This window comes from Mchenga conophoros, linkage group LG2 (genome assembly GCF_057382185.1).
Source record: "Mchenga conophoros isolate Kocher_MC1m ecotype Shallow Benthic linkage group LG2, M_conophoros_male_GT1.1, whole genome shotgun sequence".
NCBI lineage: Eukaryota > Metazoa > Chordata > Actinopteri > Cichliformes > Cichlidae > Mchenga > Mchenga conophoros.
The window spans coordinates 28689677-28761329 of NC_140527.1; the positions used below are offsets into that span (position 1 = coordinate 28689677).

Consider the following 71653-nt stretch of genomic DNA (forward strand, 5'->3'; position numbering starts at 1 on the left):
ATTAAAAACTCATGGGGGCAAACTGTAACTTTACCAAAGTAACAAACAAAAACTAAAGACATTTCATCAATATTTGTATTTAACTTTAATTCGTTTGCCAGGATTACAAAATCATGTCAGTTAGTTTTGACACCCCCCCCCCTCCCCCCCCCCCCAAGTCTAGTTTTTATTTTAGGTAACCCGGGTTTTCACATGTAAATTGAGTTTTAGAACTATTTGATTGCTTTTAAAAACCATAAACTGAAGGTGTGTTTACCTTGCAAGGTTCAGCGACGAACAATTCTGGATAATTTATTTGGAAAAAAAAAGAATTAATTATGTACTTTTTAATTTTGCGTTTTGTAGCCTTGTGTGTTAAGCATAACTAGGGCAGAGATAAAGGGGGAAAGAAGGGAAAGGACTAAAATCTGAAATACCTAAAAAAAAAAAAAAGTCACCCAGAGTGTCACCTAATGGACTGAACTGAAAAATGAATGCAAACATGAGATGGCTACCTCTTCATTCACTGGGTGATTTTCTGGAAAGCCCTGATGAGGGTTCCAAGGTGGAGAAGAGGACACCAAAAACAAGCAGTCAATCTCAGCGTTCCTTATCTCAGACTGCAGGGAGAAGTCTGTCCTTGTGCTCCTCATTAACCAGGTGCACACATTATCCACGTGCATTACACATGAACACAGTCAGAAACCTAAAAAATGGCAGACGTGTTTTTTCAGTGGTTCCTCTTTCTTGTGTCTCTTGTTTTTTGTAAGATGTGCTCTACATAGTAGATTTATTCATAAACTTTACAGTGTGGGACAATTTTAGTGCTTGTAATAAGACAAGGAAACGTAAATGTTTTTTTTTTTAATTTTCTTTTTCTATTATTGCAACATTTGACCACTTCTGAGGACATCAGTATCTAAATGCATAACGTGTAACAAGCGAAATGTTTCTGCTTTATCCTTTTTAGCCCTCGTTGTGTAATCTCTGGCTTCCTCACAGCAGAGTTTGTGAACCACTGATGTGTCACTGCTTCAGCTGTTGCACTGACTTGAATGTAATGACATCATGGTGAAAGTATTTTTTTTTTTTTTTTGGCCTATCACTCGCATAAACAGGGCGGATGTTACGGAGACTCTGGGCTGCACATTTCTCTGCAGAGCTTCTCTTGAAGAATGTTGCCTCAATCGTTTGTTGGAAATGTAGGAAGGTTTGTGCACTCTGATGCAGAGAAAGGGCTCGGACGGAGCTGAAAAATACCCATGAGTCATAATTTCTCAACTGGTGAGTTCTTACTCTGTGCTTTTAAAATGGCTGACACACTCCTTTATATAACCTACTGTAAGCTGCATGCTTTTATGTAACCAGAACATATAACAGATGCATCAGATTTGTCATTAGTTACTGAGGGATTGCATGAAAATGGCCACACCATCTAGATGCCCGTCCACATGGTGTGTTAGGTTTTAGTCTCTGGTTGACTCCAGGAATCTTTTACCACATGTTTGCATCATCTGATCAGTGGCTGCAAAACTCAAGTCAGTATAATTATTGTAAACAGTTGCTTCCCCTTGTCTCTTTGTGACTCTACAGTTCCCATCATGCTCCAGATGTTTGTGATGATCTATGTGCTGTCAGTTGTCGTCTCGCAGTCAACAAATCCCCCATCTAAGAGAGGTCGGAATTTCACCATCCACTCATCCCAGCTGGTCTGCAGTCTGCCGGGCCCAGCGGGGCCTGCAGGGAACCCAGGAGCCCCTGGATCACCCGGGGCCATGGGCCCCATGGGGCCCCCCGGGACAGACGGCCAAGATGGGAAGGATGGAGAGAAGGGAGAGAAGGGAGATCAAGGTAGTAGTTAATCTCTAGTTGTATGTTACTGTGAACTTGAATGATCTTCACATCATATATGTCACTGATCTGATTTTTCTTTAGCACCTCTCCAACATCTATGCACAGATGTCTGAAGTTGCAAGTTCTTAACTGTAAAGGGAATGTTTTTATTGCCATTTGACTTTTTTGGTCATTAGCTTCATATTCAGACCTTTTTCAGTTACTTAAACGAGCCTGTTGATTTATTATTTATTATCACAAGTTTTGAAGAGTCAAAAAACATCTAAACAGCCCTAACATGCCAATTAATATGCTCTTTTCTTTTGTCAGTGACAATTTCACAGGGAACGTTTTAGGCTCTTAAGAGCTTTTGGTCATCAAAACAATTAAACTACTCTCACAATTAACAGAACACTTTGAAAACAATCAGATATAGGGAAAAAATTAGGGTAATAGGCATGCTAGTCCACCATGTCCACATGCTTTGCCATGATACTGGGGGGCTCTCGCACTGCTCATCCTGTTCCTCTTTGCACAAAGGAGCAGACACCAGTCTCCAAGGACCTTATATGGCCTGTCCAGCTCTCCTAGAGTAACTGTCTGTCCCCTGAAATCTCTTCTATGACAGCAAACCTTATGCTAATGGCATGCAGTGATGTGTCATTCAAGAGTTGAACTACCCGTAGAACCTCTAGGATCCAGGTATCACCTCATCCTGGCAGTTGTTACCAGTGACCCTAGACAAATGCAAAAGTAGTGAAAAAACACAGTCAGAGGGAAAATGTCAGTGGCTTCCACCTGTAAAACCATTCCTGTTTGGGAAACTGTTTCATTGTTGCCCCTCTACTGCACCCAAAGCAGCTGAAAGTGATTCACAACTCCCTCCGTATCATTTAACTGACCAGATCAATATCACAGAAGTTTAACTGATTTTCTACACTCTGATTTAAACGTGTTCCTTTATTTATTTTGAGCACAGTATTTGTTTAAAACACGATTTTGGATTTTTTAGCCTTTATTTAGATAGAATAGTGAAGAGAAGACAGGAATGCTAGGAGGTCTTGGTGAGACACATGGTAAATGGACCCAGGCATCTTCAATAGCCTTAAAGAACATAGCTAAGCTGCTCAAGCATGTCAGCTATACTGGTGCCCAGATTATACTATTTTATTGTCATCTTGTTATTATTTATGTGTTATCAGGTGATCCAGGGAGACCTGGGAACCCAGGCAAACCGGGTGAGAAAGGTCGTGAGGGTATTATTGGCAAGGCCGGACCTCGGGGACTGAAAGGACAACGTGGAAAACCCGGAACATCTGGAACCTGGGGACAAAAAGGAGACGTGGGTGACATGGGCGAGGAAGGAGCTCCAGGTGGTTGTAACTGTGGCAAGCAAGCACGATCAGCTTTCTCTGTGGCTGTGACAAAGAGCTATCCTAAAGAGCGCACGCCCATCCGCTTCACCCGGATCCTGCTGAATGAAGGGAATCACTACAATGCCTCCAGCGGGAAGTTTGTCTGCGTTATCCCTGGAGTTTATTACTTTACCTATGACATCACACTGGCCAACAAGCATCTCGCCATCGGGTTAGTTCACAATGGGCAGTACAAGATCAAAACATTTGATGCAAACACTGGGAACTATGACGTGGCATCTGGTTCTACTGTTCTCCACCTGAAGGAGTCAGACCAGGTCTGGCTGCAGATCTTCTACTCGGAGCAGAACGGACTCTTTTTTGATCCTTTTTGGACAGACAGCACCTTTACGGGCTTCCTAATCTACCCTGACCAGGAATTTCTCAATGAAGCAGATAGAAAAGCAAATGCTCAGGATGAAAATGAATGAACTGTAATTAAGATTTATATCTAATTGAACTTCACAAGTTTGGGTTTTGTGGAATTTCAGTTGTTTAAGACATTCGTCACCAGGAGGCGCACTAGGAAAGAAAGAAAATCAACTGGAGGAATCACACAATAAAGCCTTAATAGTGAACAAAAAACATTTTACCTGAAATATTATGCCCTGTTCTCATAAAATATTTAAATTTATGTAACCCAAAATAATTTAATTCTGTTTCTTTTTTTTAAACTCCTTGATAGGAGATGGCACAGTGCCTTCTTCTTTTCCCCCCTTTTTCCCTTTATTAACCATTATAAAACACAATTTGAAATAAAATCTAAATTATATTGTAAGATAAATTATTTTACAGTGTTTGTGTTTTTGAGTCAAAACTGGTTAGCACTGTCCTGGTCCCTGTGTGGAATTTTCATGTTCTCTCCAGGTTCCTCCCACAGTCCAAAGACATGCAATTAGGTGGGTCAGGTTAATTGGTGACTCTAAATTGCCGGTAGAATATAAGTGTGAATGGTTATCTCTCTCTTTGTGTTGGCCCTGGCGACTTGTTCAGGGTGTACCCTGCCTGTCACCTGGGATAGGCTCTAGCCCACCCCTGCAACCCTGAATTGGATAAGACGAGGAGAATAGGTGGAACAGTTTTTGAGTATTTGTGTATGGTTCATTAACATGGCGTGTATTTTTGTGTTCAAGTTCATAATTACTTTCATGACACATAGAAGTGTATTCTATAAACTAACATCTTTTAAATAAAACTAATAAGCATTTTAGAAATCAAATAACTCATCTTAGAGTTTTATTAATTTAATTAAATGTAATTTCTACCGATTGCGCCACTGGAGTTTTGCACATACTATCAATTTAAATGGCATTTTACTTGAACACTTGTATTAACTCGTATTGCATCACTTTTTTATGCCCAAAAAATTATTTGAACAAACTGAAAATTTATTCAACTCAAAAAGTTTTTCTTCCAGCGAGACATGAAATTAATAAATGATTGTAAACAGAAATGATGCACTAGGATAAAATAATATGCATGTCATGCCAATCACATGTGTATCAAATTATATAAATATTAACCTGCAGTTTTGTATTTGTAGAAAATTTTAAAATTATTTCTCACTTAAAGTCATCATGCTCAAGGTTGCTTCACGGGCTGAATTGCTTAATAGAATTCAGGTTAACACTTTATAATACAATCTGTGATTAAGGGCATAATCCTCCTGCAATTAAATCAAATTTTAAGGTATTTTGTTTTAAATTATAATGTAATTTTCCTAAAAATACTTAAAGGTAGATACGTTAGAATAATATGTATGTATTTATATGTATTTGCATTTGCATGTATACAATTTTATGTAGCACATGAGTAATTTAAGTAATACACAACTTCATGTAACTTACAGGAGAGAAGAAATAGTGACATTTTAAGTCATTTTAAGTAGTGTCAAACTTCCGGGTATTTTACAGGAAAGGAGACAAAAATTATACTGTGAGTAAATTTAAATACTGCATAAACAATTTTAAGTACCATACTACATACTTTCCTGGTAATTGTGCCATCTTAAATTATAAGTACATTATGCTTTTTGGGTTGTTGGCCGTATTATAGAGTGAATTTAAGTTACGCATTATTTAAAATTACTTGTACATGAATTAAATGTATTTACAGTATAAATACTTCTTTGTTTTATGTAAAAAAAACAACCCAAAACACTTTTCCCCCCTTACCTCACTTCAAGTATTTGTAGGTAAATATAATTACATTGTAATTTCAAATAAACTACATTCCACTGCAATTCCATTTAATTAGTCGTGGGCCATACTGTAAAGTGTTACCGAATACAGGACAATGACAGACTACATTAAGGAGACAAAGGATTGGAGAAACACAAGAACATGCTGCACCTCCTGTGTTTCTTTACTTTTAGAGGCCGTTCATCACCATTTCATGGACCACAGGGGGATTTTTAACTGGGGTTTTATACTCAAATGTCTCAAAGTCATCTGTGGGTATTCACATCACACATGGAAGCAATTAATCACACTTGATCTAATGTGTTACTTAACTAAAGTATCCATAACCCATGATACTTCAGGGAAGAAATGCAATTCTGCATTTAAACTTGTGCTTATGTAAAAGTACAAATGCATCAATGGCAAACCTGAAAACTTCATTTTAGAATAGTTAGTCAGTGTAGAGCTAATTTAAACAATTTACCCATGTAAAGTGTTAATAGCTATTTGGAGTCAAATCTTTTGCAGTACGCTTCATGCAGGCACAGCTTCTGCTACAAACACTCAGATAACAGCTTTCTTAAGTAAACAGAAAGAAAGCAGCATTTTATTTATATACAGGCTCAGCTCCCCTGTTCTTATGTTTGCAAAATCTTCCTTTTTGTATGGAACCTGGAAGCATGCTGTATAATTCTCCTACTTAGATGGCTCTAGCTAAAAATAACCGAATCACTTCTAAAAAGTGTTATACTTGAATCAAACACTTTCCTTCAACAAAAATGTATGACTGTATGACTGTGTACGTGACAAATAAAAATTTGAATTTGAAAAATGTGAAAATATGATGCTTTACTCTCATCTCTGTCAGTGGCTCAGTAGGTAACCCAATGCACCACTATAGAGCCTCATGTTCCCATGCAGAGATGCTGAGTTTAAATCCCCCAAAGTCAGCCAAGAGTGATGTTTAGCAAAATGGACTCACACAGGTTTGCACTTAACGAATGCCAGTGTGATATCTAACTTCCTTTAAATGGCAGTTGTCATTATCAAACAAATATACTGAAGCAATTCCTCAGCTAGACCATATCCTATTCCTTCCCCTAAACTAATTCAAACAGATACCATACTGAAAGCACAGTATCTGCTTCACTGCTTTTGTGGTTCCCCGGGTTCCAGCATTTACTTGGGGATCATTTAGCTCAAAGCATTCAACCAATGTTTTTAAGAAGCACACACAAGCTCTTTATATCTTGCAGTTTAAGATAATTGTTAGCATAAATCTTGTGCCAGATAAACAGTTTATAAAGGCTGTTGAAGCCTGTGTATTGTTGTGTTTTTTGGTACTGATACAGGGGAAAAGCTTAGAGTCAGGGATACAGTGCTGTGACAATTATTTGCAAATTTCTCTATTTCTTATTGTTTTATATTTGTCATATTTACATGTTTCAGATCATTAAGAAAGAAAGAAAGAAAGAAAGAAAGAAAGAAAGAAAGAAAGAAAGAAAGAAAGAAAGAAAGAAAGAAAGAAAGAAAGAAAGAAAGAAAGAAAGAAAGGGGTCAGATACTTCTTCACTGGACTGAACAGTTAGCTCTCACACTTGATAGCATTAAAATAGACAACTTCAATAACAGCACTTCCAAAATCACTGGAATTCTTGCTCAAAGGGAATACTGTCTGGGATTTCTGTCTTAAAAGATAGGTAAATGTTTAATATAATATAATATAATATAATATAATATAATATAATATAATATAATATAATATAATATAATATAATATAATATAATATAATATAATATAATATGCATTCGTTAACATTTTGTATATTAAATAAATGAAATGAGATCCTTTGCTGAACTGTAGCCGTTTGTAGTTCTAGCGGTGACCTTTAAAGACTACAATTCCCAGGCTGGGGGAGGAACCTCACGTCTAGCGCACGAGCTCTGTAGACCAACAGTAGCAGCTGGCTGAGCCGAAGAGGCTACTTTGTTAACAGCGAAGCCACCGGAGAGAAAACGGCTCAGTGGTTTCTCTCGGAAAAGTGTGAACAGTTTGGGGGAAACGGGGAACCCGAAGGCCTGTCGGTGGGATTTAACGGTGGCACCTACTCTGTTTTGTGTTATTAACTTTGTTTTTTCGCCGACAAAAAGAGGTCTTACTCAAAGTTGAGCCGTAGCGGAGTTCTGTCGTTCAGGATGTCGGACTGAGACAAAGGGGTCTGGGGGGCATTCCCGACGGAGCGGTGAGTGAAACAGGCGATAACTACCAAGACTAAAAAAAGAAAGAAAAAGTTTTCTTTGTTGCTGATTGCCGGAAAAATAATCTGAGTTTGTGATGAGCTCAGTATTTCTGAGCCTGGTGGGCACAGTTAACTTAAAGCCCGTCTGTTTGGCCGCAGTCTCGTGGTGTAGAATCGCCTTCAGTCATAACTGAAATGTAGGACTGGTTGGTGATTTGCCTTCGCGATGAACAACCACGTTAAAAAATGAGATTTTATGGAAGGCTGCTTTGATGAGACTGACCTACAGCATGGTCGAAGGGGGCATTTAACCGAGCCATTAGGTTTCCGAACACAGAAAATGGCCTATGCGGGGAAATAGACCTGTGCAGCGAGATAAAGGTGTTTAAAAACTTTATCAAAAACGCATTCCTCGAAAGGGTATTTATTTATTTATTTTTTACTGTCAACGAGAACAAAACAGCTAGCTTACTAATCCTACATTTTAAATTAAAGAGAACAGTTGTAGAAAGACTTAAATTCAGCTTTGCTTTCTCTCTCTCATGTGGTAAAAATAGTCTCAACTTTCAGTGTGGTGGCTATACTGGCTTGGCCTTGCTTCTTTCTTCAAGTACCTGAACTTTGTCTGATTTTGCTTTCAGCAGGTAAAACTAGGAAAGATGGAGAGGGAGCTGGAATGGTGGAAGGATCAGTTAGCTGCAGATATCCATCAGTCCCTCCGCATTAAGGTGAGTTTGTCTGAACTAAGCTCTGTTTTAACAGGAAGTTTTATTTTGCCGACCTTCTTCTGACTGCTTGCGCTTAGGATAACTTAAATTCACCTTTAAAAACAGTAACCCCCCACCTCTCCTCACAGCACTAGGCTTTTGCAGCTGACATTTTCAAACAGTGAGGCCAAAATCAACAGTGTCTGTGAATTAAAAAAAACAAACAAAAAAAACCAACTTGCTACACACTGCAGTGCAGTGCTTATCTTTATCACCAGCTCAGAGGAAATCTAGAAAAACGCCAGCAAACATTGACAGTTTTACTTCTGCCTAATCAAATCCGTGAATTAAAGTGATTAACAGTGAGTCAACAAACACTGATGTTAAACTCTCAACTGCAGCTTTGCCAAAATTTGTTACTCAAATGGATTATAAGTGTTTAGTTTTAGTTTTTTAATTGCACCCTTTGCCTTGTTCTAAAGACCAAGTGATTACTATTGATTTTCAGAAGAAAATGTTAAAAGTAATTTTTCTTTTTTTGAGCAGTTGTGGCACGCATTTGAATCAGACCCTGAGCTGTATTGATATTCCACGACAAGATGTAATGTTGCGAGGAAAATATAATTACCCGGTCCTGCTGTCTATTTAAACATAGTCTAAATTAGATTACATGGAGGATTTAAGGCTCATTAATTGAGAACATCTTAATTAACCTCAGAGCATGATCATATTTCTTCCCCATGTGTCACTTTAATGGAGACATCTGTCACTTTGCTGGCATTTTCATCTTCATAGTGATGGAGCTCAGGTTTAGAAGATCAGGTATCTTAAATGTGCCACAAATCGCAAGAATGTGTGTAGAATGAGGAGTGTAGCGTATCGGGTGGTTGTGAGCTGCATGTAATGAGTCACACGCTTACATAGCATTTGAATCAGTTTACGCATGCTGGACAGTGTCTGACTCAGAGTGAGCTGTCAATTACACTGAAAGTCTTTATGCAGAGCTGGAAACAAAACAACACGCCCACTCTTTTCTCATCTGTGACAATGAGAGACATGCTGTCCGTCTCAAGTGTTTCTAGTCAAATCTAAAGCAACTGTTTTCACCACAGTATGATATGCAGCACTAAATGATCTAAAGTTACAATACAGGAATACCTGGTGGATGCTGTGCAAACCTGCCTGTGTTGTACTGCAGTGAGTTAGACAGTTTCAAAGCAGGTTTTTCTCAGTTTCTAAATTATTTTGATCAGGCGACTGATTTGTAGACAGTTGTAGTGTTTTTTTTTTTTTGTTTTTTTTTATACATTTTTTTTCTTGCCATGGACTTGAATCTTTTACCCAAATTCACAGGAGTCTTGGTCATCTACACAAGATCGCAGATACCACTAGATGTCTTCATGTAGAAACGCACTACAGTTGTTTCAAAGAAAATTGGGAATTTCTTTACAATCATTCCTTTACCTAGGCCATATTGGGAATAAAAGATATATAGGAAAGCCAATAGATCATAGAAAATCACATTGGGTTTTAAGTAGTAAAAGTAGATAAGACTCAAGTTAAGTAATAATAGTACAATAAAGAGGATTAAACCAGATAATGCAAATTGAAGCATGGGTACACTGTTATCCCCCGATTACATGTAATAAATGACCATAAGACTTTCATTTGAATTTGAACAGACCTCAAGATTTCAGATTTTGTTCTCAAGACTAAACTGTTTTTATGCTGAAATGACTGTTTAACTTATGGATCATTAACCATGCCAGATGAAAAAAGAATGCTGCTTTTAGATGACTTGAAAGCTGACATTTCTCTAAACAGAACAACTCATTTAAAATCTAGAGTAAATCTTTTTTTCCCCCCAAAAAATAAAATAATTGTCAGTTGCTTGGTTGTTTTATGTCTTCAGAAATAGTAAATTTCCATAAACCTGTAATGGAAAAGATTGGTGAGTAAGTGTCAGAACCGTGCGTAAAAAGGCCCTCACGCGGTCTTCACATTTCCTGCATGGCGCCTTTACCCCCACAGTCTCATCCAGCCTTAATGATGTGTGCTGCAGCGATAATGCCCTGATGTGGGAGATAGCGGTGGTGTGTAGCATGTGGCAAATTATCAGACATGCAAATCAGTAGGCAGCTGTGGAATCCTTAATTATGGTGCGGATCCCCCACAAAGGCTCCTCTGCACTCCTCGCAGACCCCCCCAGAGCCCTCCCTTCTTTTCACATCCACCCCCATTCTCCTGCTGCCCTTGTACCCCGAGACAGACAGATGGAGCAGAGTTTGGGGAGGACTGGCTGATATGATAGGTCATGGCACCGGGGGTTGGTGTTGCTATGTTGATTTGGTAGGGGGTACTGCTTATTTTTGAATTCCACTGAAGTGCCAGTCTGAAGACTTTTTTTTTAAAGTTTTGCATTCACAGCAAATAATTTTTGTGCAGCGTGTCGGCTATAATAGTACACATTTCCATCAGTGCATTTCAGAGAAACGGTTGATACTAGTATTGGCTGATCTGCCAGGTTTTTTAGCTGCTGCCCTCCAATTTGTGATTTATTTTAATGGAAGAATGATAAACAAGAATGGAAGGCAGTGGTTTGTGGATATATAACAACTGATTACTAGTCAGATTGGACGATTTGATCCAACCTAAGCTATGGGATATTCTTGAACAGCAGTCCCGACATAATGTGGATATTTTTCCTTTATTTTAAGGACTCCTTGCTGGCGCTAAAGAGATTAATCTGCCAATCCTTGATCTCTTATCAAATCCCAAAGCCCTTGTTTTTATGCATCCAAAAAAACATAAAAACATATTCGAGTATTAGTATCATGAATTCAGGGGGAATAGCTGTTCTGTGTACATGCAGTTCCAAATGTCTCCTATTTCTTACTCCGAGGCAGGTTTTGAAACTAGAAACTTGGTCTCTCTCCAGTTTTCTGTAGCTGATTGGGAAGATACTCAATGCTGATTCAATGCAAATGCCCCCAAGTGTCTTCATTCCACTTTGAAACACATGCAGCTAATTGAACATGAATAGGAGATGGGCTAGGGGTGAAACCTAATCCTATCTACCACTCAACCTCCACTGGAGGCCCTCCCCTTCCCTCCCCATACCACATACACAACTCATCACACACAAACCCTCACCCCTTTGTTCAGAGACCCCTGCAATGACCCAGATTAGCTCCAGTTTTCTGCTCCAATGGTGAATTAAATGAAACGGATCCAGGGTTGAATCATAATCAAGAGTTTTTGGTATAAAAATAATTTCCTTTCTTAATATGAGTATCATACCCACCACTCTCCTGACAGTAGTGAATCTAGTCAGCATGGCTCACCATTATTATGCATATTCTTTTCGACCCGCATGCTTTTTCATCACTGCTTCCTGCCCACCCTGTTCCTCTTACACCCCGTCATTAACATCCCTGTTATCTTTTCTCTCTTCAGGAGCTGAAGTTGCCGGCCTACCGGGCCCATTCTCCCCAGATTGGCATGCGACGGTACTTTGCAGACTTGTTGGCCATCCTGAGTAATCGCTACCAGCTATGTCCTACAGCACGTCACTTGGCAGTCTACCTGCTGGACTTGTTCATGGACCACTATGACGTGGCTGTCAGGCAGCTCTACATCATTGCTCTGTCCTGTCTGCTGCTAGCTAGTAAGTTCAGAATCAGCTTTTTATTTTCTCAAAACTTTCCCCATGCTTTTTCTATATTCCAGGCATTTAAAAAATATTTTCCTTGATAAAATCCTTACATGTAATCTCAAAATAATCCCATCATGCTTTTAAATGGATTAGAGGTCATTTCACACCTCTTGATAGCTGAACGTGTTATCACACAGGTAATAAATGGGCTGCTGTTCGTGTTGGAGAACAAGGTTTCTCTATCTTTCACAAGTTAGCCCCACTCTTCAAGTTGATTGGAATTAGTTTATTTATGAAGCCATGGCTGTTTGGATCTGTGTTTTTTGATACTCTGTGTTTTAGAGCAGTAAATGTAAAAAAAAAACAACGCTTGGTCGTGGTGCTTTTTCGCTTGTGTCTTCTAACATAAAAAGGACCATATGAACATATTAAGAAGCATGATGGTGATTTTCTTTCTTAAAACTCTTTTTTTTTTGTAGATGAAAGTTTTAATTGATGTTCTAAATGGTTTTCTTAAGCTTTAATCTGATAGGAACCTTTACTCAGGTTAAGGTTTATGTTTTCATCTTAAAAAGTGTTATATGTCATCTTGTAACTACACAATGGTTGCACTGTGAGTCTGTTGTGCTAAAAGAAATGCTTTGACTGTGGTTTGTGCACAGATGGCACAAGGTGAAACACTTCCTGCAACTAAGCTATTTTGAGTTACACTCTAGAGATGCTTTTTCCCCTTCCAGCTCCACCTTCTAACTGAACCGTATTGACAGTTTACTGTTCAATGTGTTGGTTTAAGATAAAACCAGGTTTCCAATGTGACAGCATGATGGTTCCATTGTTTTTGAGAAACCGTTGGGATTATGATCATGCCTGCAGAACTTTATCTCTGTCTTTGATGCTAGTTGTAATATGATCTGAGTGGCTACTTCAGTTTGAGCCTGAGATGAACTAGTGTTGCACTTTCTGAGGTTAAAATGTCCTCTAATTAAAGCTGCAAAACATTTTGTTTAAAAAAACAAAACTCATTTAATTGATTGCAAATTCCAGCTTACCCAACATCCCAATACAAATCTAATTTACTACCATTAGTTGTTCACTCTCTAATGGCAATTTTCTGCTGTGATCAGCAGAGAAAATATGGAGATATTGTGTGCTTTCTTATTGTCAGCAAACACTTACAAAGACCAAATCCAGCTGTGATTTGAGCCTGCTAATAGAGGGATGTTTTCCATCACAGAATTCCTTTGTTCTTCCAAACTTATTAAAAATGCATCAGTGTGCACAGATGTGAATGCTTTGGTTGTAGTTGCATCGATTTTCAAGTTGTCTTTGTTTGTGCAAAAGTGAGTGAAGTAGTGGTTTAGTTTGATTAGTAACAATTTGCTTTTCTGCTCTGAAGTCAAAAAATGTTTCTTTTTGTTTTGTGTAAAGCAGGTGTGTTAATCAACATCCCCCCCTCCCCCCTAGTGCAGATTCAGGGTGTAGGTTGTGTGGTAGTTATTAGTGTCTGTATGCCTGTCTGGTGATTAACAGACTGTGAGGATTTCTGTACGTTAATGTAGCCCTTGGCATCATGGGTAATTAGACTAATGATGCTGTCAGAGTAAGAGTCTGGAACGGGGCCCGTTCACTTGGGAGGGCTCAGTTTGTGTGTGTGTGTGTGTGTGTGTGTGTGTGTGTGTGTGTGTGTGTGTGTGTGTATGGAGTCGCATACATGCCGCTTTTGCAATCAGAAGTCTCTGTGGTGTGATAAATTTGAATATAAGACTTGAAAGAGTTTTTTTTTTTTTTTTTTAAATCAATCTCCTGAGAATCCAAGAATAGCTTTGTGAGTTTGTTAATTTAGTGATATAATTATTATCAACTCAACCTGGAAAGAGGTTATCCTTCTAATCACTAATAATTAATCAATTTAAAAAAAAAATCTTTTGATTGTGGCTTTCAGATACTAAGGCTTTCTCTTGCTCTCCTCTCTGTTCTCACTCCTCCAGGACTTGAGGGAGTCTCTGTCATGATTGATGAGGGCTTGAAAGTGCATTTCAATCAAAGTTGTCTCGGGTTTTCATCTGTGCCTTGGAATCTGGCCTAGTTATTGAACAACCTCCCCAGGTCTCACTGACTGGCTTTGACAGGCACATACATTGTCTTTCTTTAAACTCTCCTGGCTTTCAAACTCTGTTAATTAATCAGTACCTCTTTCATACTTCTCAGCAGTCACTGCCTAATCCTGTTTCTCCATTATATCTGTGTTTTTTGTGGGAACTTGAGTGAGTGCTTGTGTTTGCGCAAGGATGAGCTCCTCTTCATTTGTGGTAGTAAGGTTATGGTCAGTTTTTTATAAACAGAGTAAGTGGAAATGAGGTTTATTGACTGCTGATTTTTATTTTGAGAAGAAAGCCAATATATTCCCTCAGAATTAAGTATCTGTTGTGTTGAAGTCCTGCAGTGATACATCAGTCTTGTTGACATTTTTTTTCTGATCAGGACAGGTGAACTCTCCTGAGTGAATCTCAGTTACAAGCTCTCGCTGAAGGTGGTTTTCATATATTTTGTTCCATGAGCCCTACAACTCTTATTGCCTGTTCTTATTGTCCTTATCTTCAACGTTATGCTGCTCTGTTGTTTGTTAATTGCCCCTTGGGGATAAATAAAGTCTTCTGATTCTACAAGAAAAGAGCATCCTGTGAAATGGCACAACTAAAGAGACTACAGCGTGCACTTACATAGGCGTCGGAGCCCGGGGGTGGGGAGGAACTGTGTGCCGAGGGGCACCTGCCATATGCTCTCCGAGTCAGGCCTCAAACAAAAGCCAGTCAATGCAAGCAGGCCAGCCAGCCAGCCAGCCAGCCAGACCCTTCCCATAGAGGGGGAGGGGAGCACACTCCAAGGGGTGGAGGTTGTTGTGTGTGCAGGCTGTTGTGTGTGTGCAGGCGTGTGTTTGTGTGTGTGTATGGTAGAGATTTGCCGTAAGCTAATGTCACTAAAAGAGGACATGGTTGCTGTGGCAACCTTGTGATAAACCCACCGAGTCCTTTCTTGTGGTCACCTCATTAAAATCCACATTCATGTCTGATCCATTTCAGAGTTTGCCATTAAAAGGCTGCCACTACTACCACCAACACACAGACATAAAACTGGCTTGTTCTGGTAATGTCCCTTTACCTTCTGCTGCTGCTGGCTCTGTTTCCTCCTCGTTCTCTCACCTTGTCAGGGTCGGGCAGAGAGAGCCAGTCCTGGGACAGGATAGCCAGTAAAAAGCACTCCCACATCCCTGAGGGGGTTGGGAAATGAGTGGAGCGGTACTTCAAAGGCAGGTTGACTGCTGATGTTAAACAGGGTAGAAAGGGAGGGAGAGGTGGTAGCCTGCAAAATGGGACATGTTAGAACTGAACCACTCGGTGGGGTACCCTAAAATGTTGATTAATAGGGGACCCACTTCCCTCTCTGTCCAAATATGTGATTCTGATTGAACGGTTCCACAAGTTTTCTTGAAAATGTTATTAAAAATATCCATAAACAGATGTGGCAGTTCATCTTTTTGTTTGAGATCTTTTTTTATAATTATAACCCCCAACTGCAGGCAAATGTCAATATTTAGTCGAATTTTGTGTTTTGTTGTGCAATGCCTGAAACTCCCCACGAACTACCTGTGTCACCACACATACTGCATGGCATTTCACACAGTCAGTCTCTGAATCCCCCCCCCCCCCCCCCACACACACACACACACACACACACACACACACACACACACACACACACACACGCAGGACTGAGTCTTCTCAGTTTCTCCCCGCTCACCCAACCATTCAGCGTCAGGGGTCGGCCCAGGCCTACATTGTAAGAGCTGGCAGAACCTGGGGTGTCAACACAGAGGTTCTGTGATGGAGCTGTGACCAATTTTTCCCTGCCAATGAAAGATGAACCGACAAATACATTGTGTTTAAAGAACAGGGGAAATTCCTTCATGGCTGTCAAGTTGAAGAGAGAAAGCAGGGTGAGCTTTATTTATGAGAGATTATCAGCATTAATTGATAGCAGTAAGAAATCCTGTTTGGGAAGTCATTCACATGTACCACAGGGCTGTTGGTCGATTTATCTGAAGCTTTGTTGTGTATAAAGTCTTTTTTTTTGTCATTCAGGGCTTCTGGTTTAATGTGTCCTTTTTCAAATATATATTTAGATTTTCACCAAGAAATCTGGAAAGATGCTTTAATAGTTTTAGATGTGGTGGAGAACTACCAGGTGAAGAAAGTTTGAAGGCTGATCAAAAACTGGTAGAGTTGCACATTGTCAGCAAAATGGAGTGAAACAGAAAATGAGTCCTGTGTATGTGAGAGTACAACTATCAGGTTTTCTAACAGCCCCTATCACTCTAAACTGCTTTCCATCTCCACCCCCAACTCCCATTTTTCAAATGACACACCTGGGAGGAAGCCTTGCATCCTGGTCTTACCTCTTCCTAACCTTAACCTGTGACACACATCATTAAGTCTGAATATTTTTAACAACTTGCTCCACATTTTCTCATCATTATTATCACCAGTGTGTTCTGTGAGAAATAATAGGTGTCTTGTAGTTGCTCTGTATGGAGAAGTACATGGTTTAGATGAAAAAGAAAGCTTTTAAATAAAACCCTTGGAGTGTCACTCTATACTCCTTACTGACTTGAGATACAATCATGTAGCCGTCTGCATTCCAGGTGAGCTGAACTCACAGGAGAGGAATGCATCATCTCTTTCATACTGGCAACAGTGAAACGGCACACTGTTATCCCAATAAAATAGCAGTGAGTAGATATGATACAATCTACAAAGCCAAACACTGTGATTAGTACTTGTATGATTGTATGTATCATTAGTACTGGTTTGTGTACACTTGTGGATTTAACAGTGTAGTGCTATATACGGTTTTGCACATTTGATTTTGTTTTTAATTTTTTAAAACAGACGGAAATGACTCTATAATGCTATTTAGCTCTGGATATTTATTATTTAACAACAATTTTATATAACAACAGTTTAGGTAAGTAATCAACGATTTAAATAGTATTTTAAGAAAAATGTCTCAAATTAGTCTAAAGTAATTTTCTTACGGTAGTTCATCTTGTCCATTGGCTCCTGGAAAGCAGTGTTAGATTTTAGGTGCCGTTGTAGGAGGAACAAAAACTATGATCCTAGAAATCTTAGAAATGGTATTCTGATGTCACAGAGTTTCTGCTGGAAACATGAAGTTTGTTTAATGTCCGATCCACCACCGCTCCACCTGTTAATCTCAAAAATAGTTCCTGGCCACACTGTATGTGTGAAAATGACTTAAGCCTTCTGTTAGAGGAAATTATATACGTTTTCATTTTTGATTGCTGTTTGGATAAAAATGTGAAATTTGGGAACAACATCTTTCAATTTTGAGGAACCCATTGGCTATTTTTCAATATTTAACTTAATTAAAGCTAGTTAATCAGAAAAAGCTATGAATAGATGGCTGGATAATGTATAGTTACATTTTTAGTGCTCTTTTAGATAACATTTCCAAATGGTAACTGGTCTGATTTATTGTACTTCAGAAATAATAGAACCAGGAGCTACTTGTACTCTTAGTTGTAGGCTTTCTGATTTCATCTTTCTGTCATGGTGCAGGCTTTCTGTCATTCAGAACAAGATTCCTCAGACCCACCCATGTCTGTGATGGAGAGAGAGCTATGTTACACTGTATTTGCCACACATGAAAAAGACTTGCTGCTGCAAGTGTGTGTCAAATCTAGTGAAGTATAATTAAACTTTTTTGTTCAAGAGGAGGACTCTGTCATCGCCACTAAGCACAGTATCACAGTATGTGTTTAGCTTCGACAGTCGAACCCTTCCTCACACAGCCTCTTGAAACATGCTCTCGTGTACTGGGAATGGCAGCAATGCATCATACAAGAATGTCTTAATCTTATTGCAAATCAGAAACCGAGTTGGTGAGAGACACTCTTATTATGTATATGTTATGGCTGTTAAGGGTTATTCTCTAGTGAGCTGAGGCACGCAGAGAAGCATGAAATGTGCTAATCTTGATCATGCCTATCTGTTACTGTGATTGCATGTAGTTCAGACTTGTTTAATATGAAGTGTAAATGACGAGGATGGCCTTTCAGACACTAAGTTGCTATATTCAGATGCTGTCAGACTGCAGGAGAGGAGTGGGTGGGTGAATAAAGTGAATTTATTCACCATCCTGTGTTTTTTGATGATGTGTTCACTTATTGAAATGACACACTGTAATCTCCATGATATTAACTTAAACCTGTTTCTGGTTTAAACTCTTGTTATGGTTTGGCAGGTTTGACTGAAGATTATTTTTGGACACTCATTGTTGTAAACCAAAGGAATAAGCACAGAACACAATAAGGAGCTTGACTTGTGTGTCTTAGGATCAAAGAGACTGGGGTTATGTGGGGATAGGGGGGCAGTGATGCCTTTTTATGGCAGTGTCTGTGTGGACATAGCAGTCTAGGAGCAGACGGGGACCTGATCCAAAGGATATGAGGGTGAGAGAATGGGACAAGTGTGGACTGAGCCATGGACTGAATCTGAGTGGTTGTAAAACAGCGCTGTTTCTTTGTGCTTCCTGTTCTGCCTGATAGACACGATTACTGCTTCTCTACTAATTACTGTCTCACCCCCACATCCCTGCATGTTGGCCTGCCAGTCCCATTCCCTCTCTCTTCCTTCCCCTGCTTAATGGTGGTTTGCAGCATAGGTGATAAAATTTATACTTGTAGGAAGACACTCAAGACGCTCTACTAGACGTGGGCTCAAATATGAAAATGAGGTCTGTTGAAGACAATGACAGTATCAGGTAATTGTTGCTGTTTGCTTATAACTGTAGCTGGGAAAGGTTAGTAAAGCTCCTGTTTTCAGTGTTTCATTGGCCTTGTCTTAGATTAGAAGATTTACTCCTGCAGAGAGTTTTCGTTGTTAATGCATATTTTCGCCAAGCTGAAGTGTAACATTTTAATCCTACCAGCGTGATATAATGGGGTAACATTTTGTCTCCAGGCAGGAAAAATATGTATTTTTGATTATTGAAATGTCTGCAAATAAATCTTTATTCTCAATGTTATATTATGTAAATTCTATCCTTATAAAGAAAGCAAGAGAGAGCAAATCGGACATTTAGACATAAATATGCTTTAATAAACGTGGCAAGTCTGGTGGTCCTCAAAATTAAAAAATTAATTCATTAATCAGATTAATATTGGCTTATTGTTAAGCTATTGGGTTAACTGTATTTTTTTGCAAATGATCCCTGGCAACACGATCACATGCAGTCCTGTTGCCAGGGCCAAAGAAATATTAAATCTAGTTTAGAAACCTTTTCTCTGTTTCTTTGTCTGTAATACAGTACTGATTTATTTATGTGTTTATGTATGTATTTATTTATTGAATGCTTCTCTTAGGTGCTTCTCAATTAGACTAAACTGTATTAACTTGATCTGTTCCTATTTATCAGGTCTAAGCAGTATGAAAACATTTGTTGCAGAGTATTATGTTGTAATCATTGACAATATTTTTGGTGTAATTTATCTGCTAGGATCCACTTTTGTATGTCCACAGGAGGACTTATACTTGTTTAAAAACTGCTTATAGCTACATTATGTTTCATCCCGTAACCCATTTGTTTAAATTTAAAGTGTCTTATTGCACAGCTAAATGTCCAAGGCTTCTTCCCAATAATTAGAAGCAGTATTAAAAAAAAATTGAGCTCTGATTTTGAGAGCCAGCAACTTCCATTGAAAGTTAGTAGTAAAAGCTGCATGCAGTTTGTTGCAGGCTTTAAAGGGAGTCTGTATCAGTGTAACCCGACCCCTCCTCGCCCTCATTCTTAATGTTTGAGAAGAGGCCTGTTGGACCCTTGGATTAAAGGCATAAACACCCCACTTCATTGGTCACATGGACCCCAGAGGCCTCAGGGCTGTTGCTATGGAAAGCAGGAAGTCTTAGGACAGGGAGGGGGGCTCACCAAAAATGACGATTCTCTAATGTCTGCGAGTGAGACAAAGGGACAAAAGTACTGAGGATTGAGCTGACTGTGTTTTTCATAGAAAGTCCTTTTATGGTCCACTGTAAGCCTCCCTGGGCTTATTAGTATAATCACTTTGCTCTATGGCCAGATGTTCGGGAGTAGCCAACTTAATTGCAAATTCTTAGTAGGTAATAAACTGCTTTAGAGCTAACCGTAAACCTGCTGCACATGATGGTAATCTTGTTAAAAAGAGGGAAAACAATTAATAAACATTCTTTAAACACCCTTTAACAGATGCAACTCATTCTGGTTCACATTTTCCATTCTTACTTACTTTTCTTCAGTACATGAGATGATGTTAGTTATGAATTGCATTTTTTGTCACCACAAGAGGTGCAGCTAATGACCGTTTAAATGAGTTGGTTCATATTTTATAAATCCATTAAAGCCTACAAAATTTTTTATATATTTTTAAAGATGTTAAAGACTTTTTTGTTCAAAATCTTTACCCATAACACAAAAACCATAGCTAAAAGTCTTCTGCATTAGTGTAATGCTTTATATTTTTGAGAACTTACAAGCTAAGTGCAATACAGAGGTTGCCTCCTTGAATACATATGTAAACTGTTACATAAGTTAAATAAATATTGGATGTTTCTATTTTTTTTTTTTTGTCTTTATGGCTCTAAAGTCTGAAGGTGTAACTAAAGTTTTATAGCCACCCTCGCTACATCTTTGTTTCTTTGCAGGCAAATTTGAGGAGAAGGAGGACCGGGTCCCCAAACTGGAGCAGCTGAACTCTCTGGGCTTCATGTGCAGCCTAAACATAGTTCTCAACAAGAAGGATCTGATCAAAATGGAGCTCCTGCTGCTCGAGACCTTTGGCTGGAATCTGTGTATGCCCACACCCGCCCACTTTATTGACTACTACCTCCATGCCTCAGTGCAGGAGGGCGACCTCTACAATGGCTGGCCACTGTCCTCCCTCTCCAAGACCAAGGCTTTCATGGAGAAATACACACACTACTTCCTGGAGGTTTCATTGCAGGGTGAGTTTAAAAGACGGTAGTGAACTGTACTTTACTTAATGTGTCACACAGGTGTTGAACATAGAGTGATGATCTTTTTTCTCTTTTACAGACCATGCCTTTCTGAGTTTCAGACCATCCCAGGTTGCTGCTGCGTGTGTGGCAGCATCTCGTATTTGCCTTCAGATTTCTCCAAGTTGGACAACTGCTTTGCATTTACTAACAGGGTACACATGGGACCACCTCACCCAGTGCATTGAGCTGATGTTGCTGTAAGGGACGCACAAACCCACACATTTCTTGATTTATTTCATTTTTGCAGGAGGTGTGATAACAACTGAAATATGTGCCTTTCCCTTTTAGTGCTCATGACAACGATGTGAAGGAGGCCAATAAAGCCAAATCCACACCTCCTCACCGGCCCTCCTCTCTGCAGTCCCAGCCGCAGACCTCTCACCTCTCTCCAGTGTCAGCCATCCAGAGACCAGCCTCCTCCACCTCCTCCACACCACAGCTGCTCTTTCAGCCAGATAGCTTTCCACACATTTCTCAGCATTCCCCATCCCTGTCCCAGCTGCAGGCACTAGCTGAGTCCCAGGCTTTGGGGTCTGTGGTAAACATGTCTCAGGACTTTCTTCAGAGTCACAGGATGGGTCTTCTAGCTGGGGCTGCCTCCATCACTCCTGCGGGGGTGTTCCCCTCCTACCCAAGCCTAACCTCAGGTCTCCAACCGGGGACTCGTGGGCTGCCGCTCCAGGGCCCCATTTCTGTGCAGATGGCCCTTGCTGGAGAGCCGCGACATTGTCTGAGCATGGCTTACAGTGGGAGCTACCTAGGGGCTCATCACACGTTCACAGCCGGCTGCTTTGACAGGTGACGCCAGGAGACGGAGAGGGAACGCAAACCCCCACGGGAGTCCGCTGATAGAGACCTCCAAATCCCCAAACACCCACTTACAGACCTCCTCTCTCTCTCCGTCGCCACCGCAACAGCTTCAGCTTGCCCAGCTCCCTCGTCCCTCTCACAGAGACGCCTCAGACGCAAACAGAGGTCCAAAAGCAAGAAAGATCCAGTGGAAGTCATCACACTGACATGACAAATGCTCCTCTGCCTCATGAAATACTGAGGCGCTGTGAAATTCTTATCCCTATATTCCGAGCTGACTTTATAAATCTGTGTTATTTTGAGACTGTCATCACTGTGAATGAGATGAAAGCAGCCGTGTGATCCAACACCCACCTCATTCAGTGCCTGTTCTCAGTTGTGATAGCTGAGCCAATTTTAGAAGTGCACAGAAGACAAAGTATGTGATAAGCATATCTTGCTGCTTGACGTTTTATTTTTTGTTTTTTTTTAATTACTAATCCCAAAAATTGAACATGTTATAGAGAAAATTTGGCTGATATTGTTTTTTGTTTTTTAAGCCACCATTTCAGAGAGATGAAAGAAATGGAGGCTTGTTGCTGACGTGGCAGAGCACAAAGAGACTGTATGTCAGTGGAAATTTTACTTGTGTCTCCTGCACGTCATTGAACATTGATCTAATGAGCTGAAGGGCTTCTCTGAGAATTCCTCACAACATAAGACCTCAGAGGGGACGAAGAAGTCATTGTTCTGTGCGCAGCAGGTGAAGTCCGCAGCTCGATCAGGCGTGCGCTATTTTTATCCCCGCCTCCCTCGTCATCTTTTTTCTCTCTCACCTCCAAAGTCGAGCCTTGTGGCTGAGCCCTCACGCATGCAGGTGAACGTGTGGCTCTGTTAAAGCTGCAGGCTTTGTCATGCTAAAGTTTTAATTTCTCCAGCACCACTCAAAGAATTAAAAGACAAACTGATGTGACTGGACCAGCATGGTGAAGGAGACACAACGCTGGTGTGTGTTGTACATATGAATTGCTGCTGCCTTCTGAACTGTTGGTTCTGTGTCTGTGTTAATGACTGAAATGTTTACATGAACCACTAAGTATCAGGGACTTTAACAAGATTATACTTGAATATGATGCCATTGAAACATGTCATAGCTTTTATTTATGACTTTTTTTTTTTTAAATATTCATTTTTGATATTATGTAGTTTTTTGCCAGCTTAGAAATCCACCGTTGGTCAGTTAGTTTTTTTTTTTTTTTGTGTAACTGTTCATAGAAACAGGCTCAGGTTTTAAGGCTGAAGCTAGCAGCCTTTCCTTCATTATTCTGTGCTTATGCTTTAAAGTGGATGCTAATTCAGCATCTGCGGGGGCTGTTATACTCTCCTTATTCATCACTGGACCATACTGTGTACAACTCAGTAACTGAATGCATGAAATAGTCTGCTACATAGCTCAATAAGCCCGCGGTCGCTTGTTTGACACACCAGTATCTGCAGCCTGTTGTTTCTAATTGTTCCACATTTCTTCCGTCTTCCCAGTGCCGGCTGGTATCATAGTGATACTGTAACTTTGCCGACTCCAATTTTCGGGATCTTTTTTTTTTTTTTACTATATTTTGACTGAATTAGGGCTGCAAATCATCAATTTGGGTTTTAGGTTGAGTAACTGTGTGATATTTCTGAAATCGCTTAAAAACATTAATGATATTAATTGTATTCATACTTTTTTTAAAACTCTACTTAAATATAGAAAATCTGCAGTTATATATCGCAAAGAAAAGCAGGCTGGAGTCAGGAAACATTTAAAGTACACATCAGTGAATCTGTTCATTGTTCCAGCTCTTGACTGAACTGATAGTGTCTTCTCAGCTTTGTAGAAAACTGATGTCTTTCTGGAAGAAGTGTAAACTCAGATATGCTACTTGGAATTTCTTGAACCTTGAATTGCCTATTGTTTAAATGTCCCGACTTTTCACTTCATTCTGGTGTTAGTTGTGCACGTTGGGCAGCCTCCTCATGTCCGTGCCTTGTCCTGAGCAGTTGTCAGGCTCACAGACATGTACAGATATTTGTTAGACAACACTACATGAAGCTTCCTGAAACAGCATTACCCAGATTAATATAATCCTGCATCCACCAAAAGGACTTGTTGATGTGTTTCAGTGATATAAACCATGATACTATGCCTTTATGTTTTCTAACTCTGTGTACAGTTTTGTTGTATTTTATGCATTCCATTTGTCTTCATTATATTTTAGTTCAGTCTTTTTCAGATTCTTTCATTGAATGCTGTTGGTGTGAATTAGTTTTTTGTTTTGTTTTTTAGCTAATTTTTATCTTTCTCATAATTCAAGAGCAACTTCTCATTGAGGTGTCAAAGGTGCAATACGTTGTTTTTGTTTGTTTGTTTAAAGTGACCACAGCCATCACTGTCTCATGTTTACCACTGGTTCATCTTTTATAACTTATATAAGTTTTAAAAAATTTTTTATAATTGTGACTTGACTTGCTGTAAGTTGGATCTCCCCTAGAGGGGGGCGGCGGGTTCTGAACACAATGAATATGTTGCATATTGCAGCATCAGGCTTGGAAGTGATAGATCTTACCGAATGCATTCGTCTTTTAGCCAGTTTAATCATGCTTTTTTTGCTTTTCTTTTTTTCCATAAGAAATGCTGATGCCAGTCACACCAAACAACCCTCGTCTAATGTGATAGTAAAAATGACACCACAAACATCCAACTTGTATTTTTATATTCTTTTGTAGCCTTGGTTTATGTGACACTGAATGATAAAATGATCTGTTTTTATCATAAAGTGCCATGAAAAAAATAAACACAAAAGACTGAAGTGAGTGTGTGAAAGGTGTGTTTCTTCTCAAGTGCCTGCAGCTTTTCGGGTGCACACGGTTCCCACTGTTACTTTGTCTTAGAGAGAAGACAATGTAACAACTCCTGCAGGTTTTACACACAGCCCTCCAGCTGTGACCACATACTGTCACTGCAGCTCACCATTCATTAAACCTGCCCTGCGTTAAGCTAAAGCCAGTGGAGCAGTTTAAATACATTTATTTAAGTGCTGTTACTTGTGTTCTAATCATTTCTTCTGCTTTAAAATAATAAAAATACTTGGCAGCTGTGTTTAGATCTTTTTGAGGCTAAATGCAGAACTAAAAGTACCAGACGGTAATTCTTGTCTGATTATGCATGAATGCAGACTAGCATGTGCATACTCTTCCAGCACTTTGCAGTTAAGTTCAAATCTATAGCAAATAATTTAATCAGTCAGTCCCACACTGTAACCACTGGTGGGGTAGTAAAGGAGCATCACTAATCAGCGTGCTGATGAACAAGTTAAGCCTCTCTTCTACTCCTGCCGTCCACCTCCGCAGCTCCATCAGTGCTTTCTATGCTGTGTGGCATTTTGACATATAGAAACCTATTCAGTGATGGGGCTCTCTCTGACAAACAAGACATTATCCTGTTGTATAATACTTGCAAACCGACCACCCTCCTCATGTCGCACACACAATAGTGAACTCTTAGAGACCGCTGAGCCTTAGCTTTGTTCCCTGCAGCACAGTGGCATATTTATCTTACTGTGGAACTGAGAAAATCTGGAACGTTGTTGTCTAATCATGTTTGCTTGCAAATATTTAAAAAATTTCAGTTACAGAATCCTAAAGAACCAACAAACAAATAAACATGATACCACTGTGAGGAATTTTCCAGATCTTCAGTCTTCAGGGCTCGTCTGTAGAGGTGTGGATGAGGGGAGGGGGAGGGTGGTGCTCCAGGCGTCAGTTTGTTAATGGATCATTTTCCTGTAGGCTTTTGTATGCAGAGCTACAGAAGAAAGCTCCCAGCTTCCTTTGAGTGTGTCCTCAGGAGAAAAGGGGTTGGGTGAGGAGGGGGATGCAGAGAAAGCTGCTCACCTCATGTCACAATGCAACATTTAATCAGTGTTATTGAAGGGCTTCTACTGTAATTACATCTAACACATGGCTAGAAATGTTTTGTTTATAAAGGTTAATTTGGGTGCTACTTATTTAATACAATGGATATTTTTGTCTTGGTACAGCAGGGGAGTGCTAGATATAGTTTAAAATATCCAGTGCTTACTTTAGTGGGTTCATTGTCTGATTAATACAGTAAGGATCCATTGGACAGTTTTATATAATGTCATGTAAATTTGTAATAACTGTGTATATAAGTTGACTTGACAGTAAACAGCATGGTCGATCATGTATCGTGTATTTCCCCCTGTATCATTATTTTATTTCATTTTATTTTATCCAACCTCACTTAAAAACACTGATTCAGAAGCACAGGTGTTCTGTCAAATACACCTCCCACCCCCTCTCCACATAAGTACACATGACAAGAAAAAACCCCACATGTTTGATGTCATGCTCAATAAAAAAGCCCAGCTACATGATAGGAACCTTATGATATGACATCATATGCGGGATTTTAACCACACACTAGCTTAAAACTTGACAGATTATAGATGGTGATTACAGAGGTTCTGTTTTTTCTCTTTCATGATGAAATGTACCACTGATATAGAAGTGCATTAGAAGTATATATGCATAAATACGTCTTGTACATTTGCCACTGTCCAAGTGAGCACAGCCCAGTCTTATAAGACTGATAAGTTTTTTTCAACTATATTTACTTTCCTTTGTGTGTTTTTTTTTATTTTCTTTTGCATTATTAAGGCAAATAATTCCCATAGTGTTTCGAAACAGACTGAAATTTTTTTTCTCTTGCAAAGATTGAAATCTTTTTTACTCTACGCCGAGAAATTGATTTAAAAGCCAAACTCTTGTTTTTATGAAGAAATAGGGCACCTCCTAGTGGTGAGATTAGAGAAACGCACCTGTAGCCTGGAGTGTCGAGCACAAAAGTCATATTAAAACCAACAGCCACAAAACCACATGCTGAGGGTGAATCGGACGGACTAGACGTGCAATAACCGAACAATCGGGATTTTTCTCACTACTAAACTGTGCTGTTTCAGTCTTTCCTCTCTCTAGAGGTTTTAGAATTGGACTCGGTCCTTTATCTATGACTAAAAAAAACATTTATTTTGGAAAACATAATGTACAAGGTCTATAATTTCAAGGCAGAACTGGAAGAGGAGATGTAGCATCAGTTACCTCTCATCATCCCACTAAAACCTAATGGGATGGGGAGAAGCACAGATGTAAATACTTAATGTCCCACGTCAATGGTTAATTAATAGTTTTGATGAATCAAAACACCACAAACTACAAAAAAGATTAAAGATCCACCTGAAGCAATCTTTACTAGCAGGTTTATTTTGCACAGATGTGTATGGGGTTGTATTTATGAAATCTGTCCCTCCTCGGGTTTTCATGTATCAAATGTGCACAGAAATATATTTTCCCATTTGTTAAACTGGCATTGAATTTGCTTTGAATTTGTTTTTCTGCTTAACTGACTTTATTACAGTTTCGAGAACAAGATAAAAGGATAAAATAAAGTAAAGAAAGTAAAAGAGAAGTTGACTTTGAGTTCAAGAATCATTTCGACACAAAAAAGAAGTGATGAAAATGACAGGAAACTTTGCACTTTAAAAACTGATGCTGCAGAAGTTCTTCCGCGGTTTATCTTGTTCATCAGCGCATCAGCTCTGTGGTATCACCGTCAAGTTTCAGGGAAAATATGAAGATAATAAAAGACACAGGAAGTTATTAAAATTATTGTACCGCTTGTTTATGCCTTTAAGGTGTACTGTGGCTTTCCTGACGATTCATATCATAAGCTAAACGAAGTGCTTTATGTGTTAATGCATAAAAAAAGATAACATGTTTTGAAAGGAAGGGAAACTGAAAAAGCATCAGATGCACAGACTGTGGTGTAATATGAGCAAAAGACTCATTTTCCTCTCTCTGTCAGCAGATGTGGTTTTACTTCTGTTCTTTGAGACCAGCTGTGGAAGATTGCACTGCGTAAGCGAGTTTCATTCACTGGTAAAGAAAGATGAGAATGGTGATCTTTCACAGGACGCTCTGTAATTACGGAACAAGGTCTCGCAAGTTTGAACAGAGTAAGAGACCAAATAACAACACCTTAAGGTCGCTGTGTGCTTGCAGCGTTAGAATCAAAGGGTAAAGTGTGACTTTAATAGTCGTAATAATAAAGGCCTTTATGTCAGTGTGAGTTCAGCCCGTGCTGTTCTTCACATCACAAGAAGACAGAGGACAGAGCAGTCAAAAAGACTGACTAAAAACTGATCAAGTATTCTGTTAGTTATTCAAATCATAGTTTAATAATCATGAAAAACAATCATTCAGTCTAAACCATGTAAGAGATCACCCTCTGCTTATGATTTCACATGAATGAGACATACAAGTAAAAAAAAAGGCTGTAAAACAACACATAAAGAAAGTGGATGGAAAATATGTTGACTTTCAAAATCAGAGCACAGTGGCAGATCATTAGCACTTTGAAGGTAAAACGGGAGATGTTCATTGGATCAAAAATGAACACTGTTTAAAAATACAGTACATAATGTTGTTTGGCCACTTCTGCTGTGTTGGGCCTAAGTTTCAGACCCGTGAGGCCCAGCGACGCTCTTCCTCGGCCCATTTAACAGGCACTGTCATGCTTCACCTTCTGCAGCCTCTTTTCCATCCAAGCGTGTTGAGTCTCGCGGTGTTAGATCCTCTTGTTGATTCTTTTGAAGGTTACACCCTTCTCTCCTGGAGTTACGCAAGTCTGCATACGCAAAAAAGGAAAAAAAAGAGGATTAAAGATAATCTGGTATTAAAAGAGCAAATGGATTTATCTAAGGGATTATTAATCTCATTCAAAAAGTGCAGTGAATAAGTGGCTTCTTCTCCTACCATTACTAGCTTGTCATCAACGATCTCTGCTGTGAAGAGGTACTGAGGGAACTGACATGAAATCTTGTTGCCTTCCATAGTTACAGGCGCCTTAAGAAAAATATCGTGGAGCTTTGGTTACATGAAGGTTTCATTAAAAGTTGTGAACACTGTCAGCTGCAAATCCTAAGTTTCCTCTGTGCATTTTAGTTCCTCACCTTGAATTTGGATCCTGTCATCGTCGTCAGCTCACATTCTTGACCAACAATAAATGTATTGGACCAGGTCCAGTTCGGGATGGTTTGTGTCCAGGTGAAGTTATTCCCGTCTTGCACCACTTCGGTCACCGCCTTGTGGTCTGTCTTGGCATTTTGAAGACCTGTGAACAAGCGGGTTATATCCCAGAGCAAGAAGTCCAACAAAGTGTAAACAAATGATGCCTGACATTAGTTCATTTGTGGCTTAAAAAAAAAGAAGTATCCTCATACCAACTACTTCCAGAAAATCCTCATAATTCTCTTGACTCTCAAGCTCATATTTCCCACTGAACCCCATGATGCCAAAAGAGCAGAAATAAAAAAAGGGAAGAAGTTCTTGAGTCAAGAAAGGAGTGGCCTGCTCCCGATGAACCACCTTTCTGTTCCTTTCCACTTACACGTTTCTAACAATGTGTCACCCCCCACACGTGGTATTTTTCCTAAGACTAGTGTCACAAGCTGCAAAGTATGTCCACGCTCCTGCCTGTATCAGGTTTTTCCAGCCCTTCGCTGATGTAAAAAAAGGACATCTGCATGTTTGAACATGTGGTGTAGTAAAATAGAAGATAAACACAGTATGTCCTAATGCCAGCATCATGTCAAAGGAGGTCGTTCAGGTGAGGTTAAGCAGTTTACACCAGAAAAGAACTTCCTTCAAATGAAAGTAGAAGCTACTGTTTTGTGGATTTATTGAGAAATAATGGAAAAAAACTGTGTGTCATTCCCCCTTGCTCTCTTCCTGCTTTCCTGTCTGATCTCTATTGCTGTGCTGTGAAAAAAAGCTGTTTGGTGGCTAAAAACCAGCAAAAAAGTGAAATCCAATTCCACAGAACAAGTAATATATATATTTTTATATCACCGTTAAGTATAAAAGGAAGATGCCAGAATATTCACACCTGAGACTGAATATGTGACATTTTTCTGAAAAAGATTTATTAAAATGAATAAAAAGAAACATGCAAGACGTTTGCACATTTCTGTTGGTGCTTGCAGTCAGGAAGGTATTTAATCTTGAAAGGAGGTGAAAATAAGGTGAAAACAAGGCTGCTGAATAAGATGTTAAAGCCCTCTCACCTGAATGTGTTAAATCTTGGACCTTTGCGAGAGCAATGGCTTCATTTCAGCTGGTAATAAAGAGTGAAACGCAGTGCTAATTTATCTCCTCCTCTGCTACCTGCAACTCTTTGTAAGCTCCACTCACCTTCCACTCTGAAGCAGAATAAACAGCTGGTCTCTCTCGAAGTGCTGAATGTACTGTGTTGTACTAAGTGGTAAAATCCATGTAAATTATTAGCATTTTTTTAAATTACAAAGTAAAATCACTTTGTTATCTTGTTATTTTTAAACAGCTTCTTATGTGGATTGTACAGATTCTTTAAATATAATGTGTTTTATGATGTGTTGGTGATCTATAGACATGCTGGTGGGTGGATATTGTTGATATTATTGAGGCACGCTAATTGCTCAATTTTTTATTTTATCCATCCATCCATCCATCCATCCATCCAGCCAGCCAGCCAGCTTCTTCTCTTATCCAGTTCAGGCCTGCAGAGCGAGGAGCCGGAGCCTATCCCAGTTTTTGGGAAAGGTGCAGGGTATGCCAGGATGCTGTGACGTGACAATACAAACCACCACTTTACCCTTATTACAAATCAAACAGTGTAACTGTGTGTCTTTGTACCTGTAATGAATCACAGACAAAGCCTGCTTTGAATCATTGGTGGAAAGGACCAACGACTGTCAAGGAAAGTTCCAGGAAGTGTGACTTTATGAAATACATAAAGGACAAAATAAAAAGGTGGATTTTGCATCTTTTAGTAGATAAAAATTTAACTGCTGGATCATTTTTGCTGCTAATGTAATAGAGTATGAGAAGCAGATAAATTAACATAATAAATCTTTAAATATGTGTAATGATTACTTGTATGTGTTGAATTTTTTGACAAAAGTGCAGACAATCCCCTGAGTTCTGTGTTAGTTTTTGTTCTTGAGGTTTTTTTTTTGCACTTTTCTGATCTTCTTCATGTTTCTGTCTCCAGTATTGGATCCTCTCTTTTATATCTTCTAAAAAATCTGATTTATCACACTCTTAATTGGTAGTTGGTGATTAACACTTTAATAACAACTGATCATGAGCTGTGTTTACGTTAACTATCTATATAATGAGGAAAACCTTTTTTTTTTTAAATCTAATAAACACCATCTGCTTCTGCTTCTATCATCAGACTGATGTTAACACCTCGGATAATACCTGAGAGAGCTCTTTGTTTGCCAGAGCAAAGTGAGAAATGAAGAGTTGGCCTTGAAGCAGAATTCAAGCAACGTTCTACTTTTATTTATTCATCACATTTCTACAAACATACAAAGAAGATGATATGGGATGATTGTGTGCACAGCAGATAAAACAGGTTATACTTTATTTCCACAATATACCATAAAGATACCAAGTGACTGCAACAGAACAGTGATCGTTTGTCTTTCCACGCTTTTTACACGACTCGGGTTCTTCGACACGTTCGCTCTTGTACAGAGCAGATGTGGAGTTGTAACTGAAAGGGAGTGAGAGGCTGTGCTGGATGGAGGTCCTTTCAGTCTTTTCTCCTAGAGTCTGAATAAACAAAAAAAACATGCATGCACAGATTTGTGTCCAGTCCCAAGAGGGCAGCAAACACTGTGTCAGAGCTGTTACTGTCTACTGAAAGAAACTCTACTTTCAATCTCAGTTACAGCAACATGGAACAACATACCTGTGATACAGCAGCATAGTCAGTACTCTTCACCTTACATTGACAGCTTATGACAATGATAATCCACTGACTGATGAATGATCATGGGATCATGTACAGTGAAGCCTGTGAAACCCTACCTCCCTGCTCTGTTTGTTACTGTGATCCCTATAAGGAATGAACCAGTAAGTCTCATCTTAGTACGACGAATGAGTCACACTTTGTCAACAGGCACAATAAGGTCTTTGTTGACCCCTCCCTTATCTTTATTCTTCACAAAGGAGAAAGAGAAAACTCCTCCTGTAGTTTCCTCAGCGGTTCTCCCCCCTCTCAGAGCTGTCGGCTGGCAATCGATGGGGCTGCCGGGCAGCAGGTTGGGGGTGGAGGGAGTCGGGGTGGTAGCTCCCCAGATGTATAATGCTTCCCCCTCAGGGCAAGGCGGCAGACCCATACTCAGGTAACTCGGGCTCGGGCTGGCTGAGGACGGCAGAGTACGCTGGCTTCCGTTCAGACAGCCGGAGTTGTGGTCCGTTGAGTTTTTGCGTGAGTTTCCAGAGGAGCTGAAGGTGGAGGAACGGTAATTATACTCTCTCCAGCCGGGACGCTTGCGCTGGTGACACTGGCATTTCAGGATCCGGATGAAAGCCAGCTTGAACTCGCGGTTGTAGCAGGGGTAGATGATGGGGTTCAGGCAGCTGTTGAAGTAACCAAGCCAGAAGATTACTTTGAAGAGGGATTCAGGTGGCCGCAGGTGCACATTAAAGGACCCTGGGACAGCAGGGGGTAAAAAGAGAAGCTGCTCTTAGTCATGAATAGTAAGCATGGCTGATGTAGTCGCCTACACATTCTACACATTCACCAATACAACAAGTGAAAGATCCTTTTTTTGATCCAGGGAGGAGACACAAACTGGGATCTGACAGAATCTGCCAAATCAAACATTTGGAGCTATTGTGAATAAGAGAGCAGCGGCTCTGTGCAGAAATCCTAATTTCTTCTGTTCTTTGGCTAGTTCACATAAAACTAACATCAATCCTTCTATTTTCTTTCTCTTATCTAGTCAGTAATGTAATGCGGTGTGGTGGAGGGGTTGGAGTCCAGAGGCCCCATTATAGCTAGCTAGCTTCTTGGCTAACACATAGACAACCATTCACATTCACACCTAAGGCCAATTTAGAATGGCCAGTTTAAATAACCTAACGATAACTCAGGTGATACCGTGTGATTAGGAGCTAAAATGGGTGCCTACCACTTTAAGGATGTTAAATCAATCACAGCAGCGGTTTAGTGACTTGAGGGGCGTGGCCTAAGTAGACGGCAGTGTCATGGTTTTCTGACCTGTACACAAGTAAGTTCTTATTTTTGATTATATCTAAATGGAATTCATTATTACCTCTTTAGTTTGTAAAAGATAAATAAACCGTCAAGTGAAATCGATTTTTCTATATAAGAACATGTGTCAGCCATAAACTCTTTTATTACCCTACACATATTCTAACGTCTCAGTTTTCACTATTTTCCCTGAGCTTTTTAACTTGTTTGTATGCAAGGCCGTCAATTAAATCTCAGAAAACCAGCCTGCACAGTACAAATGAAGCCAATTAGCTGAGTTCCTAAATTTTAGACTCCAATTAAGTAACGCTTATCCTAATAATAAAATAATGTTAAAAATAATGTTGTTAACTAGACTTCGATTGTTACTGTAAAAACAAACTATCAAAAATCTCTGATATAATTCAGATTTGAAAACTTGGGTCTTTAAATGACTGATTTATTTTCAGAGATATGCGTGTTCACCTTGTGACACCCTTCTGCAACTCCTTCGTAGTGGCAGTGCAAGAGTCTCTGGGTGTTGCCAAGGCTTAATTGCCAATTGTCTACACTTCCAGAGGTGTGGGTAAAGGCATGGCTGAGGATAGGTTGGGGGAGATGACACTTCTTCTCTTCAATGGCTCTCTGGGATTTTTTTTTTTAAAGTTGACGTCCCATCCATCCTCTTCCATTTATCCTTCTCAGGGTTCTGTTGAGGTTATTGAATGATTTATAATAAAAACAATGCTTCTGCAAACTCTGGTGTCAATCTCCACTTTATGAACAAGTCTCTATTGTAGATGAGACATTAGGTCTCAATGGGACTACCTATATAAAAAAGGTTAAATAAAAATAATAAATAAAAACGTTGTGGCTTTTGAGCCGGATCGAAACAGCTTTTTTAATTTAAAGATTGATCTGATGGCTAGAGTAATTCAACAGTTAACATACTAAAAGTGTTGTTTACTCAAAGACCTTACTCATTTTAGGTAGTATCATGTGTTCTCACTGTTTCACCAGCAGAGATTCAGGGTTCATGACAAGCTAAGCTATTCGCCTTCTGACTCAACCTCCACACTCGAAACACAGTCGTGAAAGTTGACCTTTTCACCTGAAGCATCCGAAGTTGAGATTCCAACGACCTTGTACATGTCGGAAAAAATGTGTATTAAGTTGTGCTAAAGAAATGTTTTCACCAAATGACTCATGAATAAGCATGCAGTCCTGAGCTACATTTATACTGAGCGATGATATGCTCATTTTTGCTAAATTTGAGGATTGAATCTCTCCTGTGAAAGTCAGCAGAGGTTATTTATATATTCTGTAAGGGAATATGAAAGTGTACTATGGCACCTCAGAGTCATCTGGAGGCTGAATAAATGTAACTGACAGAAAGTGATCAACATGGATCAATTACAGCCATTTAATTAGGTCGTTTTAAGATCATTTTATACTCATTACACATTACTGAGACTTCCTGGTTTAGTTATCCTTTATTGATGTTGCATCATATCCAACAGGTGGCAGCACTGATTAAGATAAACAGGGTTTTTTTTACTCTTAGACCGTTTGCAGTCTTCAGATGAGGATGTGAAGACAGTTAGTTCCATATGTTATTCATCATTACAGAAAACCTTGTATTTAGGAAGGCCTTCACAAGCAGATAATGTGTTTCCTTAAAAAGAAAAAACCCAAAACAAAGTAAAACAATACACTTGATCAAGAAAGCAGAAAAGGTGAGCTGACCCTGAATTCCCTTTTAGATAAATGCTCTGTGGGAGAGACAAGCTGGTCTGAAAAGGGGGAAAAAAAGTTGAAGTGAAATGACAGTTTGTCCTGTCAGAGGTTATGGAGGTTACACTAGCAACACAAGTGTCTCCTTTCTGCACGGTGCCTAGTGGCCTTGTCTGTGTTTACACAGGTAACATGGCTGAAGCTGTGCAGACGTGATCGTTGGTCAGACTCGACACGAAAAACGAAATGATATCATTCTGAAAGAGTATGAGGCAAGTTTGCCATGTATGATAATGAGCAAATCTGGGCTGGGTTAAATTGCATTAATCTACCCCCTGTTGTGCTTTTTGTCCTACTGTGGCTGAGCTTAAATACAGGAAGGATATCTTACAAGCTAATGAGGTGAGAGGGGAAGCCTGAAGACTAAAATAGGGGATTAATAAGCACAGCACAGCGTGATTAGTGTGAAACAGACACATTGTGCGTTTGCGCGCGTGTTTGTGTGTAGGCTGATGTGAGTAAAACAACGTTTCTTTACACCAGCCCACATTCCTAAATTGATATCACATTCCTGGATAGGCTGAGGATGCACCACGATCTCAGGCTTTCAAGTGTGAAATTACCTCTGACAACCAGAGACACCTCAGCTTACTTCTTCATGAAAATCAGATCAACAGCTTTAACGATTACTCTAAGCTGTACAAGGTGCATTATACACAACACAGCCAAAGGGTGAACTGACGCAGGTACCCGGGTCAAAAGCACACTTTGATTTTGATGTCGCAATAACAGGAGAGCATGGAACCAGACGTGTTCTTTCCAAAACACACGCACGCACACGTACACGCTGCTGTGGACAATTTGTAATGTTGATGAAAGTGATTATTTGACAATATGAGGAAATGTCGCTTTCAGCTTTCATCCTAATGAGTGGCTCCAAGTACTAGAAGCTGTCTCTCTCTCTGTGTGTGTGTGTGTGTGTGTGGTAGCTAGACTGTGAGATGAGACTGCTGTCTGAATGAGTCTTGGCCCCATAAACTCCAGATGAATCGGTGTCTTCTTGGAGGCTGGTATTTTCACATGCTATTTTCCCCTCTGCTCGGCCACTTAAATGTGATTACATAACTGTGTGAGCTATGAGCGTGATTGGGATACAGAGGAGGGGATTTGGTGAATTAAAATATGGTCATTCCTTCGTTTCTCTCCATGTCTGTCTCTCTCCATTCATCTCCATTTGTCAGTGTGTTTCTCTGTGTAGTAGCTGGCTGCAAATCAAAAGGATTTGACTGCCTGCATCACATCTCTGCTTATTCTTTTCTCACCCATAACCTTTTGAAACTGATCAACCCTGATTATTAAATATTTTGCGTGCTTACGTTCTGTAACGTCTCGGTTTGGGCGACAGTTATATAAATCTACACCACGTGCATCTGGATTGGACACCGAGAGCAGCATCCACACAGGCAAAACCGATACGAAGCACCGTCTCCATCCTCGGAAACCCCCTTTAACAACATCCCGATCATCCCACAGAGAGTATAAGTTGGGACCCTGCCATCATGTTCCCGTGTCTCCTTTCAACACAAACGTGGGATAAAAGTGTAGGAAGCGCTGGCTGACAGCAGACCTTCCAGTGTCCAGACATGGTTCATGTTTGTGTGTTTAAGTTCTGTGTGAACGTGGTCCATTTTTGTCCTCTTTCAAGTGTTTATGTTTAAAAGCTATAGTATAAACGGCAGAGGAGGCGATGGGCTCAGCCCTGGGACAATAGTATACAGATAAATGCGGGCGGGTTGTGGCCTCACCCTTTCTGTTAATAGAAATGTTTGCACCTCCTTCCTGAGGACAGGCACACGCATATTTCACTCTGAAACACAGGAACATCTTAACAAAACATGGCATCCTGTTATTCTAACTAATTGAAGTAGTGATGCCTATTCTGTGCCATGTACACACACACACAATCTGCTCTCACACATCCTGTTTCATAACACAGCAGTAAATATGATTAATATGTCTTGATCTGAGAGGAAAAAAGCATTATTGCCCTCTCGCTTTGCTTTCAATGAAAACCGTAGCGTGAAGCTATTTTTGGAAAATTGAGCTGACATCCCAGAGACCCCTCGTCTTCACCCCGATACCCCGTGGCACCTCCTGCTCTGCTCTGCCACCTCCTTTCTTTTTCATTGCTTTGATACTTAGCTCTCTAATTATTTTTCCTTCTCAAAAAAGCATTTGAGTTAACCCTGGAGCGCACAGGCGGGCCAGCTCAGCGGCCTTAAAAGCCAAAGAAGCTGTCTGAGAATCCCACAGAATTAACTGTTTCTGCTCAAAAAATGAGGAAACAACACCTCAGGTGTTGGATTCTCTCACATTTAGACACGCTGCTTGCACCACTTGTTCGATGCGAGGCCTTCACAGGACATTAGTGCCTATGCTGGCTGTGACAGAGCTGTGGGAAAATATGTGCAATGAAACACTAAAAACTTTTCTTTGGATGAGCGCAGAGATGAGGACAAGTGTGAGGATAACAGTCGATCTGGTTCTAAAATATATTTATTTGTGTGTATATTTATTTAAAGTTAAACATTTTTTCCCCTTTAATAGCAATATGAAGAAACCTTTTCTTCATTTATATCTATGCAGGCCTGAAAAGTCAATTAACTGATTAGTCACTGGAGCAAAAATTAATTAGTAACCTCGCTGATAACTCAGAATTACTTTCAGTTATTTAGCAAGCAATTCAATATGAGCTGCACTCGTTTTACTCATGTGGGCAAATTGACTTTTGTTGTTCAGTAAATCTTGTAGATTTTGTAGATTTTAATTGTTTATGAACATGATAAACGCATGAAAATGTCTAATTAAGCTGAAAAAACTATGAAATTCATCTCATCACAGACATGAAATAAATAAATATTTGTAAACAATCATAAAATCTGCTTCCGTGCACAGTGGCCTTGGAACACTTTAATTTGCATGTGAACCCATGTTGCTATAGCTTTTGCTGCAGAGTTGCCTTAAGCTATTATCTTGCATGTGTTATATGAGACCTGCTTAAAGGACATATGAGATTTGAAAGGTCAGTGTCAGTGTAAATAAATAGTTATCAACAGTAAAAGTACATCATGGAGTGTACTGGCTGCCCTACTGCACCTCTCACCCTATGACAGCTGGGATAGGCTCCAGCCCCCAGTGCAAACCTGGACTGGATGGATGGATGGATATAATCTAACTTAGATATTTGGATGAAAATGAGTCTTTAGGGAAAAATAAAACACCATGAAACAAAATTAAAAGACTGGAAATCGGCTTCAGTCTGGGTCAGTTTGTCAGATGAGTCAACACAACAAGCATCAGGAGGCACTGGTGCACATGATTAATGGAAGTGGGACGTTTACATGACTGTAAAGTTGCCTTTACAAATTGTTGTGTTTGCACTGTAGTGCCTACTCTGAACTTCTTCAATCTTGTTCCCGAAAAATCAAAATCAGAATCAAATAAACTTTGGAAACTTGCTGAAGCCAACCTGAAGTGAACGCAAGCTTTACATTTTTAAAAGAGAAACAGCCAGACTAATAGGCTGATACATTCTAAGTTTAGGTATGACGCTTTTACCGACAAATATGCAGATGCTGAAAGTTCACAGCAAGTGTGTGTTAGATTTTGGACCGCTTTTCGTCCAAAGTAGCTGGTTTGGAGTACACTAACTTAAAAAAAATTTGACGTCGTGTTTATAATCCTGAGGTTTTTGCTCCAAGTTAAAGGCGTAAAAGGAAAAAGGACACTTTAAAACCTGAAAAGGAATGACTCAAACTGTGGGAACCGTTGCTGCCTGCTTGCCATTTATGTACAATGACAAAAAAATAAACTCCACAGTAATAACAGACGTTGCGTAAGATAGGTGAGACCTGTAGCTAAGGGACAGTTCACATATTTCTTCACAGGTTAAAACTTGATGGATCTGAGGTTGCAGTGGCTCCTTTTGGCCAGCCTCACTTTGATCTCTGAAAGCTTTTAATTGTTTAAAAAGCTGCAGTGATGGATGAGGCAGAAGCATCTGCAGCCACGCTGACACAATCGCTCAAGACACAAACGAGCATAACTTGCAATGCCCATCCACTGCACACCAGCGCACACACACACACACACACGCGCACACATCACCAACCACATGAGTTACAATACGAATCAGTGGCAGTGTGCAGAGGAAGGAGCAGGATAATAACAAGTGTGAAACAGGAAATCCCACTCTGTGGGTGGAGGCTCAGATCAACACAGGGATAGTGCCGCTGTCCTATCAGACTTAAGACGTGAGTCACACCAGAGAGCAGAGAGCAGGACAAACTTTAACTTCAAAACAACATCTCCCACAAATCTGCATCTGAAAATAGAGGTGCCTCAGGGCCCCGGTTCAGCTCCCTGGGTTGAGCAGGCGACCCAGGCTAACGCAGAGGTTTGAATCTGCCCCGAGGCCTTTTACTGCTTTTTTTCCCCCTGCTTTCCTGCCTTCTCTAGACTGTCCCAACACAATAAAAGCTAAACAAAATAAAGGCTAAAATAAAATATGTTAAAAAGAAAGGGAGCTCGGTGCCCAGCTTTGACATGACTATATAGTAGCACCATTCTCTGCCAGAGTACTCTCTCTGTGGATGCTTTTATGAATCTCTTAAGCCACTTAAAGTGGGCAGTAAATAAAGCTGCATGGTGCTTTGTCGCAATGTATCAGTATTCTACACCAGAGACTGTAAAGAGAAACTTGGGGGCTGGTTTTTGGCAGTGTCTAAAGAGGGTCCTTCTGAAGTCCACCCCTGAATGTAGGCGTAGAAGCCTCTCAGAACTGCAAATTCAGAACTTTGTAAAATCACATTTGGTGTGTACATTCGGTATCTCATCCAGGATGCCTTGGGGCAAAATAATCCCTGCCATGTAGCACTGCATAGTGATCCTGCCTCAGGTACTGCGTGTGTGTGTGTGTGTGTGTGTGTGTGTGTGTGTGTGTGTGTGTGTGTGTGTGTGTGTGTGTGTGTGTGTGTGTGTGTGTGTGTGGACGTGATGAGCTGCAGCTTGAAGCCAGGTGCATAAACACACTCCCTTATATCGACGCTAAATGAACACATGCAGACACATGGCTGTACACAAACATATACATATAGCCCACGGTGCCCCCGCGGGGTTAATCCCCACACATTCAGACCATCCGGCCCATTCTTGAATACAGCGCTTGTTTTTCAGTGAGGCCGTTTCCCCCTCCCCTCCCAAATGCCACTGCTAAACAAAGACTTGATGTTTTCTCAGCCTGCAATACATTGCTTCATTTCCACTGCAGTTTTTTAAACATTCATGCCAGAGTGCTGTTGAATGCTCGCCAGCGCCAGTGGCATCATAAGGGAGCCTCAGCAGGCTCCACAGGCTTCTGAAATGACTGACCAGAGCAGAGAGAGGCCACCTACCACTCACAGTGTATTTAGTGCAACAACAAATCAAATCAGACACTGAAAATATTTGGATGAGCTCTCAGTGAATTCCACTTCCTTGAAATGTTTTGGCGTTTCCAATGGGGCCCTGATTTCAGAGAAAATGGTGAACTTTTAACTTTGCAACATAAACAGAGGCTTAGGCCAGATCAATGATATAGATTCATTCATTCTGCGTCACATATTGCTACAAGATAAGGGGTTTTACTTCAGCAGTAATGGCTAAACCCGTAGAGCCCACCGAGACGTTTAATGACAGCAGAGCAACCCAGGAGATTCTGTGTGCGGCAGATATGATTTGCAATGCCTGCAGCAGCGTTTAACAGCAACAGTTTAGCTTCCCAGAGACATTTATGTGACTGAGATGTATTTTCTGCAGGCTGTTTTCGACCAATTAAATATCTGTTTTTAAACTGGCTTCCAGGGGGAACAAAGGTTGTCGATGTCTTTTTGCAAATTGCTTCATGTAAAAAAAAAAAAAAAAGTATAGTCGTGGGGCGTACAAAAGACCCCCACCGAGTGACGTACGGAACCTACCTATGGGTAAGGCGAGAAAGAAGGGCAGCCAGCAAAGGGTAAACATGCCGACCACAACTCCCAAAGTTTTAGCTGCTTTCTTCTCCCGGGAGAATTTCAGCAGTTTTACCGTGAGCGAACTTCTAGCCTGGTTCGCGCGACCCTTCCCCGTGCCAGAACTGCCGGGATCCTCGTGCACCTGAGATCCCTTGTGGATCCTGAGGGTCAACTCGCTGGAGTTCATCCTCTCCCGCATCACACCTGCCTCCAGGTTCTTAGTGGTCCTTTTGGCGACTATGTACACACGGCAGTACATGGCCAGTATAACGACGAGAGGGATGTAGAAGGAGCCGAGGGAGGAGAAGAGCGCGTAAAACGGCTCCTCGGTGATGGGACATATCGTGTCGTCCGGCGACGGTGGCTGCTTCCACCCGAGCAGAGGGCCGATGGAGATGACCACCGACAGCGCCCAGACCCCAAGCATAGCCAGCAGAGCCCGCTTCTCCGTCACGATACCCGGGTACTGCAGCGGGTGGCTCACTCCAATGTAGCGGTCAATAGATATTACGCACAGGCTCATGATGGACGCGGTGCAGCACAGCACATCCACCGCCGCCCAAATGTCACAGAAGATCCTGCCGAACACCCAGTAGTCCAGGATCTCCAGTGTGGCTGACACAGGCAGCACCGTGGTGCCCAGCAGCAGGTCCGCGATAGCCAGGTTGATGATGAAGTAATTGGTCGGGGTCCGCAGGTGCCTGTTGCACACCACAGCGAGGATTACAAGGATGTTGCCCGCAATGGCAAACACGATGAAAGCCCCGAGTACCAAGCCGAGCGGGATGGCTCGGGTGAGGTCCATCTCGCTGCGCACCGTATGGTTACCCCCAGAGCTGTTAGTGAAATTGAACTGGGAAGACGCCCCGTCGAGTTTCGAGGAACCATTTTTCCACAAGTCTGTGACATTGTCAATGCTCAGACTCATTTTGACTCACAAAGTCCTCCATAGCAGGCTCCAGACCACTTGTAGCTTTAAAGAAAGGGCTTTAACACAAACTGCCAAAACGGTCTATGTGCGCATGGCTCACTGCGCTTCTTCGAATTCGCTTCCAAACGTTTTATCAGAGAAAAGCGATCATTGTGCAGCCGCACGTTCCCCATGCAGTCCGTCTCCCCCCACTCTCCTGAGAGGTTAGTGGAGAAGTGAGGGGGGCAGCAGTCATCTCCTGCCTCCTCTCCTCCGCACACAGCGTTGCCATATATTGACCAAACATACCTAAACACGCGCTTATGAAGTGCGCGTGACGCACTGCACGAAGAGCAGTGATTGCGCAGAATACGCACATAGTGTCGTTGCTTCATTTTCTTTCTTTCTTTCTTTCTTTCTTTCTTTCTTTCTTTCTTTCTTTCTTTCTTTCTTTCTTTCTTTCTTTCTTTCGACTTTGCAGGACGCAGCGAGGAATCGCGCTTTTAGGGTGAAGCACTTCATTTGTGTCCGATTTATTTTTCCCCACGGTGGGAGGGTGCTTAACTGGGCATTTACAAGTTCCACAACCACATAACTTTGTGAGAGTAAACCTCGTTGGTGCAGTTTTTTTTTAAAGGTACTTCTAGCTTGCTTGGCGGTACGCTGGTAAAAAAGTGTTTTGTTGACAGAGAAAATAATGACATAATTTTAAGCCAAGGTGTCCTGACTGTAAGAGATGCTCAGTTTCAGTGCGGTAAATATTCAGGATGTTCCAGCAGTCAGCTTAGATGGTTAAGCCTTCAACTTCAAACCGATTAAGTTCAAACGTAGATTACACATCACATACAATCCTCTCTCATATGACAGCTATCTCTCGTGAATTATATTCCTATTTTGGTAAAATGCAAGAGTTCCTCAGAGTACTCTCATCTCGGGTATACCGTATAAGTTAGGAAGAAGTGGCAGGCTTAGTGGACTGGCACATGCGCATTCCAGAGACAGGTTCCTCTCTTAGAAGCACTTTATAAAAAGGCCAACCACTATGGGTCTAATTTCCACAAAAGTAAATTTTTTTTTTCATGTTTATTGAATTACAAAGAATATATATGTACCTACAAATAATTACCAGTACATAAACTAGAATATAAAAGCAAAAATTAAAGGTTTACAGGAAAGAAGAAAAACAAAACAAAACAACCCAGCAGAACTTTAAAATAATGTCCCACTATTAATAATCAGCAAGGTGTCAAAAAGTGATTAATTTATAATTTATATGGCATTACTCCTCCTTAGTATACCATTTATAAATAAAAATATATGTTCACGATTATAACTACAGCACTGACTGTAGTCATAAATAATAATAAATACAGATCTAAACATATCTGTATTTATAAATGATATATTAAGATGGAGTAAATATAAATGATGAATTACACACTCAGTATTAGCTTTCCAAATCTTAATAGTGTGACATTATAAAGTGCTACCAATAATTCTGCTGTAATTTTAGTAGTTAGTTACTTCCATGTATTTATAACATAAAATCAAACAATATTTCCCCCAATGTATTCTGTAAATACTTATTCACAACATAAAGAAAGGAAATATTGTTTGTTTTTATGTTAAAATGCATCAGATTTACACCCTATTTAAAATTTCTTTCCTGGAAGAAAATAACTGAGGTTACTCATTACTTAAACACTGTCAGATTAATTACTTCTTCTTTCCTGCAAAATCTTGAATATTTACTCCCTTATCCAAGTGTGTGTATTTGTAGGTAACTATAATTACATTTTTAATGTCAGATAAAATGTAATAACATTCCTTTCAGTTTTAGGGAAATCGTACCTTTAATCATGGGCATTATTATAAAGTGCTGCTGAGCTGTTTAACTATTTATGCTACACAGGCAGCTGACCAACACACAAAGGTGTCCTCTGATAAACCTGAAGTTGCATGCTTTACGATTTGGTGCTCTGCAAAGTTGGCTTTTATTCACAGACCAGATTGTTTGAAAGAATTTGTCATGTTTAATATTTTCGGGAAACAACACACACATGACCTGCAGCAACGACCTGAGTGGTCTCCTTTGGACAAACTAATTAATACAGGTTAGACCAAAAGTATGTGACTAATTTAATATAAATTATGTCAAAAGTGCTGAAAATGAATTCTCCATTGTGATGTCATCGTGTCAAACATTTTCATAAAGATAGTCATGAAATATGCAGGACTCATGAAGTAAAATGTGTTTCTTTTTCTTCTTTTCTACTGATATACCAAATAAAACTCGCATAATTTCTGAACTGAGCATTAAGAGGTTCTTCATGAATAATATGTGAAGTGACTGCTTCCACCTCCTGCATATTCACAAGGCTTAATAGCATCCATCTCTTTAGAGTAGAAAAAATGCAAAATAATCCGAGAGTGAAAAGAAAAGTAAAAGCATTTAATGGTTTTGGATACGACGATTTCACGGCCAAAATTGTTTCTCTGAAAAACAACCCAAGTGGAATTTATTTTCCCGCTAAAAGGAGAGAAATAACTTGCTCTCCAGACTGGTTTATCTCGACATTTTAAACAAATAAGGAAGTGAAACACGTAGACCTGCATTCGTTGATCTCGTCCTGCAGGTTTCTCCATGTTTTTCAGGGCACAGTCACTACTTGTTTATGTTCCTCTCAGTGCACTTACACCAAATATGTGCCAAGAAGATTATTTATCATTTAAATCTAAACCAATTCACAGCATCAGTGAACACAGAGCGCTTTCATTCCTGTCAAGTCCTAAAGATAAGTTTATGAGCTTAATTTTTTATTAAGTGTAAGAACCATCAGTTATCCTGATAGAGCTCATAACAGAAGCTAGTGTTCAGTCCCCCCGCTATGTGACCAAGGCTTTAAACAGCTTTGGTCTTATCAATGTTTGAAAGTTAGAAGGTCAAAACATTTAAGTCGCCCAACACAAATAAATAAATGAAAAGAGTTCATGGAAGCACTTTTTCAGCTAAATCAGGGCTCAGAAATACTCCCAACTAAAAACCAAGAGGCTTCTTTACCACGTGGAGCAACATTCCTTCAGAGGAGGATTAGGAATTAGCCTCTCAATCCTTCAGCAGGCACCAGAGTACTTAAGTATTTTGTGCATCTTCCTTAAAAGAGGAATCACCTGGAATTATCTCAAATAGTATCTATGACTGGATTTTACTGCATTTCACTGACCATTTCACTTGATTGAATACACTGAGCCTGCAGATAACATAAAAGCTGCTCAGCGTGCTGCCAAGTGCCCCGGGTGAGCAAAACCTTTAGTATCATTTGCTGAAAATTCGACTTCAGCAGGAGCATCCTCCTTTCGCTCTATGTGCTTCTGTGGTGAGATTTGCCTCAATTTCAAGAGGATCACTTTTTCTTCTTGGCAGGAAAAACAATATAAATCTGGAAGACAAGGAGCAATTTGCCTTCTTTTGTACAGACACAGGCTTCTAGTTTTGCACAGCATTCTGTCATTATTTTAATCTATTTAACATGAATCAAATGAGATTAAGAAAGTAGACAGTAGATAAAAACATACCCACATTTATTTTCCACATTTATTTTGTTCTGAAACGTCAAAGATTTATGTAGTGTTTGCACAATCCTGTTTCTCTAAGTTATATTTTAAGGACTGATTGTGAAACACGAATGCGAGAAGGAGGCTTTGCTTGAAACTGACATCTCTGTGGAGAGCTGCGTCCCTCTTTGACCTTGTGCTGCTCCTCTTCAAAAACCTGACCTCTAAGTGACGTGGTGGCGGAAAAGCTGTGGACGCTCACACCATATGTCCAGTATTATGCAGTCCAATAAAAGAGAACAACCCAAACACACGGTGCTGGTTTAGGATCAGCACAGCGTGACCGGTGAAAATAGACAAACAGACACACGCATACAGTTTTTACTTATGTAAGAAAGTTTCTTATTTCACAGGATTCTCTCCTTATGCTTGCTGTGGATGTTTTTCATACCATCGATAGGCACGCAAATGCCAGCTGGTAGTGAAGCCCCCACATACACTTAATCTATAGCTGCCCACCTGGTTGAGTGGGCTTCTGTAGTTTAGTCACGTAGCCTCTCCCAGACCATATATGGGTGATGTTGTGTAATACTCAGAGACATTGAAAATACTTTTTTTGTTGTTGTATAACTGGGCTTTCAGATTAGTAGCATGATTTTTTGGAATGACCATAAATAGACTCGAGGAGCCGAGATTCAGAGACAGAAAATGCGATCTGCTCTTCCAGGATTGTCACTCTTTTCTTCGAGCATCCATCTCATACAGAGATGTTTTTTTCTTTTCTTGGTCATCAAAGTAATGAATAGCCAAGAACACAGGCTCCTGCTCTATTGTAAAATAAATCAGGCTTGGATATTCAGCGGATGCTAGCTTTAGAATAATGTTATTAAAAAGTATCAATTAGTGGGAAAAAAGCAGTGAGTGACAGCTCACTGGGTGAAAATGCCTTGTTGATGTCAGATTAGAGGGGACTGGCCAGACTCCTTTGAATTGATAGGAAGGCAACATTATTTTTGCAGCCAAGGTGTGCAGAAGAGCATCTCTGAGTGCACAACATTCTGAATCTTGAAACAATACAGCAGCAGGAGACCACACCAGTGAACAGCTAAGAACATCAAACTGAGGATTACACTTTGGGAAAGTTTGGGAAAATGGCCTCATGGTAGGTCAGAATTTTTCTTTTCTCCCCGTTTCCTTTCCTTATGAACGACCTCCTGACAGCCACTCTTCCACTGAAAACCATTTCTGATGAGGCTTCAGTGAACAGTAGATGGATTAATCGAGGCGCCACATGCATCTCTCAGGTCCTGTGTCAGGTCTTTGCTATATTTTTTCCTATTTCTTAAGGGCATGACTTTCAGATATTGTACATCTACTGTAGATTGTTTTTTAGGCCTGCCAATTCTCCTTTTGTCCTCCACTTTGTTCAGTTTCCTAAAAGTTTAAAGACACACTAATGGCTCTTTTGGAATAACCTTGTTGGTGCTAAAAATCAAATTTTATGCCTCTCAGACTGTGTTATCTTCTTCACACATTCAGCTAAAGAACAAATTATATGCTGTTGCAACAGGCTGCTAGTAACAAAGTGCCTTAAGATACAATTTACAAGAAATCACAACCATTTCTTCATAATTTAGGAACAGTTGGGGATGTTTTATAGTGATGTCGAACATATTGTATATAGGACTATAGAGCGAGCATGAAAGAAGCAAAATGAGAAAAACAGAAAGCAAACTGAACAAAACATAGCCATTAGTGTTATCGCACTCACTCAGTAAGCATCACGTCAGTGGCTTCCTCCTTAACTGACTGAAGCCAGAATCATCCATCAGGCCGCAGCGGTGGCTCGGGGAACAATCCTCCACCTGGATAACTGCATGTGGTTAAAGTGGTGCTTTCTCTGTAGGTACAAGCTTTGTGGAAACAAATGACAATCTGAAAGCAAGGCTGGATTTAGGCTTTGTTATCATTAGTTTCAGGTAGAAAAGACCAAACATAACTATAGGAGTGAAAATGCTGCTTTTAATTAAACCAGAAACCCTCACAGCTTCACTAGTAAATGATTTTTACATCAATAATGCAGCAAAGGGCTGCTTGCTGTGGTGAACCACTCCTGAGGTACCCTGAGGTCTGTCAGCCATTTCAGATGGTATTGGCATATTAATTTGCTTCTATCAGTTGTTTTTATCCTCATTGCCAATCCACTGCTTCCATTGCCAACGAGTTGGCAGTTATCACGTCATTCAGTGTTTTTTGTTTCACCCTGCTGAATGGAGGTTATGTGCTCAGTTATATCAGGTTAAAATAGCAACAAAATTCTGCATTTAAGGCTGGAGGATTGGCAGATTTAAAGTCTTTTGGACTTAAAATAATGACACTATGATTTGTTTTCAAGTGCTGGCTGATAAGGATTAGGAAAAAGTAATTCCCAGTCAGTGGAACCATACAGTTTTCATAGGGACAGCCAGGCTGAGACCATCTCCTTACTTTATTTTTCACTGTAGGAAAAATATTTTTGGTCATGCAGATAGAAGTGCACTTTGAACTTCCTATCTATAACAGGCTTTAAAAAAGACTTTCAACTGATTAAAAAAACATCAAATTTCTCCCTTTCATTGTTGCTAGAGTTCATAATAACTGGATGCCAATTTATAGGCCGGTCGTGTGGAGAAATAATTCCTCCTTTTTGAGATGGTTGTTACTGGCTTAACTCCAGCAGCATAAGCCGTTGTGTGGTCCCCTAATGAGCTGTGTGCGGTAGCCAAAATTTAGGCACTGCTGGCCACCACTAGCTTTGAGATCACACTGTGCAAACCACACGTTACCACACATCTCTGGCTACCCTACCATGATGATTACCACTAGAAATTATGCCCTTCTTCTCACATGACCACTAGTCACCATAATCTTTATAATCAGTGTTGGATTACAACAATATACTGACCCTGATAGAAGGTAGTGAGGATGACTTTTGATACAAAACGATCATTCGCTGGGTTGAAATTGTCAGAATGGTGCTTCTGTGGTGCTTTCAAGTGTCTCCCAGTGTCCGATTATCAAATAAAGCTTTCCATATGTATCATACTTTGAACAATAAAAGTTTCTTAAAACAACTTCTCTAAAGGGAGGTCCCATCTGGGTTTGTTCAGAGGAGCAGACGATTCACACCTCAGCTCATACACGTGACAGCCATAAGCGTCTGGTAGCATATTTCCCATGAACCACAGCACAGAAGCTAAACCCACGCTGGCTTTAATGTTTTCATTTCCCTGGCAACAGACATCTGGGGCAACTGATTAATGTTTCCAATTCAAGATAACATGAAATATTTGGGCAAAATACCCATATGTCTGTCCTGGTCTCCTACGATTGTCACTGTAAATGGGAAACAGAGTTAAAATGCCCTTTGAGACTTTGTTATGGATAAATGAAAGCGGGGAAGGAAAAAAATGTATCAGCTGAAGCTACTCAGAAAGTTATCAATTCAGCCTTATTTTCTTGTGTCTGACATACTCCACTGGATATCTATACAAAAAAGTCCAGACATGGACCAAATCTTTTCACCTAAAATGAAAAAAAAAGAATAGTAGCTATTTCCTTTCCCAATAAGTCAAACTGCTGATTTTAGAAGTTTGGCAATGTTTCATGAATGCCTTTCTGCCTAAACTGCTTTCTGCTGCAAATTGAAATACCTGCAGAGACGGTGGATATTAAGAACGCAGCCGTGACAAGCCGCAATATAATTTAATATGCTTTACAATGTGTGCACTGCACATTGCCTACCCAGCTCCCTTACCGTGTCCTGCTGGAATTTATGTCTGAACAGCAACCAGACATCTTCCCTGCATTTTTGCACTCCTTCTCCAGTTTCTGGGTTGCATCAGTTGCATTGCAGTAGCGTTTAAAGGAGAACAGTAATGGCGTGAATAATGTTGTATTTGGTTTGAAGTAGCGGGATTTATAGTATTCTTGTCAGTAAAAGTTTTTCATTGTAATAATGAGGTGCTTTCGGTGGAATGGTGGAAAAACTGTGAAACCATATGCACTTCAGAGTCAGGTGGTTTTAACATTAGACAGAGAAGTATCCAACACATACTTCACCATTTGTCATGCTTTTCTTTTTTGTTCTCATTATTTTATTTTCATAATTATTGCAACACCGAACTTGAATCTATCTAAGTGTGCTGCTGTGGTTGGTTCTAATATTGCTGGCTGCTGTGCGGTGTCATTATCTGTTGGTTACACTGTAACATGAACTTCCTCTGCTAACGAAATCGAGCCTGTTGACACAGCAACTGTTATCAGTCCGATCAGACTGATTCATTTGTTTTTGTCTAATGTGAATCGAAGCAGTTTAAACTATTTGAAAATTGCTCTCGCACTTGTGGATCTTGGATCGGCGCTGTACAATAATTTAAGGACAACAAGATCCCGGTGGTTACATCACAGCTTCGAGGTGGCTCAGCAGCAGGCATCAGTCACTACAGACTAATGAAAAGGGAAGAAAACGGATTTCATCAATGCTGCTCAGCTGCCAGTTTGCCAGAGGAGACTAAACTGTTTTGGCTGCACAAAAGAACAGATGAATAGCCCTTTCTCTTGCTTGTAAAAAGCCCAGCACATGATTGAGTTTATCTGGTAGAAGATACATGGAAACACTATCTTTTGGCTCTGCATCTCTCTGACATTCACTTTATCTGCTTCCACCTCTCTCTGTCTCTCTTTCGAGTCGTTATACGTTATAATCCCTGCCCACACAGTTACGGTCACAATGACTGCCTGTACAGTAGCATAAACCATACAACGGGACATTTATTGATATGGGATCTGCTCTACTGGAAATGCACAGCTGGCAAAGAAGCGATTTCCTCTCTAAGTGTAAAAACTGCAAGTCTTGCACTATCTTAAGTGCTATTTATATTTGAAAAAATCCCCCCTAAACTGCAGCCAATGAAGGTAGGAATGGATCACTTCAATTTGATAAAATCCTGTACAGTTTCTGGCTGAAATGCTCAAGCCTGCAAAATCAGTGTTAGTGCAAGTTGTTTGACAAAGACAAAAGACCCTACTGTAGTTGGGTTGTCAGAAGGTGAGTCCATCAGAGTGGATTCCTGGCCAATGATGCTTAAGGCTGGAAATGGCCTGGCAGGAGCCCAGACTGAGTGCTGCTGAGTGGACACTTTAGCAATGCGGTGAGATCCGACCATTAGATGATTGCCTCTGTGGTTTTGTGAAGGGGGTGAGACTTGTTATGTCTTTAAAGTTTCCTCTGAAGGATCACGATGAGGTCTTTGATCCACCATGTTCCACCACAGCAACTCTGGAAAATCTTAAAAACGACTCTGGCACGATATGGAAAAAACACTAGCAATCTGTCATTGCAGATTTAAACGAGCGATGCCTTTAGTCAGTTCTTTAGTCTATGGTATGTAAATTAAATTGCAGCTTTATTTCCCCATAAAAAAACATCTAGTCTCTTTTTACTCTGGCATGCCGTTTCACCTCCGCTTTGCAAAGACGTGATAATACACTCTGTCAAATAGCCTGTTTGTGGCATTCTCATCGTATTAAAACCTGTATTGTAGTAATCTGGTAAACAAAAAGCCTCTGTTCTCAACATCATTTTTCCAGGAATACCAGCAATCAATGTGAAGGCACCATGTTACTGCACCTGGAAATGGACGTAAGTAGCAATTTGTTGATGTGGAATTGTCTTTCAAATTCAAAAGAAAGTGCAAGTATTTGTCATTAGAATTTAAGATTGATTGTCACTTTGGCACAAGTTGTGATTAAAGAGTATGTAAGACTACAAATGTGTTAAGTGTGCAGTGTGCATTCTTTTTTTTGTCATTGTGGAAAAAATGGAGCTGACAAACTAATATTGACATGTGAATAAAAAGCAATCAGATAAATTATAGTGTTTCAGTTTTCTTTGTTCATCCATCCTGCAGCTGATGCAACTGGAATCACAGTTACAATAAATTAAAATCTTTACTGCGCTGTTTTATTCACTTAAGGTCCTCATTTCCGGCTTCAGCCTGTGTCTCAGTACATCAAGGAAATTAAAAGGGCAAGAAAAGGGAACGGAAACCTTTGTGAATCAATTGCTGAATGATAAGGACATCTCTGTACGCTAATCAACTGTGGGGCTGCAAACTAAATCTAAACTTGGCGCTGGACCATTAAAGTTAAATGAATTGCTGTCAGTAAAAGCCACTCATTTAAGTTATGCACTCACAATATATCAAAGAAATGTTTAGGTTGTCTTGCTTGTCTGGTATAGAGAGAGTAGAATCAATAAGTTCAATAGGAGAAACAAAGATAAAGTTTAGATAAAGTGACACTTTCTTGGTGAGCTGCACACCTTTCCTGACAGGTTATGGATTATTTTATACAGTATTGAACACAGGTGATATACTGGGAAATTTAAACCACAATCACGGCTCAAAGAACGACAAAGCAGTTAGCCCATATCAGATTCTGAAGCCATGAAGACATTTGTGAAGCCTGAGAGTATTAATCACACTGACACTGCCGTTCCAACATAAACACCCTCAGTGTATAACTAATGATGTTTCATCATTTCAGTTGCACTTTAGTCCTAATTAGCAAACATTAGCATGCTAACACAGTTAACCCAAGATGTTGAACTTTGTAAACATTAAAAGTGCTAAACCCTGTCACTGTGAGTTGTTAGCATGTTGCTGCTGTTACTGCAACTTCTGCATGTGTGTGTCCGTTTCATGTTTTTGAGAGCATGAAATGTCCACAGTGTACCGTGATGTCTGTTACATGTTCTGCCGTGATACTGGGTTGACTGATGTTAGTATTTGGTGGTCCCATATGCACTAGCATATGGCTCTAGAGTGTTTACACTTTCACAGTGTTTCAGAACAAACAAATCAGTAATTGACTTCTATAAAACACACTTTTCCCTAAACAGATATCAGGATTGGACATCGTCTTCAGTCTGACTTTGTGTTTTGCTCGTCTGTCTTAGGATATTTGTTGTGGTTTGGAGTGTACATGATGTGCTGCAAACAGAGCCAATGTTTTCAGCCATCTGCCTTCCCTAATATGAGCCATAAATCTTTATGGAATTTGGCTCATACCTTTTTGGATTCGGTAAAAACTGCAAAATTTCCTCTCAATTATTTTATTTCCTAAACTGTTATCTGCTTCAACTGACTGGTGATAAATCTTGATGGGCTTTTTTGCATGGGTAATTACACATGAATTACCCATTAAGATAAGAAATGTGCATTGTCCAGAGGATAGCTTGGAAATATCTTGGAAATTGACCTTTCTTTATCAGTTATTTAACCCAGAGGGAGTAGTCCCAGTTTCTCGTTAATCGTCCCCCCTCCACCATGAAGTTCTGTCCTGCGGTATTAACTGTCAGTATAGGCAATTTGTACACAAGATATCAGCCGCTGTGTTTATATTGCTTGTTTATCCAAGTAAACTGAACAGACCCATTTGTGGAAGAGCTAAGTTGGGTCATATCAGCTCAACTCAGAAGCCTTAAGGAAAGGTTATTGAAACTGGGTGAAGGTGATGACTCTGCAAGCCCCAGGTTGTCGAAATTATCCAGACAAAAGCGTATGCTCTGATAATAATTGTACCCAAAGAAACACATGCGTGTTGCTCTTACTGTTTCCCTTTTTCACTGTGGCAATTTTTTTCCACTGTTGTGGTTTATGTTACAGAAACATGTCTTTAACCTCAGCTGAGAATTTTGTACCTTAATGTTATAGTAGAAAAAGGGTCAATTTAAGAAAGGGGAAAGGTGGATTGAAATTAATTGTTCATATTTTACTAATATTCATTCATTTACTTGGAAATGGACTAGTATTTGTACAGAGTTCCCAATCTCAATCACCAATAAAAGCTTTAACTACAGTATTGTTAGAAAAGAAAGACTTCACAGGACTCTATACATGTGAAGTAGTCAGACTCGAACGTCAAGGAATGTGGTAGGGAAGCAGACTACGCAGACATTTCGGGTTTCCAGAGGTGAGCAATTTATTTACAGTGAACTCCATTTAATAAAACTTCCCCCCCCAAAGTAACTCAGTTAACAAAACTCAACGGTACATGGCTCTGGTAACACAGCTCACCTCTCCTCTCTCATCTGAATATGGCAGAGACTGGCAGCCCTTCAATTAGCCCAGCCAGTACCACTCACTTGAACTGAGGGATCTAAAACTTTACACAGATGATTAAAAAAGACAAAACCTCCTCACACGTCTAATTAGCACATTTACACAACTAAATGGCTCTATTAACAAAAAGAAAAAGATTCAACAAATCCCTTCAGAGGAAGCATTTCTATGGAAAAAGAAACCCCTCCACTTGGTTCGACCTGCTGATGTCATGTGTGATGTCATCAGGACTTAAAATGAGGAAATGCTAGGGGGCATTTTCCCACACCTGACCCTCATGAAGACTGAAAAGAAAGAACAAAGTAAGTATGAACAAATGACTTAATCTGTAACACAATAAAATTGCAGAATGTTTGTTTTGCCGGCCACAGAACGCTTACACAAACGAACCCGGGATAGTTAGTGCAGCAATGTTACTTGACAAATAGCAAATCATAGCAAATAAATAGAAACAGAATAATGTGCAAAAAAAGGTCAACACATATGGGACAAATGGAGAGCATTGCAACTGCTCAGCCACTTTGTCACAATACAGGCTTGTGAAAATGTAAATACACCTTTACTGCTTCCATGGGAAGCACCTAGCTGCAAGCAGCAGGTAGCCACTACTAGCTGCCTCTTGGTGTTGCTAATCAAATGCACTTGATTGACTGATCATAAGCAAGTGTCAGCACCTCTATAAAAAGAGTTTGGCAGTTTATTGGTCTGGAGCATTTAGGTTTGTTTCAACACACAGTTGTGGAAAGTTCATGACAGCACAATTAGAAATATTGAACAAGCATAGTGTGTTTGGAAGAGTTACCAGAAGAAGGTCTCTTCTCTCTGATAAGAAATCACCGGATTGGCTTAGGTTTGTAAAGTTGCATCTGAATAAACCACAAGACTCCTGGAACAATGTCCTTTGGACAGACCAGACCAAAGTAGAGATTTTGGGCCAGTAATACATAGCGCCACATCTGGCAAAAATCAGCACAAACACCTCATATTACCTGTCAAGCAAGATGGTGGGGGCGATGATAGGCTTAATTTATAGCCAAAGGAATTTGGGACCTGGCAGTCATTGAGTTGACCATGAACCTCTCTATATACCAAAGTACTTTAGAGTCATCCATCCAATCCATCCAAGAGCTAAAAGTCAAAACCGGGTCATGCAACAGCATAATGATCCCAAGCACAACACCAAAAAATAAAAATCAAGGAGTTACCATGACCCAGTCAAAATTCATCAAAGTTCAACCCCACTGAAATACTGTGGCAAGACCTTAAGAGATGACTCCCTGCAAAACTTCAATAAACTGAAGTCCCTTTACCAAGAAGCGTGGACCAAAAGTCAACCACAACAATATGAGAGACTGATAAAGTCCAACAGAACTTCAAGTTATTGGTGATAAAGCTGGTTTGAAAAGCTGAAGCCACTGACTCACAGGGTGCACTCAGTTTTTCCAGGACTGCTTTGAGTTCTGTAAAAACAACTTTTTTTTGATCTCATATGTGCCCAACAAACCAAGCACTCTCAGAGAACTCACCAGGCACCGGCAGAGTAAAGATTCAAACCCAGAACCAAGGTGCAGGCAAGACAGAGAACAAAACTTAATGTATCGGTAAGGTCATATAACCCCATATATGGTACCTTTTAAACTGTAAGAAGTATAAATATGTACTGTTTGGCGACGTGTGCCTTTTGGCCTTTTAGAACCTACACGTTGTAACCTTGAGGTGTAAGAATTAACCCTTGGGGATACACTCATGCTGACTGTACCTTTTAAGGTCATAAATTGAATTTCAGTGTACCCCTATTTCTGAGAGTGTAGAGATTTTCCTTCAGGTCCAGCTGCACCGTGCTCATCCCACACTTATTTTCCGTCTCCAGTGAAAATTTATTTTGGGGTGCTTTAAACACATCAAAGGTTCTCTGCTCTTCGGAAAACGTCTTAAATTTTGAAAGGAGACACCTATAGTATAGTTAAAAGCAGGAAAAAAATAAGAGACATTCAGGAATCTATGGAATGCTTTTCCAGTAAAGAAAATATGCAAAGAAAACAACATTTCTTTTGGGAAGAGACACTCGTTCAGGATCTGTTTGGATAGCCTGGACATGTGACATTGAAAAGATATGGCACACGTTGATATTACCGAGTGCAACCAGAGAGTGCAGGTCCCTGAACTCTCTGGTTACACTAGGCCCCCCTTTAAAAAAAAAGAAAAGCTGTCAGTATATATCAAACTAGTTTTTCCTCATAAAAACATTATGCTCTTAGAATCCCCCTCTGCCGTTCTTGCATTTAAAAATATCTATAACGCAGCTGTGGCTTAGCTGGTATGTGTGTTGCTCAAGTTGAAGGTCATTACCCTGTACGAGTTTCCGTCACATCCCCATAGACATGGACATTTTGTAGCATCAAGCAGCTGAATAAGTGTTCATCAAGAATAAAACCATAAATTCTTAAAGTACAAATGGCATAAAAATCACTTTTTTAAAAAAAAATAAAAAATTACACATCCAGTAGATTTAGAGCAATTCAGTCTGCAGCCCATTTGTACCCATGTTTCTAACTTTGTTCTGAATGTAAATCGTTATTTGCTCACATTTAGCTCTGTTTTGTGCTTCACCAATCCCTCTCCAGGGAATAACTGGCTCTTCAGTTGCTTAATGGTGCACTTTGTTCACCAGCTATTTCCAGACTGTACCTGTCTGCTGTTTGGTGCAGTGTTTTAGAACTTCTGCCATTTTCCTCTTTGGTTACCGGTAAAAAAAAAAAAAGATTTAAAAAAACCTCTGTAGTTATTATTTTTGTATCTACTAACTCATAGTGCATATAAAAAAGGCCGATTACATCTGATTTCAACTTGTAAAACTTGCACTGCTGACCTCCCTGTGTATTCTTGTGCTGGAGTTATCCAGCCTTTACCTCTATAAAGACACAGGTTAGTGTAAAACTAACAAAAATCATAGTTTAAATGAAAAGAACTGCAAAAACAGACCCCAGGTTGAAGAATCCTGAACTTTAATTGATAATCTGATCACCTTTAAATAGTCAGGCCGTCAAGGCAGATGAGTTCTTCTGCTGAGCGAGAGAATCGGCGTGCGTAGTACGGCAAAAAAAGAAAAAAGCTTGTAAATGAAAAGGCTCACAATGAGGTTAAGAGTGCATCAGGAGATTATGAAGGTCGTGCTGTGTTGTGATATCCCCCAACAGTCAGCTGGAAGGACTCATCGCATAAAGTCTAAGAAGAGAGATGCTTTCCTTAGTAGACAGAGATATCGTTCCCAAGATTAGATGGGAAAAATTATTGGGTCACATACTTTTTGTTTTTGTAGCTACTTAAAAACCTCAGCTTCACAATACGAGTACACTGAGCTTGTCCTCACTCGCTAATGTGGAATTTCTGCTTTTTGTTATCTACATCTGCTCCAACAAACTGGAAAATATACGTTCTAGTTTGCTTACACGCTGAAACGCAACATGAACAGCAGAAACGTTTGCTTCAGGCGTTGTGATAATCTCAGAGTCTTTCAGGGGGACGTGCCAAGAAGGAAAAAGGACACGAATCTAAATAAACTTTGCATGGAAGTTTGTAAATAAGTCCCAAAATAAGGCCTAACAGATAGCTCTCTTGACACTGACCATGGCCAAACCTCTGTGAGGAGGGAGATATTTTGATCCTGAGAATCGTTATGTACCGTGAAATCCTCCGGTGGCAAAGAGAACCAGGGACTTTCTGTAGCTGATCGAAAAATAGGTCTGGACCCATTCAAAGTCACTGAGAACCCAGTGGATTATCAGCATTCGCTGAATTCCAAATTGTGAGACATGCACTTAAGCCTCCAAGTCCAGCTCCCACTGGAAACTAATTTCAGGTGCTTTTACTCGCCAGTGATCAAGAAAAGATATCAAAACCACTTCTGCTTACTGTCATTCATCACTTTGGTGATTTATGGCTCATCCCAGGAGTAAGGTCTGAAGGAAAATACTTGGGGATCCGCAAAACTTTTCTTTATCCTCTATTCATGAGAGGGTCTTACATTAATATCTGCTCATAGAAATCAATGTGCTTTCCCTGTGAGGATATTATCAGTTATGTAGCCCAATAAAAACAAATCTCAGCTGGGTTTTTGGATGTCATGAAACTGTGAGCGCAGATGCTTGGAACATATAAATATTTAGGAAAAGCTCAGATTCTTCAATGTTGGGAACACATGGTTGCAGTTACGCTGGGAGAGATACTAAACATGCACAATGACAAATGTGTTTGTATATGTATGTTTTATTTATTTTAACTTGAGTGCATCTACTGCATGTGTGTGGCATGTGCATGTCTACAGGACATGTGGGTACGACTGGACACTGTGTCTCCAGGAAGTTGCCACATCCAGCCGAGAAATATTCCAGAGCTTCCGCGGCAGAAAAATGCAGTTTTTCAAATTGAGGTTTTTTGGACGCATTAAACAAACCACATACGAGGTGTGAGTTTTAGCGGTGCTGCTCGATTGATTTTGTTACCTTTGGATGGAATTGTTCTTGGACGTGCCTTTGTATTTACTGCACGACTGTAAGATCGGAATTTTACTGCTGGAAAATGTACTTTTTAAAAATGCAAATATCTTTTAATGAATGGATGTTAAAGCAACGTGCTGTTCTAATTTAGTTTGCTCAGTTTTTAACACAACATAGATCTAATTATACTTAATAATTTCTCAGCTAACCCTATTTAATTGTAGAATTAATTTAATTTTCAGAAGACTGAGATATTCTGTTTGTCCTTCAGTCCTTAGAAGTATCTTATATCAGGAACACTGGCTGAAAGCATGTCTATTTAAAGCCCCACTGAGCTTTTGATGCAGAAAAAAAGCATACAATGCCATTTACTTCACCAGAACCTAATAAAGAATACAGTCAGGCTTTCAGATAGGGTCTCTTTTTATTTCATCCTCCTTTGTCATTCTGTCTTCTTTTAAGTCAAACCTTTTTGGTAAATACTTTTTTTTTTTTTTTGGAATGAAAATGTGCCATTCAATTTTAGCTCAGTTAATGCATCAATGGCCTGCATGATACTAATTTCAAGGGACATTGTGTCATGAATCGCTGTGCGGCAGGCAGGAGTTGGACCCAAAATGCAGGACTCACAGACTCGGGGAGGTGAACTCAAAACACAGCTTTATTTGCTGGTAGAACAAACATACAAAACTAGACTAAACTGGGAAACCATAAACTAAGAACACACAGGGAGATCCACACACAGCATGAGGGACGACGCGACACTGACTCAGAGAAACACAGGGTTTAAATACACTGGGAAGTAACGAGGGGAATGAGACACAGAAGGAGGGCACAGCTGGGAGAAATCAGGACTGACGAGACAAGCAAAGCAGGACGCATTCACATGAGACACGGACCATCAAAGTAAAACAGGAAGTATCACACAGAGACGCGAACTTGACACAGTGGAGACAGCAACTAAGAAATACAGAGACATAAACCATAAGGCAGAGGTCTAAGAACCAAAATACACAGGGAAATACTCAGCTGGGAACACAAGAGACTAGACTAGAGAGAGTAACAAAAAACCAACCATGAGAACATAATGCACAATGCAGAGTGACAGAAAACAAGAAACTCAAACATGCAAAGACACACAATTACACAGAACAGAGGGGACACAGAGAGACATGAAAGGCAAGGGATCAAAACTAGAAGCCATAGAATAAATCACACACAAGTACAATAATACAAAAATCACAAAGAACTAAAAACGCTGGGTCAGGAGACCCAGGACCGTGACACATTGGTTCTTTTGGTGAGCTGCAGTGTAAAAGCTCAATAAGTTGGGATTCATTTCCACTGACAGCGTGTTAGCGATGACTTTTTGAGCAATGAAAGGATTAATCACATATTGCTTTTACTTGCTTTGAAGTTTGGTGAAAAACTCTCGAAATATATTTTGGCAAGATGGGGAAATTGTTTAACACCAACTGACATTAAACTGACAAAGACAAATATATTAAATGCTCTAAAGACACAGGTAATCAGGGACTGTGATCGCTCAGACACAAGGCTCTGAGCTGAAACCACCCTGATGAGCAGCAGACCGACCCACCCGCTTTGACGTCAGTGTTTTCTATTTTATCTGGGCTTCTGACCTCTGAACAGCTTTTTGATGAAAACCGCTCATATTATACATTGCATATATTATGATATATATATATATATATATATATATATATATATATATTAGGGGTGCAACGATACTCGTATCGAAATTGAACCGTTCGATACAGTGCTTTCGGTTCGGTACGCATATGTATCGAACAATACAACATTTGTAATTTATTTTATCAACTTTCCTTCTGACGATGCTGTCTGTGTTGAGCGCTCAGTGAATCTGCGTTCGACTACTCCGCCTAGGCTGCACTGTCGAGCGCAGATCCACTGAGCACTCAACACAGACAGCATCGTCAGAAGGAAGAGCGCAGGGCAAGCTAGCAAGACAGAAGTTAAGCTCTCCTTGCAACATGGACCTCCCCCACCCTCATTCAGATCTGGCGTTTGGAATTATTTTGGTTTTCATGTGACGTATGACCCTGAAGGTAATCGAGTCATGGACTAAAGTAAAACAGTATGTTGGATGTGCCGTGCAATGCTCAATTACATGGGTGGGAACTAGTGTGTTAGCGCAGTTAGCTCGTTAACGTGTTGGCCGTCTAGCCCCATGCACGGGCGATCGGCAGTAGCTCGTTAACGGAGATTTGCCGTGTTGTGGCGTTAAGGTCATTTCAAAGAGATTAACCTGAAAGCACTAGTGGGAACACAACGAATATGACTGCACATTTACGCCGACATCATCGTAGTGCAAAGACAAGTGGAAGCAGACAAAAACAACAAGCATGCTACTAACTTTAGCCGAGTCATTTAGACAGCTGTTAGCACATGATTCTCCTTATGCTGCTGAGAATATAGCCCAGAAGAAGCGGATAGTATAGCTTTTATTTTGGAAAGAGACATTTCTCTGTAATAAACTCTCTTTTCCAAAGATGAGTGATTCCTCAATCAGATACAGGGCTTGCAATATCGCTAGCCCGACGTCCTGGGGCTAGCGATTTTTTCAGTCGGGCTACCAAAATCTATCTCTTCCCTGCCCGTCGGGCTATTGTAGGAAGGAAAAATATATGTCAATGCTTTTGCATTCTTTCAGAAATGTAGCTGGGTAATTATGTCATTGGCATCAGTGAGCCACTGTCAATATGTGACATATTGCAATCGCGTTTGAATTTGCGCTTGTTTTTTTGCTTTCACTTTGCAATCGTGCGAACTGTGTATAGAGAGCGACAGCACTGATCTGTGAGTGATGATAATTTGTGCACCAATTCCTCTGACATCATCTTATTAATTGTTAGCTTACTATGCAAACATGACAAGTGAAATCTCCCGCAGCAAGCTTAAACATGTGAGAGGTTGATCGCGCAGAGAATCGCTGAGCATTATGTGAGTGCATGTGTAAAAGCAGCAGGATATATATTTCAGTTCTGCTGAGCCAAATGAGACAGGTCAGGGTGAAGAAGTGACAGCCAAAGAAAAGCTTACCACAAAACGGAGAAGTTATGACAAATCAGACTATAAGGCAAAAAGAAAGTGCAGCTTTATGGTTTCATGGACAAAATAATTTCTGTGGCTGCAATATGACGAGCTAAATAACCAGGGCTGCACATAAGTGGTCCGCAGGTGCGCATTCGCTGTCAAAATAAAAAACACGCACAAGGGTTAGGGTTAAATTTAAAAACTGTACTTTTGAGTTAAAATATATATTTATAATTTTAATAAATGACAAATTAAAAAGGCATGAACATTTTTTTGTATCGAAAAAATATCGAACCGTGACACCAAAGTATCGAACCGAACCGAACCGTGAATTTTGTGTATCATTGCACCCCTAAAAAAAAAAAAAAAAAAAAATTATATATATATATATATATATATATATATATATATATATATATATATATATATATATACCTATACCGTATTTTCACGACCATAAGGCGCACTTAAAAGTCTTAGATTTTCTTCAAAAAGTACAGCGCGCCCTATAGCGCAGTGCGCCCTGTGTGTTGTAATGAGGACGTAGTAGAGAACACAATGAGAACGCTAAAGGGTGAAGTGTGGCCGAGTTGGAGGAAAGACTCGAGCGGTGGATCATCGAGCAAAGAACGAGCGGGAGAAGCGTTTCGACGGTCACCATTCGGCTAAAAGCAGTTTCACTTTTTATGAAACGGTGCCATTTTTCCATCCGGACCAGGACTATGGTAGCGCAGCAACTTCCAGCGGATTATAAGGAAAAGCTGGCCATCTTCCGCTCCTACTGCAGCAAACACATCGGCGACAAAAACATCCAGCCCAGCCACATCACTAACATGGACGAGGTCCCGCTCACTTTTGACATCCCGGTGAGTCACACTGTGGAGAAGAAGGGGACCAGCACGGTAGCGATACGCACAACGGGGTATGAAAAGTCTTCTTTCACTGTTGTGCTTGGCTGCCATGCTAATGGACAGAAACTGCCGCCTATGGTGATTTTTAAGCGAAAGACTTTGCCTAAAGAGAAGTTTCCAGCAGGAATCATCATTAAGGCAAATGAAAAGGGCTGGATGGATGAGGAAATGATGAAAGAGTGGCTGAGGGAGGTGTATGTAAGGAGACCAGGTGGTTTTTTTCCACGCATCACCATCGCTCTTAATCTGTGACTCTATGCGTGCCCATCTCACAGCCGATGTGAAAAAACTAGTGAAACAAATGCACTGTGAGCTTGCTGTCATTCCGGGAGGCCTGACAAAGGAGCTCCAACCGCTGGGCATCGGTGTGAACCGCCCGTTCAAAGTAAGGCTGCGAGCGGCCTGGGAGCGATGGATGACCGATGGAGACCACAGTTTCACCAAGAGTGGAAGGCAGCGCCGGGCGAGTTACGCCACAATTTGCCAATGGATTGTAGATGCTTGGGCTAACATGTCTGCTGGCACTGTTGTTCGAGCTTTCGCAAAAGCCGGCATCATTTCCGAGGAGCCGCACGGCACGGAAAGTGACTCTGACAGTGAAGAAAGTGAACCTGGCATGTTTGATGGAGATTTAGCGCAGCTGTTCAATTCAGACACAGAGGATGAGGACTTCGATGGGTTTGATTGATGATAAAAATGTGAGTACCAAACTCAGTTTTGCTCCTGCTTTATTTTTAAATACGCACACTTGTATGCTTGTGTGTTGTTGATGATGACGATTACCGGTAATAGAAATGTGAGTAAGGTACCGAACTCAGGTTTGCTCCCGCTTTATTTTTAAATACGCATACGGTACTTGTATGCGCCCTATGATCCAGTGCGCCTTATGTGTGTGTTAAATACAGTAATGGCACACATAACTGAGACTGCGCCTTTTAGTACAGTGCGTCTTATGGTCGTGAAAATACGGTATATATTTTTTTAAAAGGACTGAAAGTGTACACTCACTGTGAATTGTGTATACCTTCCTATTACCAGGTCTGACCCCCTTTTGCCTTGAGAACTGCCTTCATTTGGGATGGCATTGATTCTACTGGGAACATTCCTCAGACTATTTTGCTCATTTTGCATGACAGTTGCAACGGATTTGTTGGCTCAGCATCCATATGAATATTTCATTCCACCACATCCCAAATCTGCTCTATTCATCCGAGATCTGGTGAGAGTGACGGTGAACTTGCATCATGCCATTGATGCAAAGCAGGATGGATCCATACTTTCATGTTGTTTATGCCAAATTCTTACCCTACTATCGAGGGTGGTAGGGTCAGAAATCGAGATTTTTATCAGACCAGGCAAAATTTTTCCAATCTTCTGTTGTGCAGCTTTGGTGAGCAGTGAAAACTGTAGCTCAGTTTTCCGTTCTGAGCTAACAGACATGGCATCCGGTGTCGTCTCCTGCTGCTGTAGCCCATCTGCTTCAAGATTTGATATGCAGTGCAGTCAGAGCTGCTCTTCTGCAGTCCTTACTATTGCCTTCTTATCAGTTCAAAACAGTGTAGCCATTGTCCTCTGACCTGGCATCAACAAGGCATTTTCACCCAGATAACTACTGGCATGAATATGGCTAAATGCATTAAAATGCTGCCATGTGATTAGCTGATTAGATATTTGCATTTAAACAGAAACTTAATAAAGTGGCCAGTGAGTGTATCGTAACCATTTCTTCATGTCCTTGCTATTGCGAGCTAAAACACAACCCGAAAGAACTCATTACTCTACACAGAAACAAACTTTGAACAGCTTCAGTTCAACAGCCTCTTTTTCTATAGCGACGCAAACCTCTTCCTACAAGGGGTACAGTATGAAAGCCTTTTTTTTAAAGGCATTTTGACAAGTTACAATGTAAACCGTTTCACTGTCAGGGGGCTGCTATATGCCACTGTCACACTGTCAAGGCTGTGACACTCGAATCAAGCAGAGCCATCACACATTTTATTAGTAACACCTGTTCTTTTCCTACCACGACCAGTCAAGTGTCAGCTGGGAGAAAGGCCTACACTAACAGTGCAATTTCACATTACTCACTTGAATGTTTTCTCAGATAATAAAGACCACCTGCTTTTAAGGACCTTGGCTGTTATTCATCTCCACAGACACACACAGACAGACACATGAACAGGGAGGCTGTAAATTAAAAATGAGTAAATGATTACAGGAACAAAATGAAGGTGGTGTCCAAAGATGTTCCTGAATGGTTTAACGATTATGACCAGGACCCAAACTAACTGAAAACCTGAGAGAGATTTTTACTCAAACCATTACACAAATGTCAAATGAGAGAACTTATTGAGACACTCCTAACCATCCCTGCAACAAAGTACAGTTACTTTGACATTATGTTGTTGACCAACACCTTTCCACTGCAAGTTGGTCTTCAGTGCAGTTTGTCAGCTATCTAAACTGGTTATGAAATCCCCGAATTACACACAGTTGGAAGTATTTATTCCATATCACTGACTATAATTAGTGAGTGATTTTAAAGATCTCTAAAAGAGACAAGCCTTGTAAACGTATTTCAAATATATAAACGTTTGTTCATATCTAATCTGGCACTCTGCAATTGGTCAACATTAGTAGGAGGGCGTAAACTTAATTACCATGCTCAAAATCTACAGGGATCTGCTATTCTAGACCAAAGTGTAGTGATGTAGTGGTTGTAATTTTAGTGTCAGTGTTAGCCAGCAGTAATTGCTTGCAGACCACAGTCCCCGTGGTTGACTGAACTCAGCAGGCCCATGGCAGCTGCTGCACTGCAGCTCGTTTTGTTTGTTTTTTTTTCCTTTCTCTGCTTGTCTCAGTTAAGTCTGAAAAATGTTTGCCGACTCGGTTGCAATGAGCAATGTTCTTGGCCATGACAATTCAGGGGAGGATCGCATCATTCTGAAATTTTTAGGACAATCTTAACTTTTCTATGATTTATTTCATGTGATCCACAACAAGAAGCGCCTTTACAGATATATTTTACAGCACCCTTTCAACTTCACTGACTACTGCTGAAAAATACAACCTTGAGGGATATACAAGTTTGGATTCCCTCAGGACCAAGAGATGCTGGAACAGCATCTGGCCTCAAAAATTACGGAAATTCTTATGCTGCTAAAACATCTGTGGATATGACATGAAGTTGATATTTTAACAGCTTGAAGAGGTCGGCTGGACTGATGATCCGTGTGTTCAGAATGTGTTCCCTACTGCTTGAAAGTGCATGCACATGCACAACAATGTGATCTTATCCACTTATAGAAGGGGGCATTATTGGGCCAGTAAAAGGGTGCTCTTTGGCTTTCTGTTCATGTGAAAACATTAAATTAAGAGAGGTTATTGTATCCTTGATGCTCCAGGTAAGTCTTTAATGCCACAAATATATTTTGTCTTAACAAGAAGGTCAATCTGGAGCACTTTGTCGTTAACAGCTACACGAGTGCAAAGGTTCTTGGGCACAAATGTGCTGTGGGGAGCTAAAGTTGAAATTCACCTGCCGAGTTTGAATGCCCAGAGGGAAAGAAATCACATTATCTGGGTATGTGTTTACATCTTTAACAGTGGTCCATAGCCCAGGGGCATTTGACCACTTGCCCTAAAGGGTAGACCAAGCATGTACATGGACAGTCTGGTATGCATAAGGCCATATAAACAGCTTCTGTTCTCATTTGTGGCTTCCTGTTTCTCCCCGTCTTCCTCCGGAGTCCCAGCAAGAGGCCGCAGTGATCAGCTTCCCATGTGAAAACTTGACTGGGTCTGCCAAAAAGGCCATGGCTTTCCTTGACCATCTAGTGCTAACAGTTTGCCACATACTTGTGGACTAGAAGCCCACAAGTCTCTGCCTTCACTGTAGTGGTTTAACCATTTGGATTAGTGACTATTTAATATGCAGACGAGACACAAATTTCCTGTTTGAGTTTCTTTGGAGGAAATTATGGACACCAGTGGACTCTATTCTTTGGCCCTTCTTGTAATGGTTAATGTGTTAACATGTTGAAGTTAATTTGTGGGATTTCTGTGAGTGATTAAAACACCAGCCTTTTTTACTACAGAAAGCACTGCAGCCAGGAAGCTTTCCAGAAGATTCCTCAGAGGAGCAGGTGAGAACACAAATATCCCAACTCATTGAGTGGACATTAAGCAGTCTTTATGTTGCCAGTCCCCCAGGAAGAAGTCTGTGTGATGTACAATTGATCCCATGTAAGAATAGTACAGGAACTGTCCAGAGAATTCACAGTGACCAAGTGGGCGTCATGACTCCGGCCGTCTGCACGGTCTGCTTCAGCAGGGAGAACACATCTGATGCACGATCTCCCGCTGTGTGCAACATGTGACAAAGGGCAACTGGGGACAGAGCTAAGCTCTGATTCTCCTAAGGCTGCATGCCAGTGCCCGAGCTCTCGCTCAGAGTAAGCAAGTCTAGCAAAAAAATGCTGAATAAACAAAACTTATTTTAACCTTTTAATGAGGAATGATTAGAAATTTATTATGCCTTATTAGAAAATCAAAGTGCCATTTACTCGTCTTTATTTCATTATCACTTATGACTGAGAAACTAGCAGAACAGCAGGGATTTTAAGCCCTATACAATTCCCTTTTTTGTACTTTGGTGGTTTAAATGAATTAGGGCATTCACAGCTGACCGTCTTTGACTCCTGCGTGGAAGTGCCCTTAAAGCATCAACATTAGCTGTGTGAAATCAGGACAGAGTCCAGCAGGAGGCTTTTTTGTCTTCTTTCCTGTACTCTCCTCATTTAGTCCAACAATGCAAGGTCACTCAAGGCCCTGAATGGACATAGGGGGTGATTAATGTGGGCCTTAAAACCACAGTCACATTCACCCTGTGTAAACAGTCTGACCATAGAGAATGCAGCACTGACCCATCACATCCATGTTGCAGCAGTCAGGAAGGAAAGCATACATAATGCCATTTATCGCTAATTTCTTCCACGTTCTGTATACAACACTACTGTGTTACAGTTTAACTAATGGAAAGGAGAATCAAGTGCTTTGTGAGTTTCTCATTGAAACTGGCTGTGGATCAGAGGAAACATGATTCTGTGATAACTGTTTTGATTCAAAGCAGGATGGTATGCGTGTAATAGCTTCTGCTGTTCAATTTAAAAGATGCTTAAAATAATATGGAACATGCTCAAATCTCTCATATATAGAAAAAAACATTTTCTCACAGTTTATTGCTCACAGGAGACGACAGGAACCTCTATAAAGATGAAACGGAATTCAAAACCCACATCAAATCCCACTGTTCAGTAAAGCCTCAAAAAGTAACTTGTGTGGATGGCTTTTGTATTTAAAACTCCTGCTGCTTTTATCTTAACTATGACTTATTGAGAGTGATGGAGAGCATATTTCACATCAGTGTTGCATCTTGTCTTTCATTAAAGTCATTTAGCTTTTGTGAATGCATAAAAACGCCTTTCTAAATCTGCTTGTTATAGTTTACCTGCAGCACAATTTCATTGTTTTTAACTGTAACTACAGCCCACTAGACCTGAAGTCAGAGATAAACTTAAACTAGTGTGGTCTGCCATGAATGTGATAGGGAAGACTGCAGTATTGTATTAATTGAGCAGACTTGTATTAATTGAGCAAATATATTCTTAGGGCAATTTAGCTATAAAATATGCAACTTGGGACAGAAGTTTAATAAAGTATTGTAGCTTCTCCCCAGACGCCTTAACGCCCACTAACATCCTGGGCCATCTGACCTCAGGAATTCGCATGATAAGGTGGGGCCAGGTTTCACAATGAGCTCACCCGAAACTCTGGCTGATTGGGACTCACACCCAGTTTCACACCTTGGCTCAGGCGATTAGAGGATCAACAGGGGGTCCTTTTGTCCCTCTGTGGGGGGTCACTCCCACTAGGTTTAAATCTGGGACTCCCCACCATTTGACCTTAGAACTGAAGAAGCTTCTTGGATGAGAGGTGAAACATCTTCAAGCAACTTAAAGAAGTCCAGACGCTTTTCTTTGCAAGCTCCTTTGACTACGATGACCTGGATGACTGAGCACCTTCACAGACATATTGTAGCTAGTTAGCACATATTTACCAAGTCAAATAACCTGTTTTTATTATAAAGGTGTCAGCTATGGATTAACTGTCAAGCTGCAAGTGTGGCTGGCAAGGTAGGACCCAAATGCAGGACTTCAAAAGCCCAAGGTAAAACTCTGCTTTAAAAACTAAACAGCTTTCTTGCTGAGCTCTCACAGAATACAAGAAAAACAGGTCAGGAGTAAACGATATGATTATAATGCATCACAGGAAACCCACACGAGGAAGGTATTAAAACCCGATTCTTTCATCCCCATAATAGAACAGAGAAAACCCAACTCAGAGTGGTCAAAACATTTTATATTTAATTCAATCATCTTCCGGAAGAGAGAGCCCTGCACAGCCCAACGCCAGTTGTAGGATCTCTAACATCAGAATCATAAAATGTGTCTTATATAGGTGTTATTTTGCTGCTTTACATGTCTTTGCAGCGTCTTTCACCAGATTCTAACCTACTTCATGAAGCGTCCACCTGGAATATGACCCGCTCTATGGCAGCGTCTTTCACCAGATTCTGACCTTCTTTAAAATCAATTTTACCAATTTTACCAGTAACTACTGGACCACAACTGATTCGATTTTCTAAAATTCTAAATCAATTTAAAAGCGTTGACCAACCCAAGGTTTATTCCTCAGCATTCTCACGCCCGAAATCCGGTTTTCTACTGACCAAATAAGGGCATACAGAAATGATCCTTGGATCATTAACTATTTTTAACCAAGGTCCCAAGTCTTGGCAGGTGTCACCTGGGATAATCCTCACACCGGAGGGTCCTTTTACACGTCTGTAAAAGGGACGAGGTTCCCACCTCTGAACTTTGCACTTAACCAAAATGACCAATCACCTATATATTCTCAAACACTTATTATTCTCTTTGTCTTTTACCATGAAATAACCTGTAACCTTTAAATCAGTACTGTCATTCTCAACGTTTCATTATCATTACTTCAAAGCTTTACTTTATTCTAAAGAATTTAGTTCTACCATTACTGAGCCAATTTAATAGTTAAGATCGTCAGCTCAGCAAACAGATAATTTAGAATTCATCCAATATGCACAAATTTGCTTTTTCTTTGAACAGGTTTGTGCCTACCTTTAAATCTTTTTAGACCGGTCTCCTGTTCGCCTCATATCAGATCCAACCTTCGGCCACATTTGTTCTCCCTGTTGCAAAGGGAACCGGGCAGAAACCCCAAATATTAAAACCCGATTCTTTGATCCCCATAATAGAACAGAGAAAACCCGACTCAGAGTCGTCAAAACATTTTATATTTAATTCAATCATCTTCTGGAAGAGAGAGAGCCCTGCACAGCCCAAAGCCAGTTGCAGGATCTCTAACATTAGAATCATAAAATGTGCTTCATATAGGTGTTATTTTGGTACTTTACATGTCACACAGACATCATCCTTGGCTGGAGCCTTTTGCCTTTAATCTGGTTCTCAGGTGCCAGAGAACAGCTCATCATTGCTTATAAAAATTTAAAAAAGTAAAAATTACTTTCACGCATTCAGTCAATCACTAAAGTGAGTCTGTTGCAGTTTACTGGATGAAACGGAGCTGAAGTTGTTGTAAAAGATGCCTTCCTTTTTTTTTTCTTATTTTTTTTTTTGCCTGTCCCATTTGGCTCTTTTGCCATCAGAATTATTGTCTAAAGGCGAAGAAAGATGCCCAACGGATTTACTTTACCAAATTGACCATCTCAGCCTTGCCGTAATGGTCCATTTGATTCACCTTTTATTGTTTATTTTATTTTCACTTGCTGAATACGGGACAGACTTGACTGGGGGAAACAAGGGGAGAAAGAAAGAGGGAAAGAAAAACAGCTGAGAAGAGGGACGGGGGAGAAGGGCAAAAACCAAAAACCAGCAGAATAAGCAGAGAAAAAAAATGCATATATCGATCACCTGGATCACCTGTTGAGAAAGAAAAAAGAAAACAAGCAGAAGAAAACAAGAGTAATAGAATAAACAACATCACAATGATATATGGGAATATGACAGTAAATACTAAATATTAAACATTATTGTGCAGCACGTAAGATCGACAGCACACAGTGTGCTTTGAGTTAGGAGCCAAAAAGGGTGTAGTTTGTATGTGTGATCACCCGTGTGTACACCTGTGAGCATGGACGCGCTTGTTTTTTTAAAAGGTTCCTTCATGTAATGATCTGCTAGAGGGTGTGGGGAGCCACTGCCCCGTCCTCCAGGGCATGAAGCAGGTATGGAGGAGAGTGAAAGATGCCTTCCTATCAACAGGTTACCAAATATAGAAATTCACATGGCACGGACCATAAGACATTCAGTATTTACTTTCTATGTCATGTTTACCGAAGTAGGTCTAGCGTAACACTTAAGCTCATTAACAGTCATTAATTATATTTCTCCTTGCTCTCTTTTGTGAACAGTTATGGTTCAGTCTGGTTTGTTAACAGCAAAAACAAATTTGTTGTGGACTGACATTTTTTGGATTATTTCGCTTTTCGTTGTCAGGATGTTGGTGCCTCAGCTGTTTACATTCCTTCTAGACAATAAAGACCACAAACAATGTGATTTATTTATTTTTTCTGATTGTAACACTGGTGTGCATTTTTTCTGTTTCAGAGCTTGTAATCCTTAAAATGTGTACAACAATCACACAGTTAAAAACAGAAGCTTGCTCATCCTTCGCCTGCATATTCTTGTGTTGTGGATGTCATGTTACAGAAGGGGATGATGACTATGTACGTGCATGTGTAACATGTACCGCCCCCCAGAGAGGTTTATATTTGGAGTTTATTTCCCCAAATATACTGAACAAGAATGTGCCTTGGATTTTGGCAATCTGTGAACAGGATTTTTTCCACAGCTGTCTCAGCTAATTTGTCTCTTCAATTTTGTAAGGCGGCCACAGTCCACAGAAACCCCTTTATATAAACAAACACTGGCATGGAGGATATCTTTTATTGTGAGAAAAAAGGAAGGTTTTTATAAGAATATATAAATGTTAAAATGAGATTTTTTTTTAATGTAGCTGAGTGCATATGAAATACAGATATATAATTTGATAAAATGGTCTCAAATGGTCCCCTTTTCATTCAACCATTATTTATAGATGAGTTTAAGGAGTCTGGAGATGAGTTGGTGTGGAAGCTCAGTATTGTAATTTCTTTCACAGCGGCCCGAGACTTGCCGAGTCAAGACGAGCTCCATCCATTCAAAACAATCAAGTTATTTAAAGTTTTAGGAAAAAGTCTAAACCTAATGCTAAATTCCTTCTCTTTTCAACGTGAGGTGCAAATTTGGATTATAGTTGGTGTGAACACTGTTGAATGATTTATAAAGAGGCTATGAATCATTTTTTTTAAGGGAATACTAAAATCCATGATCTCATAATCTGAACAATCATTTACAAATGTGAGTTCATTAGAATGTAAGTGCATTAGTCTGTAGACCAGGGGTAGGCAACTCCGGCATTGAGTGCCAGTGTCCTGGAGGTTTTGTCCATGATCCAACACAGATGATTCAAATTGTTAAACTACCTCCTCAACATGTCTTGAAGTTCTCCAGAGGCCTGGGAAAGAACTAATCATTTGATTCAG

At 40.2% G+C, this 71653-nt stretch overlaps 4 protein-coding genes across 5 annotated transcripts; 2 read left to right on the forward strand and 2 right to left on the reverse strand.

Moving 5' to 3' along the window:
* Positions 1 to 410: 410 nt before the first annotated feature.
* Positions 411 to 6257, forward strand: c1qtnf2 (C1q and TNF related 2). The gene is made up of 3 exons (XM_085292524.1): positions 411 to 1263; positions 1573 to 1830; positions 3015 to 6257. The coding sequence occupies exons 1-3, from the start codon at positions 1242 to 1244 to the stop codon at positions 3656 to 3658; spliced, it is 924 nt and encodes a 307-aa protein (XP_085148650.1). The 5' UTR covers positions 411 to 1241; the 3' UTR covers positions 3659 to 6257.
* A 1092-nt stretch (positions 6258 to 7349) lies between these two features.
* ccnjl (cyclin J-like) lies at positions 7350 to 24757 on the forward strand. 2 transcript variants are annotated; one of them, XM_085292538.1, is made up of 6 exons: positions 7350 to 7650; positions 8289 to 8375; positions 11811 to 12021; positions 20766 to 21065; positions 21157 to 21316; positions 21408 to 24757. In XM_085292538.1, exons 2-6 carry the CDS (start codon positions 8307 to 8309, stop codon positions 21919 to 21921), a joined length of 1254 nt encoding a protein of 417 aa, XP_085148664.1. In that variant the 5' UTR covers positions 7350 to 7650; positions 8289 to 8306; the 3' UTR covers positions 21922 to 24757. The 2 variants fall into 2 exon arrangements, with proteins under 2 accessions (XP_085148664.1, XP_085148673.1); XM_085292547.1 differs by having other exon boundaries at positions 8292 to 8375.
* Positions 24758 to 28176: 3419 nt separating this feature from the next.
* Positions 28177 to 29416, reverse strand: LOC146582174 (gastrotropin-like). The gene is made up of 4 exons (XM_085248172.1): positions 29249 to 29416; positions 28979 to 29139; positions 28782 to 28871; positions 28177 to 28653 (listed from the first exon to the last, which is right to left on the reverse strand). The coding sequence occupies exons 1-4, from the start codon at positions 29313 to 29315 to the stop codon at positions 28594 to 28596; spliced, it is 378 nt and encodes a 125-aa protein (XP_085104298.1). The 5' UTR covers positions 29316 to 29416; the 3' UTR covers positions 28177 to 28593.
* A 1914-nt stretch (positions 29417 to 31330) lies between these two features.
* Positions 31331 to 42200, reverse strand: LOC146582175 (alpha-1A adrenergic receptor-like). The gene is made up of 2 exons (XM_085292560.1): positions 40803 to 42200; positions 31331 to 32511 (listed from the first exon to the last, which is right to left on the reverse strand). Exons 1-2 carry the CDS (start codon positions 41764 to 41766, stop codon positions 31958 to 31960), a joined length of 1518 nt encoding a protein of 505 aa, XP_085148686.1. The 5' UTR covers positions 41767 to 42200; the 3' UTR covers positions 31331 to 31957.
* Positions 42201 to 71653: the final 29453 nt, after the last annotated feature.

Bases quoted from the DNA above. Each gene is read 5' to 3' on its own strand.
- c1qtnf2 (XM_085292524.1), top strand. From the start codon at position 1,242: ATGAGTCATAATTTCTCAACTG. The intron at 1,264-1,572 runs GTGAGTTCTTAC...GTGACTCTACAG, and splicing joins GAGTCATAATTTCTCAACTG to TTCCCATCATGCTCCAGATG. The intron at 1,831-3,014 runs GTAGTAGTTAAT...ATGTGTTATCAG, and splicing joins GGGAGAGAAGGGAGATCAAG to GTGATCCAGGGAGACCTGGG.
- ccnjl (XM_085292538.1), top strand. From the start codon at position 8,307: ATGGAGAGGGAGCTGGAATGGTGGAAGGATCAGTTAGCTGCAGATATC. The intron at 12,022-20,765 runs GTAAGTTCAGAA...GTTTCTTTGCAG, and splicing joins GTCCTGTCTGCTGCTAGCTA to GCAAATTTGAGGAGAAGGAG. The intron at 21,317-21,407 runs GTAAGGGACGCA...TTTCCCTTTTAG, and splicing joins TGCATTGAGCTGATGTTGCT to TGCTCATGACAACGATGTGA.
- LOC146582174 (XM_085248172.1), bottom strand. From the start codon at position 29,315: ATGGGGTTCAGTGGGAAATATGAGCTTGAGAGTCAAGAGAATTATGAG. The intron at 29,140-29,248 runs GTATGAGGATAC...GCTTGTTCACAG, and splicing joins GGATTTTCTGGAAGTAGTTG to GTCTTCAAAATGCCAAGACA. The intron at 28,654-28,781 runs GTAGGAGAAGAA...TTGCGTATGCAG, and splicing joins TTGATGACAAGCTAGTAATG to ACTTGCGTAACTCCAGGAGA.
- LOC146582175 (XM_085292560.1), bottom strand. From the start codon at position 41,766: ATGAGTCTGAGCATTGACAATGTCACAGACTTGTGGAAAAATGGTTCC. The intron at 32,512-40,802 runs GTAGGTTCCGTA...CTGCTGTCCCAG, and splicing joins CTTTCTCGCCTTACCCATAG to GGTCCTTTAATGTGCACCTG.